Source organism: Acinonyx jubatus, chromosome D4 (genome assembly GCF_027475565.1).
Source record: "Acinonyx jubatus isolate Ajub_Pintada_27869175 chromosome D4, VMU_Ajub_asm_v1.0, whole genome shotgun sequence".
Lineage (NCBI taxonomy): Eukaryota > Metazoa > Chordata > Mammalia > Carnivora > Felidae > Acinonyx > Acinonyx jubatus.
The window spans coordinates 39986059-40058147 of NC_069391.1; the positions used below are offsets into that span (position 1 = coordinate 39986059).

Consider the following 72089-nt stretch of genomic DNA (forward strand, 5'->3'; position numbering starts at 1 on the left):
AGAGAAGTGAGGTCACAGACAAACAGCTGCTTCCAACTTGGAGAAAACGTCAGGTGAATATAATTACTACTTGCAGGCGTAAAGACCGCATTAGCAGAAACATGAGCAGGAACCAGTGTTATGATTAAAAAAGTCTGAACTCTAACTGGAGATTTCACTATGGGCATCTTTGAGAGGTAAAAACTCAAGGGAAACTCAGTCATAGAGGGTCTCCAGCCTGAGTTTCATCTCCAAGAACTAGACCTCACAGTGAATACTAGAGAAAAATTTGTTTCTGTGGTAGGTAGAGGGATAAAGGATAATAAATTAGACAAAGTTATTTCCCAAATATCTATTCAAATAGGTACTATCTTTTGTCATTATATTTTTTTCTGGATTTTCACAAGATATTACTCTGAAACTGTTAATATTAATTAATCAATGACATATTTTAAAGAATAACCAGAATTTCAGACATATGACACAGATATATTCCTATTTTGCACTTAAATCATGTTTCTTTCAGCCTTTTACATTAAAAATAAGCCATGAATCTAGGAGCACCTGCGTGGCTCAGTCTGTTGAACATCCGACTTCGGCTCAGGTCATGATCTTATGGTTTGTGAGTTCAAGCCTCCATCAGTCTCCTTCCTCCGCTCATGCTCTGTCTCTCTCTCTTAAAAATAAATACAAACATTAAAAAAATATGCCATGAATCTTATTAATATAGCAAATACAAGTAGTTCCAAAAAGAACAAATTCATCTTTGATCAGGTTTGAATCTCAAATATTTCAGGACTATTTTTATCTGGCATTATGGGTGAGAACATGACTAGCCAGTAAGGAGAAAAGAATTTTGAAACAGATGCTTTGTGTTAGAAGTATAGATTTTCTATTCACATAGTTTTCATTTAACATGTTAAGAATCTGACCTCATATACTAATTCATGGGCATGGAAAAATAGAACTTGATGAGATAAAAAGAAAAACCACAAATTTAATATAAATAGTGTATCCCCATCTATGTGCAAATTATAATCCTATTACTTAAGTAGCTCTGGCATTATAAATTTTATTTAATGCAAAATGCAACATTGAGTCTAAGAGATTAAAATATTATTTTTAAAAACATTTAATTATTGCATTCCTTAATATTCCATGAATAAATTGCTTCAAATATTGAAAATTAAGGAAATATTTACTGATTAAATAAAAAGGGGTGTTATCTTTATGCACCTCAGAGAACACTTATAATAATGATTTCCCCATAGCTGTGCTAAATAAAAATTGTAATGGATGTGCAATAAAGTTAATAGATCATGATATTGCTATTCTTATTATTATTTACAATTTTACTGATATTTTATCATTTTATTGTTGAACAACTGCTAACAGGCCTAAATTAATACCTAGAGATTCAAATTAGAAAATGTTATGGCAGATTGTCTTTCTTTTATTATTTAATTTTTCTTCTTTTCTCTTAATCATTAAGTGGTGGTAATTTTTGGTGTGGGAGGCCATATTAAATAAAATAGTTGGTAATACAAGCTTTTATTCTCTTGAAAGATGCAGGAATTATCCAATTTTGCTTGAGCTAACTATCAAAGAAAAAAGAAACTGCATATAAATGGTTAAGGCCCCCAAAAGATTTGAGTTTATCATTGGTATACTTATATGAAATAAATCTAACAAGAATGAGAGGGAAAAAAAGTTTGTAAATGAGCTAGAATGCATTTGCCATGGCATAAAATTCTCTGTCAGGGTCTATTTACTAACTTTTCTATGCCCCTAGCTTGTAATGTAAATGACTGTCTTGGGACACAAATGCAACTAAAAATATAACATTTGAGACTTCAAATCACTTTCCTCCTTTCATATATAAATGTGATTTCTCATTGCTTATTGATGTGCCCATGTGCAAGAATCATTTATTCACTTACTCATTGCTTACTTGTTCATCTATCAAACAATGGGAGGCAGCTCCTGGGTACCAGGCATTAGAGCAGGGTCTGTTAATGCAAAGAGAAAAAGTTGCTATTTATTAAGATAGAGTGATAACCAGAGCTTTAAATATAGTGGTGGATAACTAGACATGGCATCACAGGAGCTCTAAAGCAAGTATTTGTATAAGGCAAGGATATGAAGGAAAGTATCTTCTAGGTGGTAGTGCTTAAGGTGAATCTTAAAGGATGGCAAAGAATGCTGGAAGCAGCAGAAGGTGGGAGGGCCAATCTACTTAGCATTCAGCATAAGAAGGTGAAGGCCATATAGGCCCATAATAGCATAATGTGTACAAATACAAATTAATTTAAAGCCATTATTGTTTTAGTATAAAGTATAAGGCAACATGTATTTTTACACATATATACATACATATATTTTATAGTGTGTGTGTGTGTGTGTGTGTGTGTGTGTGTGTATGTGTGTGTGTGTGTGTGTGTTACCTTCCATCAGGGTATTTTATAACCACTCTGGTTAAAAGCAATACATTTGGTGGTTTTTTCATAGCATTAGCCTATTTGACTATTAATTAATAGTAATTTGTTTCAGTTAATACCTGAGATTATCTTCTTTATTCACACATCAATCTATTTATTGTGTCTATTGATAGCAAATGAAACATGAAAGTAAATTTTTAAAGAGATGATCCCTTTATGTTTTGCTCCCTATTCTATCCAAAGCCTCTAGAATAAGGTCTGGTGCATAAGGGGATTTGATGAATGTCACTGACTTCATGACATGTTGGTTTTCTAGCAGAGAAATGGGGAGGAGGGAAGGGTGAAAGAGGAAACAAAGTTTGAAAATTTGGTGCCCCTTTGGAGTTCAAAGATAACTCTGTTCTGATATTGTTGCATATAATGTATATTTTGGCTATACCATGTTTTGTTGGCTTTATACATTAAGGATGCTTACCTTTTGTTTATCATGTATGTTTTAAGTATTTTTTCTAGAATGCTAATTTTTAAAAGTCATGTTTATGGTATATTTGCTTTGCAGAATTTTTTTCCCTCCATTTGTTTCTTTCACTTAGTATTATGCATTTAAGTTTCCTACATGTCTTTTCAAGGTTTGATAGCTCTTTTTTACATTTTTTTAGGCCTGAATAATATTCCATTGTTTGGATGTACCACGGTTTGTTTATCCATTCACCTGCTGAAAGGTTGCTTTTGAGTTTGGGCAGTTATGAATAAAGCTGCTATAAGTATCCATGTGTAGGTTTTGTGTAGATATAAATTTTCAACTCCTTTAGATAAATACCAAGAAGTGCAATTCCTAGATCATACGGTCAAAAGGATGCACAGAAACCACCAAACTGTCTGTATTATCTTACAATCCCACCAGCAATGAATGAGAATTTCTGTTCCTCCACATCCTCCCCAGCCATTGTTGTTGTCAGTGTTTCAGATATTGGATATTCAAATAGATGTGTAGTGTAATCACACTGTTGTTTTAATCCGTATAAAGTTTTGATTTAGCTGATAGCAGCAACAACAAAAAGAGCCTGCTGTAATTTTGAGAACCATTTTGTTGAATGCTGTGGTCAATTGGGGGGAAATTGTTAGCATAATAATACTGGGTTTTCCACTCTATGAATAGGGAATATCCATCCATTAATGTAAATCATCTTCAATTTCTCTCAGTAATATTTTAGAGTTTTTAGCGTGGAAGTCTTACATTCCTTTTGTTAAACTTATTTTCATATGTGTTACTTTTTGTGTGATTTTGAATTTTCAAATGTATGTTGCTAGTATTTAGGATAAGAAAACTTTTTGTTGTTGTTGTTAATTTGGTCCTGAAATCTGAATACTCTCACTTATTTGTTCTACAAGTTATTTGTTATGTAGATGGGCATGTGTGTTATGTGTGCATATGTGTGTGAATTCCTAGGATTTGATTTTCTAAATATAGGATATCATGTCTGATGTGAATAAAGAGTGACTTATATCTTCCTTTCAAATGGTATGCTTTTAATTTTTTTTAAACAGATTTTTTTTCTTCATTGGACAGAACTATCAAAGGTGTTTGGAAGGACTTTGAGCACATGTGTTGGAATTGAATTAATATAACATGAGAGATACTTTAAACGGTGGTGGCCAAAAAAAAAAAAAAAAAAGAAACAATTACAGTTGCAGTAAGCGACATTAACACTCTGTCATTTTAATCCAACTTGGATTTTCAAAGGTCTTTTAAATGAGCTGTCTACTTAATGGATCTTGATAAAAAATTTCCAAAGGGAATATACACTCAGTAAAAACATTTTTAGGTATTTTTACATTTCATGTTCCATTCCTAATCATCCAAGTAGATAAATAATAAGTAGAAGGAGAGGATGAGGGCATGTGTGCTCACTGAAGGTATTCAATCTTCTTCATATCTCCATGAGTCTGGAGGATAGGGGTGGATGTTTTCACCTCCACAGCTTGTACAGTAGAAGAGAGACATAATGATGGTAGTTTGAGAGCTCGGTAATGATGCTAATACCAGCATGCAGAGCAGCGGCTAGGACATAAGGGTGGAAATTGCTAGTCACATTTGATTTCCACCTTATGTATACTCTGATCCTGAGGTCAAATTTTTGTCTCCACAAAAACTTAAACCACATGAAGAAAAGTTATATCAGATATTTTTCAAGAACAAAGAACTAATCAAAGGATTTCTGTGTCCATGGTAAATCCCTGTTAAAACATATATAATATTCTTTGTATCTTTATGACGATTCCCCCTTTATATGCATGCATAGTATAAGTAGTTATAGTAAGTCACGATAAGCTGAATTTTGTGATAATTTAGAAAATGACATCAAACAACTGCTTATATCATGGATGTCCGTGTCTAATAGGAAACAGATGTCTACCTGGGCAAAAAATAGATAAATAAATTCTTAATTCAGATTTTACTTTGGCTCTCCCTCCCCATCCCCTTAAAGGTAATGTTTTTCAATTGAATTGAAAAGGACTAAACAGATAGGCTATCAGGACTTGCTCAGTGAGCACCCAGGGACCCACTGCAAAGGTGGCCTAGAGGACTACAATCTCATGCACAGCACCTACTGTGCCAGCTCTGACACTTGTCCCAGTGTCAGCCAATTCACAGGATGGCAGACGACAAATCACTCAGCAAGCGCAATATTCATGGCTTTTCGGTAAGGTAGATATTCATATTTTGACTTTAATAAATCAAAAACGAGGGTAAGAATGGTAAAATAGTTCACTGTTACACAAAATGAGAGAGAGAGAGAAAACAGGGGAAGGGAGGAAGGAAGGGTAGGAAGGGAAGAAGAGAGAGAGAATGGAGCTTTTCATCAAACAACGATGACAGTATTTGATGCAGAAAAGATTATGACTAATTCAATCCCACAATCCTAGTGTACCAACCAAAAACAAAAGAGAGAACAGGGTTGAGAAAGGAAGAAAGGAAGAATGGAAGGAAGAAAGGAACGAAGGAAGGAAAAGAGTCATAGTCAGTAATATGATAGATTGCCCAGCCTGTAAACATGACTAACAGGAGAGTTTCACCTAAAACAATCTAATTCCAAAATATATATGCAATTCAAAGCATCAAGCTCTAGGCTTGATGAAATGCTTCCAGAACTGCATTTCTTTAAGAAATATTGCTAAGTTTAATTTTCACCACTGCCTCAGAACTTATTTGGTCTCTCTAAATTAGTCCCACAACTGCTTTCATATTCCCTTCCACATTAATCATATTTAATGATGGCCATGCTATATACATGCATTTTTATTTAACTAAAAAAAATTCCAATAATACTTTCTACTCTTGTGGTGTAACTGAGACTTCAAAAAAAAAAAAAAAGAAAAAGAAAAAAAAATAGATGACCCATGCAAACCTCTCACAGAATGTCTACTGAGTTATTCACATGAGAATCAATATACACAAAATGGTAGTTTCTCTGTGGAAAATAAAAACATGGGCCATGTCCTTTATTTCTATTAACAAACACCCTAATTTTATATAAATATACTCCCCTCTGTTCACCAGGAATCATGTCTTTTCTTTGATCATGTATTTTCAGCCGCTAGATTTTTACAAACCCAGAAATTTTATTGTAGGTTTTTAAGAGGCTATTCCTAGCATAATAATGGCATATTATCAGACTGGCAACTTATACTGGCCCAGGTTTCTCCAAGTCTGGAAACTAACCTTCAGGATAAGAGTGTCAGGAAGTATCAGACTAACACATTCAGAAGTTGATTTACTGACTGCATTGTCTAGGTGCTGAGATAGAAATAAAATGAATGAAATTTGCTTGAGCTTTAGGTGGTAATTTGCCTAGGCTCTGTCCGAATAAACCTGACTTAAAAACCATATGAGTTATCGGAATTAGCAGCCTTCTAAAAGAGCATGTTCAGAAGCTAAACACTCTACTTGGCAACATGGAATAGATTGACTTGTGTAAGACTACGTAGTCCTAGATTTCTGAAATCTAGACCTATTCCTTTCTTAAAGAACTGAATGCAGTCATGGGTGTTGACTTCATTTGCTAACACAGATGACACTGAAGAGGGTTTATTGATTCCAACCCTTCTTTATCACTTCTTTGCCAGTGGAATCTTTCATGATGACATAATTAGCCTAATTTTCCTGTCATTCTTTCTTTATTTAACTCTAGCGTGTATTCTGTTACTAATCCATTGTAACTTGCTGGAGCAAAGAGCTCAGAAGTAGGTTTTCTAGGTCCTATTGTCACCTGAACACTTGTCAGTTTTGAGAACTTAGACACTCCTTCTGTTTTGTCAGCTGCAAGAAATAAATTTTACTATGTATTTACCAATTTGGGATGCAATTTATATTGTTTATGGATAAGAATAACTGTTCAAATTTTGTTCTCAGAACACGTTCACAATTTTAAAAATTATTGAGAGCCCCATGAGGTTTTGTTTATATATATTATGTCTATTATTTACTATAGTCAAAACTGGAAGAAAATTTAAATATTTGTAATACTTTAAATAACATTATAAACATTACCTATTAATATAAATAACAATTTTTATGAAATATGCTTTAAAAATAAGAAAATTAATAGAGTGGCATTGTTTGATATTTCTTCAATGATCTTTCTTTATTATTTCCACTTCTGCATTCAGTCTGTTGTGATATATAAAGCATCTAGCTTTTGGAAAGTTTATCTATACAGTTGTGGAAGAATGAAAGTAAAAATAGAAGATTTTTGTCTTACATTTTTGTCTGTATAATGATGTCTGTATAATTATGAAAAACAGATCTGATCTCATTAACCCCTTACAAGGGGTCCAAGCCACACTTTGAGAACCACTGAATTGTAGTGTCATCAAATGGAACTTGAAAACTAATAGACATAGAAATATTATCCGGGGAGCCTGGGTACCTCAGTCGGTTGAGTGTCCCATTTTGGCTCAGGTCCTGATCTCATGATTTGGGGGTTCAACCTTTGCGTCTGGCTCACTGCTATCAGCATGGAGCCTGCTTTGGATCCTCTGTCCCCTTCTTTCTGTCCCTCCTCTGCTGGCACTCTCTCAAAAGTAAATAAACATTTTTTTTAAAAAGAATATTCTCGGGGCGCCTGGGTGGCGCAGTCGGTTAAGCGTCCGACTTCAGCCAGGTCACTATCTCGCAGTCCGTGAGTTCGAGCCCCGCGTCGGGCTCTGGGCTGATGGCTCGGAGCCTGGAGCCTGGAGCCTGTTTCCGATTCTGTGTCTCCCTCTCTCTCTGCCCCCCCCCCCGCCCCGTTCATGCTCTGTCTCTCTCTGTCCCAAAAATAAATAAAAAACGTTGAAAAAAAATGAAAAAAAAAAAGAATATTCTCTAAGTTTGCTTATAATGCTGAAATGGAAGAACTAAAATGAAGAATGTAAACTAAAAAAAATTAACCACACTCATTATTAACTTGATTAACTTTCCATTAGATAAATAATGAAAAACTCTCTGGGTTAAAGAACAGATACCCAAAGATCTCTTTGTGAGCAAAGATACAAGAAGATGATCCTACAAAAAGGTAGTTTTATGATTTGGGTGAACAATTAAAAACTTAAATAAATAAACCATTCTATTAAAGAATTTTTTTTAAAGTGTCCAATAAGGAGGCCGAATCTGAGATTCCAACTGGAAGTCCATAATAATTTCAAAGAGGCCAGATAAAGGTGTGAATCAAAGTAAGAGACATAAGAGTGAGTCCTGCAGAGATATCTATTTTGAGAAAATGTGATTAGGAGCATTGTAGGAGGCTAAGACCTTGGAAAATTTTCTAAAAGTGCTAGATTAGAGCGGGAAAGGCTCTGATGTATTGACACTTGAATAGGTAGATTGATGAAATTAACAGAATTAGACACAAAACAATCATTTAACAAAATGCTTTAGAAATTTCTAAAGTGTTATTTTCTTTTTATATTTTTGAAAGCAGGCAGACTAATAATTACATTTGCCAACAACACCACTTTTTAAAAATAAAAACTAGAATGTCATGCCAACTGGCATGATATTCTCAGTGAAAATAAAATTCAAAGAAATGAAGAAAAATTTATCTTCTTAACATGTAATTATTAGCCAGAGGAATCTGTTTGTTCTGTTTTATCCATCTGTCCCAAGTTGATAGGAAATTATTCACTAAACTCCAGAATAAGACTATTGTATTTTAATACCAGAAAGATTTGGCCTTTGATTATTGTCATTGGTATTCAGAAGAAGATTTTGACTAATTCCATATTTGTTCACAAACATCACAAAAACAAATAATGGGTTTCCTTCAGATAACAAAATGTGTCTAGGAGTATTTCAGAAAGGCTAGAGTTCCTATAAAGCATTAAAATATTCCCAGATAACAACATTTGGCTGCCTACAAATGATCAGATGCCCTACAATTTATTCTACGGTGAGAAATCTGATTGGCATTTAAATATTACTGAGAAGAGCTATGTTAGTTTGAGGGTTCTTGTTTAAGACCCCACTTTAGTTGTTGAAGTTAGAAGCGGGGATATATCCTAAGAATATTATCAGTAAAAGTAAGCATTTATAGAGGATCTACTGTGTGTCTGATGCCACCACTATCCAATACTTATAGGGAAATTGTGTGTGTGTGTGTGTGTGTGTGTGTGTGTGTTTAATGCTTGGGAGGTGTAATATTGTGCTTTATAAGAAATACATAGTTTGTCATTCATATATTTGGTTTCTGGCCACAGTTTCTGACTCACAGCTCCTAAAGCCCTTGGAATTTCCAAAGTTGAGAGTGCTAAAGATATCTTTTGTTATATTAATGAGGTGACTTTGGCCACACCTGAGGATGCGGCGGGGTGCTGATTACCAATGGAGACAACCATTTGATTAGAGGGTTGGGATTTTTCAGTCCACCCCCTGCCCTCCCAAGAGGGGAGAGGCGATGAAGGTTGAAGCAATTACAAATGGCCAATGATGTAATCAATGATGCCTATGTAATGAAGCTGCCTTGAAAACTCAAAAGGAGTGGGTTCAGACAACTTTTGGGTTGGTGAACACCTGTTGCTGGGAAAATGACACTTCTGGAAGTCAGGGAAGCTCCATTCCCTTGCCCTACATATCTTTTCCATATAGCTGTTCTTGACTTCTGTCCTTCTATTTATTTATTTTAAAGATTTTTTATTTTTAAGTCATCTCTACACCCAACATGTGGCTCAAACTCACAATGCCGAGAGCATGATTCATATGCTTTTCTGACTGAGCTAGTCAGGCACCCTGACTTTTATAATAAACTGGGATCTAGTAAGTAAAATGTTTCTCTGAGTTCTGTGAGCTGCTCTAACAAATAAATCAAACCCAAGAAAGAGGTCCTGGAAACCTAATTTATAGCCAGTCTGTCAGAAGTACAGTTAACCACCTGAGCTTGTGACTGGCAACTGTAGTAGGAGGGATCAGTCTTCTTATAGGACTGAACTTTTAAACTATGAAATCTGATGCTATCTGCAGGAGGTAGTGTCAGAATCGATTTGAATTCTAGGAAACCCAGGTAGTGTTTTGAGCATTGCTCGGAGTGGCGAGGGGACACTCCCACCACCATCACCACCTTTGGAAATTGAGCCTCGGAACACCAAAAAGAGGAGGTATTTGACTCTGGAAAAGAATCAAGAATACATCTGCCTGTCATGGGTTAGACACCTAAAGTGCCCTTATTTTAAAAGCATGGTTAAATTTACATCAATATACCAGGAAAACTTCACTGAGCAACTGCTTCTAAAATTAGGCGTCAAGAATGGATGAAATTGGATCACAAGGATTCATGATGTAGGGTTGGGTTAGGGCTGTTGTGCTATTGTAAAATAGGCCAGATAAATGGTACAGGTAGAAGCCCTGTGGAGAAAATGAGCAAACCACATGAGAAAGGGAAGAGGTGTTATATAACATAGAATAATCAATATGTGTGTGTTGCTCGGGAGTATAGAGCAGGAAATAAATTTGGATTAGCAGAGAAGAATCTAGATACAGAAATGTTGAAATCGACACTGAGGAATCAGAATTGAGCTTAACCATTATAGATTTCTGATCAGGACATTATTATGCAGGAAGTAGTGTTTTAAGAAGATACTGAGTACTGGATGCACAGGAAACTGGGAAAAATTAAAAACAAGAATCAGTCATTTTATAAGATAATTTATAAGTCATCATATAAGATAGTTGAGATCAATTATTTTATAAACCATGTTACATTCCAATAAGGTGAACGTTTTAATTCTTTAGGTTGCAGAAAGAACTTTAAATTTATTTTATTTTCTTACCCTGAATAATTACCTTTATTTTGAGTATATGTTATGTGTTACAATTGACCCTTGAGCAACAAAGGTGTGTACTGCATAGGTCAACTTATGAGTGGATTTTTTTTTGTTATAAAATTCTTTTATTGACATATAATTGGTGTGTATCTGTATTAGTTTCAGGTGTACCACATAATGATTCCATATTTGTGTGTATTTTGAAATGATCACAATAAGACTGGTTACCATCCATCACCTCACATAGTTAACAAACATTTTTCTCTTGTGATGAGAACTTTTAAGGTCTCTTCTCTTAGCAACTTTCAAATCTACAATACAGCATTATTAACTATAGCCACCATGCTGTATACTACATCCCCATAACTTATTTTATAGCTGGAAGTTTGTACTTTTTAACCCCCTTTATGCAATTCTTAAGAGATTTATTGCTTCTAACCATTGTTTTTAATTTTTTGGTGATGGTAAAGTACTATAAATACAAATGTATTCTCTCTTCCTTATGATTTTCTTTAATTGTTTTTAATTTAATTTTTTTTTTTTTTTGAGAGAGAGACAGAGTGCGAGTTGGGGAAGGGCAGAGAGTGGGAGACACAGAATCTGAAGCACACTCCAGTCTCTGGGCTGTCAGCACAGAGTCTGACATGGGGCTTGAACTAGTGAACCATGGGATCATGACCTGAGCCAAAGTCGGCCACCTAACTGACTGAGCCACACAGGCGCCCCTTCCTTATGATTTTCTCAATAACATTTTCTTTTCTGTAGGATGAATACAGTATATAATACATATACAAAATATGTATTAATAGACTTTATGTTATCAGTAAGGCTTCCAATCAACAGTAGGCTCTTAGTAGTTTTGGAAGTCGGAAGTTATATTCAGATTTTCAGCTGCACACGGATTGGTGACCCTAACCTCTGCATTGTTCAAGGGTCAACCTTCATATTTATAAATTATAATTTTATAATGATATTTTATAAATATAAGTATGTGAAATGGATGATTAATGAAATATTTAATAACAGTAGTGTGTGATCATAAAAGTTTGTAGATAACATTTAGATGAAGCCAGGCTAAGGTGGTAGAATTGACACTGAATTAGGGAGCCTAAAAATAAAATCAGGAGCTTGTCTATGACAAATATCATAAAGGGAAGTACAAAAGAATAAGCACCATATTGGGACTAGACAGAAAGGATAGCACAGTGAAAACTGATGCTAAGCTTTTATGCCTGAAAACTGAGCTCGTGTTGCTGTGTAACAAAATTTTGATTTTTTTTTGAGGATGAAATCTGATGGTAAGTGGTCAGTTTGATTTGGAAATTTTGTCTAGCATCCTATATACTGTCACATGGGTACAAAACACCCTACATTTCCTTATTTTATATCAAGTTAAAAAATGTTATGTGAACACTTATTACGTGCTAAATAATGCTGAGAATCCAGAAAAGGATAAAAGAATCTCTGAGCTTCAAGATACAATATTGGGTGAATACACACATAAATGTGTCCGTTTGCCACAGAGCCTAGTTACTGTCATATGTGATTTCTGTGTAAGTTGTTATAGGAATGACGATGTTGGAGCTATTGATTCTGTCTGGGGGGCATCAGAAAAGAGCTGGCATTTGTCCACAGAATTCAAATCCTTTATATATTTATCATTTGGATACATATTACATTTGACAAAATTATTAATAAGAATAATTGCTCCTTGCCTCAAAGAAGTAAAGTACTGTTTTCTATATTCACTAATACTAAACATCGAACTGTTCATTCATTCTTCCCATCATCACTATGGGTTGTGACCTTAAAAAATGATAGACAATTTTTAAAAACAAGTGATATTACAGAGGTGCATGATACTGCATGTGGTTAAGCAAAGTCAAATAATTAGATGACATTAACAACCCCCAATTTAAAAATATATAGAAAAGAAACCACTGTAACCTTCCAAGCGAAATCATAACACTTTATTAGAGATTCACGATATATTTATAGTTGTTACTAGTAGCACTATAATGCCAAATGTTACCATGAAATTATTCTTGCCACCTTTACAACACCATTACCATCTTCATATGTCACTTACGGACTTAAATAAGAAATCTAGCTATTAAGTATCTTTCTGGCATGCTCTGTATGCAAGAGTGTGTATAAATACATACACAGTACCCAAATATTTATATATTTGAAAAAATATCTGAAGCTTGTAAATTGAGTCATTTTATGAATTTTTTCCATTACCAATATCAGAATTTCTTTGATTTGCATATTATTTGGAATGTATTTTAACAAACAGATTTTTATAATTTCAGAGCAAAATAGGATGGTTAATGTAAGAATGATAGTTTAAATGGCAATAGAGATACATACATACCTCTGTCATCTATCTTCTGAGGTGTTGGATTTGGAATAAAGTATAGAGGTTTCAATCTTCAAATACTTTCTACTAAGTCAGTGGATGACGTTTTAACATGTTACAGTCAGAAAGCCAGATTCTATGGATGCACGTGATAATATAAGTCTTTATACGGTTTTAAGAGGTGTGCAGCAATTCAAATATTATCCAAAAACCATTTTCTATATGTGAGATAAATTTTTATTCCTTTCGAGGTGAATCTAAACACACATCAACTTTGTGTTCTTTTGATTCGTCACATATCACCGGAGATCAAAATTAAGTTTCCAGTTTTGTCTGCATCTTTCTGACATTTGGCTCTTTAACATCTGAATGCTTCTATTATTTAACTGAAAATTCAGTCTTAGATTGAAGATGTAAAGCCAGATATAATAGGCAATAGGCTGAACTACTTGAGATGCCTCTAGAAATAGAGACAGGAAGATAATTAATTATCCTGAGAGGTGGAAAAGTCAAAAGTATAAGTAGACTCAAGAAGGACTTAGATACATTTGAGGGTGAGAGATCAAGGGTGAGTTATCAACACATATGCAGGGTTTTGTCCACAGTCCTCAAGAGTATTATCACGTGTAGTATAACAAAGGAGGTCATATGAAGTTTGCTCAGAGGAACTACTAGTTGTTTCCTGGAGAGTACACTGAAGAAAATTACGGGACAGGTTGTAAGTGCAATCGGAATGGGGCTAAGATTAATAAAAACGCCTGCTATGGATGGATGTCGGCGAGAGCTGGCATGGATGCCAGTATTTTGCTACTGTGGATATAACGGGTATCTATTAACTTTCCCATTCAGCATCAAACACTTTTCCCCTGGTAGACGGTATGCAGATCCTTCCGTGGCCACCAACTCATCCTCCGATTTTAATTCATGAATTTTATGTGGAGTTGACTCTGCTTCCAAACTCCAGGAAGAAACAAGGACCATGGGCTTGTTAAAACATAAATTATTTCCTCTGGCACTAGGTGTTGGATTCAGGGAAGAGCGTTTGACCTACTCAAGGATGTAAGACTTAGATTTTTGCTGGATCTTTCAAAAGAGTAGGACAATTGTCTTTTTGGCTGAAGTGAACTTATTAGAACGTAAGCCTATTGCTACAAAAAAAAAAAAAAAAGATCCACGGAATCCTAGAATAAAGCCAGGTGGTAAGAGGGGTGAAAACTGGGACAAAACGAATTCCTGATTACATCAATTAAAATAAGCTAAACACAAAGGTAGATACCCCTATAAATCTCAGTTATTTGAGCGCACAAACTCAATTTGACATAGGTCAGTTTGAGTTGGATTTTCCATGACTTGCAAAACAGTCTTAATATAACTGACATGTCTCATCTGTTTGATCACAACCAGCATCAGTAACAGTTTTTGTGTTCATTACATACCAGAGAGCTATTGCTTTAACAGTGGCCTGCATATGGACCCGATGGTGGCAAAGTTTGATAGGTGTATATATTCACAATCTCATGATCACAGGAGAGGTGAACATGCATTTGGTGTTAGAGGATGAGGCCCCGATACACTCATAAGACAGCACACTCTTGCCCAAAGAAGAAGTCACTACAACAAGTGGCTGGGCCAAGTGCATTGCCTTGTATATTGTCTGGTTTGGCTTCCTTCCAAATCCACAGATGCTCTTAAATTGTCTCCTTTCAAATTGTATATATTTTGGAATGCTAACAGCTAGTAATCCCTTTCCTCCTAGCAGGAAATAAGTTAATAGCTGCCAGAGAGACGGCTGGAATGGGTGCTGAATTGAGGGAGGGGGGGTGTGAAGGAATACAAATATGTCTTGTCTTTGAGGGAGTGTGAGAAGTTCATGCTGATCGAATGTTTAATGATGCCCACAATAAGTTGTCTAGATCATAGCTGGCTATAGTTCTGTCATGCTATATTTTCACTTTTGTGGACTATGATGAGCATGTCTTAGATTTCCAGTCCCTGTTTTATACCAAGACTTGCAATTAGCATACATTAGTATAATAGAACACAGGTGTACATTACTGAGTAATTATGTGTACACACAGGCACATATATGTGTGAATTTTCTGCTGTGGATTTACAAGGAATAAATGAATACATATTCTTTTCTACCAAATACTTTTCTTCTCCATATTCTTCAACCCTACAGGATGTGATAAGTATCTGTGTGTGTGTGTATGTGTAAATGTGTGGGTTTCAAAAAGCATGAGGAGAATTTGCCAAATTGGAGGTGGGAGAGGCTGGCAGAGGACACAACCCGGAGATAATTTTTGGACATTTTATATTGAAGTCCATCAAAAGGAGTCGATTAGATTATGTTCAAACACTGTACCCAGTGGACGACAGGTTAAATGAAGATGGCTGTATCCAAATCTATAAATACTGTTCTTATGTACTAGGGCCTTGAGAGTGGAGTAGCACTCAGTGAAAGATAAGACTAAGTACCTAGAATACGTAAACGTAGGAGAAAAAGAACCCAAGCCAATATTTAGCAGACTCTGATCCATACACTGATATCTCCATGGGCTGAGCACTCCCACACCAGAAACGCCCAGAGCTGTCACTGCTCGTCCACGGGTTATTTCCGTCTCTGATCCTTGTCTCAAAAGACATTCTTGAAAAAAAGACAATAAAAGAGCAACTCCGAGGAAAAAGAATAGCATCGCCACACACTTAACTAATTCCACGTAAAGAGGTGTAAACACCAGTTTCTGGGAAAACTGGGAAGCTGAGCCCCAGCTATGTGCATTTCTCCCCATTTCTTCTTTCTCCAAGCAGACTAGCAGCACACAGAAATGTCTCCTGTTGAAAATTTACTCTTTGATCTGTAGTTCCACATTTGATATGCTGCCTGGGGAGATTTTTTTTTTTCAAATTCAGATTTCTAGATTCCTTGTCTATTATTTTGATTCCGAAAATACAGTTGGGCATTTGAGAATCTGCATTTTTAACAAACCCCTTAGGTTTTGTTTCCTGAAATATGTTTCCTGAAAGAATGCATGGAATTTGAGGTAAAACAAAGATAAAAGTGTAAACTCTTCTAGTAAATAAGCCAGTTGGAAATGGAAAGAATGAAGTACAGGAGTCAGAAAAGATAAAGGGAAACTTTTTTTTTTTTAAAGCAGGTTTTTAAAAATTTGTTGTTTTTAGAAAAGAATACGGTTCATCACTTAGGATTATATTTCAGTCTATCAACATGCTTACAAATGCATGTTTTTAAATTCAGCAGTTTTCACATTTCCAAATTTTTTAAATTCCAGTTAAAAAAATCACAATCACAATAGGCAAAAGAATGGTTGGATTAATTTTTGATATGTCTATATCAAACGTCCATTAGTATTGAATTCATTCCATCTCTGATATTTTATATCACAATTAGAAAAGACCATAATTTGGGGCACCTGGGTGGCTCAGTCGGTTACCGCCCGACTTCGGCTCAGGTCATGATCCCGCGGTTCGTGATTTCAAGCCCCAGGAAGGGCTGTGTGCTGACCGCGCAGAGCATGGAGCCCGATTCAGATTCTGTGTCTCCCCCTCTCTCTGCGCCTCCCCCATTCACGCTCTATCTCTCTCAAAAATAAATGAACGGTAAAAAGAAAAAAAAAAAGAAAAGACCATAATTTTAATGTGTGTGCTACTGAGATCATCACTGAACCTGTTTTTGTTTGTTTAATTGTTAAATTTAGGATCTATAATCTATAGGTTCTGCTCTGGATAATACTGGAACTATCGCTCACAGAACTCTCTCATTTCACTCTATTGTTTCTTTACTTCATAGTCAACTCACAGGTTGGTTCAAATGAATTGGGAGACTAATGAAGACTCTCCTATTCATCATTCTGGTAAGCCTATCACAAGAGACAAAGATTAAAAGCCCCTGTACTATGAGGTTGATAAAAGATAGCTTCCTCTGTTTCTTTGTGATAAGTTTACTTCCTTCTGGGTTTCTATAAAATTATGGAGCCTCTTCTTTTCATGAACATCTCTGTGTTTACTAAGAGACAATAATTCAATCTATAATATATTCATAAAATCTCAGATGCAAGTTATATATCTCTAATGAAGCCACAGGTATAATAAAAAAAATTCAACCATTTTTTGAAATTAAATTTTTGTCATGGATGTTTCTCTTTTCTTCCACAGTGAGGCTTTTCATCAGTTGATTGAAGCAGGATTTAAATGGCATTAAAATCGTACGTCCATGCGCCGCAGAGCATTTTACAGTTGAGAAACACTTTCATAGAAATAGATGTTTAAAAGTAAATAACTCTGTATCACCTGAACCCAACCACAAAATCAACCTGAATTAAATTATTCATTGCTAAGTGATTAACAATTACAGGTGAACATTCACGTTGCCGCCGGCAGGTGGTCAAGGCTGCCCTGGGCCGCCTCAACCACCCCCCCCCACCCCCGCCCCCGGACGCCACAGGGTATAAATTTCCCCTTGGGAGACACCTGCGCTCCAGAGTGAGGTAAATGGGGAGCGCGGAGGCGTGCTCCGGGGCTCCAGTGAGGTAGAGGGAGTCCCGAATCTGGCCTCGCTGGGAAAAAGAAACACGAAACAAAGCAACAGCAGAACCAACTAAACACCAGCCTGAAACACCTGGAGCTGATAAGCAACAACCACCAAAAGGCGGTGCTGGTGCTGGTGAGGGGAGCAAGGCAGAGCGCCAAGACTGCGCCGCCGGCCAGCAGGCCTGTGGGTGTGTGCCAAGGCTGGAGCTCCGAGCCGGTGGAGGAGCCTCCTTCGCGCGAAGTCTGGACGCCTCTCCATTGGCTGCCTCGGCCCCGGGCCCTGGGAAGGGTGAGTCGGGGGCAAGGCCTTGAAGAACGTTTCTCTGGGTCCATACATCTCTGTGGGTCTCCTGGGCTCTATCCCCTGTTGTTCATCAAAGCTGGGTGTTTTGAGTGCTCATCTCTGAGTGGCGGGTCTTAGAAGTTGGGGTGCCCAGTGTGGGGTTCAAGCTCTACTTTTGAGTTCCCTCCCGATTTGGGGTCACAGTGCCAGGGCCGAATTCGTGGACCTGCTTGGATGTGGGCCTTCTCTCCTTTGTCCGGCGTGCGAAAGGCCGTCGGTCAGTTTTCCCAACGGCCTTGTTCGCTCTGCAGCCGACGCACGTTTGGTGGGTCTGTGGGCGGAGCTGAGTTCAGGATCCTCCGTGTTGCTATCTGGAAACCTTCCTGAAGTCTTAAATTCTGCCAGCTGTGAATTTCTTCTTCGTTTTTTGAATTTTGTCATTTCAAGAATTCTGTATAAATTGAATCCTACAGTATGTAATCTTTGGAGGTTGGCTTTGCCATGAAGTAGAATTCCCTGGGGATCTGTCACGTCACTGTGTCCATCTGGGGTTTGCCCTTTTTATTACTCAGTGGTAGTCTGTGTTATGAATGTGCCACAGATCAACACTTTACTCGTTGCTGTAGGCAAGATTGTTTCCAGCTTTTGACCATTACAATTAAAGCTACTGTAAACACTTATGTACAAGTTTTTGTATGAGCAAGTTTTTATTTCCCTAAGCTAAATGCCCAGGAGAGGGGCGCCTGGGTGGCTCAGTCGGTTAAGCGGCCGATTTCGGCTCAGGTCACGGTCTCGCGGTCCGTGAGTTCAAGCCCTGCGTCGGGCTCTGTGCTGACAGCTCAGAGCCTGGAGCCTGTTTTGGATTCTGTGTCTCCCTCTCTCTGACCCTCCCCCGTTCATGCTCTGTCTCTCTCTGTCTCAAAAATAAATAAAGGTCAAAAAAAAAAATTAAAAAAAAATGCCCAGGAGAGTACAATTCCTGGGTCATAATGGCAAGCATACCTTATCCTGGGTCCCCCGCCCCAGGAAGGTGAACATAGTGTCTATCATTGCCAGCGTTTGATTTTGTCACTATTTAGTTTTAGCCATAAGATAGATATGTAGTTATATTTTGTTTTTATTGTCATTCTTATTTCCCTAATGAAAAATACTTTTGGACCTATCTTTTATTGGTTATTTCCCACTTGGATGTGCTCTTTTGTGAAATACCATTTGCCAATCTTCTAACGATTTCTTTTTTCTTTTCCTTTTTTTTCTTTTTTTTTTTTTTTTGCTATAGAGTTTGGAGATTTTTTTTAAGTTTATTTACTGTGAGAGAGACAGAGATAGTGTAAGTGGGGGGAGAGGCAGAGAGAGATGGAGCGAGAGAGAATCCCAAACAGCGCAGAGCCTGATGTGGGGCTCAAACTCAGGAAATCATGAGATCATGATCAGAGCCAAAACCAAGAGTCAGATACTTAACCGACTGAGCCCCAAGAATTCTTTATATATTCTAGATAGCAGTCTTTTTTTCAGACAGGTAGTTTAGAAATATTTTCTCCCACTGTTTAGCTTGTATTTTATCCTCAAAAGAGTATTTCACGGAGCAAAAGTTTTTAATTTTCATGAAGTGTAATTTATATTTTTTTCACTTCATAGATGGTGCTTTTGGTGTAAATTCAGGAAGCCTTTCGAAAAGAATTTGTCGTATGGATTCTTTCCTAAAATTTTTATTGTTTTATATTTTACATTCATGAGCACGATTTATGGTCTCATTGCTGCCAGCTAGAGCTGAAAGTTCAGGTTCCCCATTCAGTCTCCATTGACAAGATAGATGGGATGGGGCTTGTAACTAACTGACTAAACCTAAGTTCTGACTCCATACTTAGCCTTCTCTGGTTATCTTAGTAGAGAAACTTGAGCTTGTGATAACTAGATAAAACCTGGCAATTGTGGAAGTCTGAGCCTTTGCTGACACGGGTAGGTTGGGGCCACAGATTTTTCTTTAGTGTTTGGCTAAAATAGAGTAGTTCTTTTCTGTCGAAACCCATAGTGACTTTTTCTTGGTCTTTTGGCTAGAGAGGAAACTTGCTGTGTCTTTTTTTGATGTGCCATTTATTGTTTCCAGGTTACTGTCTTTTCCAGCAACATGTCTGAGATCTGTGAGGTAAAACAGAACACCTAGGGAACTCACCACTGTGCCGTTCCTTGGGTTCCAAAGTGGTTCCTAGCCAATTTGCCTCTTGACATGTTTACTTATGATTGTCTTACATATAGTATCAAGGGCTTTTAGTTGTATTTAGTGTAGAGTAGACTTTATTAGTCTAAGAATAGTAAAGGCTTTTACTTGTATTTAGGAAGAATAGAGAAAAATATATCTCTGTTCTTGGAAGCTGAGGTCTGTTTTACATTTTAAAACTACTCAGTGGCATATCACACTATTAACATGTTTTCAATTGATTTTCAATGTCAAATATAACAAAAGATATTCAATAATGCTATGTTTTTCACAAATCCTACTTTATATATCAGTATATTTTAAAATAGTTGAATCAATATTCAATCTCCTAGAAACTTTTAATGTTGAAGAAATCTGTGATTCAATGAAATGTTTTCATAAAAGATGTTTACTTGTTCTTTGGTTGTCCTTGTAAGAATAATAAACTTCATGCAACTGCATACCAACTTATACCAGTGACTTATATAGCAATTTTTGAAATTTATCTTTAAAGTCATAGTTTAAGTTGTCCATAAGCCTCAATAGATTTTAAATTAAAATGATTTATTTCAGTATCATCATAAATCTACTTATCTAATATTATGGTTATTCTTTATTTCTCACTTAATAATAAATGGATGCATTTATGGAATGTATCCAATGCCTCTTGATAAGCTAATTCTCTATTAATTTTTTCTGTATGAGGATCTTCAACTTACTTAGCAAAACTTTACATAATAATAGGTGGATTTCATTTTAATTTCAGCTTAGTTCCAAGTATACTTTTTCAATCATTTTTAATTCCAACTTGCAGTCTTTGACAGTTCAATATACTTTGTAAAAATAACTACCGGTCTTGATGTCCAATTATATAAGACATGCAGTGTCTTTTACACATCTCTTAAAATAATATCCAGACCTGTTACAAATATTTCAAACACATACGGTTTTTCTGTGTCTGATCAGGACCTCTTGCTTGACCTGTCTTCTAAGCAGCAGCTAATCTTTGTTGGTAATTCTGACTTGAATGCTTAATCAGAAAATCAAACCAAGGAAGCTTCTAGGAATCTTTGGTAATCAGAAGTGTTCTTTAGAATTTAAGACTTTGCTATTCCTACTGATATGTATGTGGAAGAACACTACAATAATGAAACAGAGTAGGCTATTGGACATAACCGAATCTAGAAGGAATAAGGAGGAATTTTTAAAACATGACAATTGCAGTTATATAACATTTTTGTTAATTCTATGGGAAAAGAAGGAGATGTTGGGGGGGATATATGGAGCAGAAGGAGGAATAAGAGGTGCTGAGAATAGAAATATTTAATGCCATAATGTCACTTACATTTCCACACATTTGCCAGAACTATTTGGGTCATTAATGTGCCCCTTTGTTTCACCAACTTTTATAGTGCATGTACAACTATTGTTAGTCAAGATAATTCTATTTTTAGGAGATTATTACTCTTTCTTCTTGTGACCTTTGTGGTAAAAGAAACTTCTCAAGAACGTTTTAGGGTGATGGAATTCTCAATAAAGTAGAATTTGCTAGAAATTAACATTTGTAAGAAAATATTTTCTATAAGATTTAAAGTTACAATTGTACAAAAGTGTGGCCACATCTGAAACATACAAAGAAATCTTTAAACATTAAGAAAACAACCCAATTTAAAAAAAGAACAAAAGATCTGAACAGGCCTCTTAAAAGTAGATACGTAGATGGCAAATAAGTATGTGAAGAGAGGAGTGCCTGGGTGGCTCAGTCGGTTGAGTGTCTGACTCTTGATTTTGGTTCTGGTCATGATCCCAGAGTCATGGGATGGAGCCTTGTGTCAGGCTCCACACTGAGCACGGAGCCTGCTTAAGATTCTCTTTTTCCCCCTATGCCCTACTCTCCCACTCCTCAACTTTTTCTCTCTCTAAAAAAACAAAAAAGGGAAAAGATACTATGCAAATTTAAAAAACAGCAATGAGATAACACTATGTATGCTAGATAGCATTAGATTAGATTGTTTAGATTGGCTAAAACAAAAAATAGTGCCAATGTCAATTTCTGGTGGGTGTACAACAACAGAAGGGCTCTTTTAGTGCTGAGTGGCAGAATGGTACAGCCACTTTTGAATAAGGTATGGTAGTAGCTGACAAAGCTAAATGTAGTGTTAAAATACCATCTAACAGTCAGGTTTTTAAAATATATACCGAATGGGTTTGAAAACTATCTCCAGACCAAAATATACACATGAATGTTTATAATCGTTTTTTCATCATCATCCAAAACTGGAAGCAACCAAATATCTTTTAGTAAGTGAATGCATAAACAAACTGTGGTAAATCAATAAAATAAAGTATTAGCAATAAAAATAAGTTATTGCGTGATGAACATTTTTAGATGGATAATAGGCTAATTCTAAGTAAAATAAGTCTCTCTAAAGAGACTTGATAATGAGTGATTCCAGCGTGTGCCATTTTGGAAATACAAAATGATAGAGACAGAAAAAATAATCAGTGACTACCGGTGGGTCAGGAAGGGAAGACAAGGGTTGAATAGGTGAAGTGGGGGGGGGGATTTTTAGAGTGATAAAAATATTCTATTTGATACTACAATTTTGGATATAAAACATAGTTCATTCATTTAAAACTATTGAAGTTCGCAACACAAAGAATAAACCTTACTGTATGCACATTTTATAAAATAATTTGAGCTTTTGGGAATTACAGAATGGAGTGCATAATATGAAAACAATCTAACTGTACTATAAGTGTGTCAATCTGGGGGAAAAGGTGTTGATTTTAAAATTTTGGAAAGAAAATGAACATAGGGTATACTCTAGTTAATGACATTTTTTCTTACGAGTGTGCCAATTAATAATTCTGATATTTCTACATTTGTATACTGGAATTAAACTATAACAAATGATGGCAGATGAAAGACCAGTTTCCTAACTGTTGAAATGGAAGTTTGCAGATAAACAAGTTAAGCAAGCTAGAATGATCCATGTGGCAATGGATTAGAATCAGAGATCACACTAAATTCATAGTTAGATTAATAACTATCTACTGACAGTTATATTTGTCAATGTATGTAGGTTAGTACACATGCATATATTTCTTTATTCTGTCAGCTGAAAAGAACCTAAAAATGACACCCGAGTAGCTTGAGCATACCTTCCACCCAGATCTTGGCTTCTAATATCATTCTCTAGTAAAATGAGTTGAGGCTCCTTGGAGAAATGTTTCTTTCTAAGAAAGAGGAAATATATAAGAGGAGACTGTATCATTGTATAGTAAAGAAAGAAAGGGTGTGCCTCCCCAAATAAAATATAAAATAAAATAAAATAAAATAAAATAAAATTAAAATAAAATAAAATAAAAAATAAAATAATAAAATAAAATAAAATAAAATAAAATACCACAATGGGGAGGTATGTCAGTGGAATACAGGAACCAATTGAATGAAACTCCCAATGGTCACAACAGGAATAATCTGAGCAAAAAAAGTAGTACTGATCTGTAACCAAAAGGATCAAATACGCATCTGTGAATCTATGCTGATGTAAAGAAATGAATGGATAAATCAGATGTGAGACAAAATTCCTGTTAAGAAGAATTGAAAAATAATTTATGTAGGTAGTTTAACCATGAGGAAGCCGAGTATTGCTCACCACTTCTTATATGTGGGCTGTGCATAGTAACTTCAAAAGAATACAGTGTGGAAAAGGGATGGGGATAGAGATACTTTACAGTGGAGAAATCTGATAATCACTACCTCAGGTGATCATTAATATCAACGGTGATTAAGGCACATTATTATTTATTCCTGATGTGATAAGAATGGTACCTTTCCTTGTGATTTCCCTCCTGGAATCCCATAACCTCATGTTAATAATGAAGAAGACATCAGGAAAATCTCAATAGAAACACATTCTACACATTCTACAAAATATCTGACTGTCTTCAACAACAAGGAAAGTCTAAGAAACTGATATAGTCAAGAAGAATCTAGAGAGACATGACAACTAGTTGGAATGTGGTACCTTGGTTGGGATTCTGGAAGAGAAAAAGGAAATCAGGGAAAAACTCAATCTGAATAACAATATATAATAATAATACATCGATATTGGTTGATTAACTATAACGAAGTTACCATACTGATATAAGATGATAATGGAAAAACTGGATGTGGGTTATATGGGAACTCTACTCACTATTTTCATAATCTTCCTGTTAATCTAAAATTGTTCTAGAAAATAGTATAGCAAGAACTTCAAAATGATTATCCACTTGGATTCTTTGTAATATCTTTCTCATGCAACATCTCTCTTATGCAATATCATATTGGCCTTCCCAGCATGAAGTTAATGTGCTTATCCCTGAAACTAAGCCCCTGAATTTTGTGGGAGTGTTCCTCCTGACTCTTCTCTTTCCACATTCAATGCTTAAGTCTCACTGTCACCTACTAAGATTCAAATTCAAATTTGGCTCCTCATGCTGCCTCACTTCCCATCCTTGGAATCTCCCTAAAGCTTCCTGTAGCCACTCACTCTGCCCTCATACCTCCCACTTGGCCTCGGGTGGAAGAATAGGAGAGAAGGAAATAGATGCTGGTCCCTTGAATGTATAAAAAGGTGATGTAATTTGAATGTTAGTTAATTGTGTCCAAGAATTTTAACCATGGAAGAAGTATTGAGTATCTACTCTATAACCAAGCTCTTAACAGACATTTGTTTTGATTTGGTTTCATTTCTTTTTCACATATATGTTGAGTATTTTTCTTACTAGCTGAGTAGTTTATCAATTTTCTTAACAAAATAGTTATTATCTTCTAATAACAGGGAAATGAAAGGGTCCTCAGGTCTGATTTAGCCAGGCATCAATGAGCAATAAACCTTTAGTCGTTGATGACTGTGCTAGTTATTCAATTTAATTGCACTACTTTAGTGTATGCTGTGTGTTGCACCCTCATGTTACTTTTCAGAACTGAAGGAATGATTCTATTGGTTGCTGGAGTGCTGCAGATACAGACAGCCTATCTCAGTCTGTTTGGGCTGCTATAACAATTACCATGTGTTGGGTGGCTTATAGACAACACTTATTTCTACAGTTGTGGAGGCTGGGAAGTCAAAGATCTTGGCAACAGCAGATTCAGTGTGGTGGCTGATAAGAGTCCATTTCTTGGTTTATAGATGGTGCTATCACCTCATGGGGTGGAAGGGACAAGCTAGCTCTCTAGGGTCTCTTTTTTAGAAGCCCTAATCCCAATCAGAATTGAGCTCTCATGACCTAACACCTCCCAAAGGCCCCACCTCCTAAAATCATCACCTTGTGGATTAGAATTTTGGCGTATGAATTTGGTGCAGGGGATATAAATCTACAGACTATAGCACAGCCTTATCTGCCAATTCTCTGCGAGTTGCCTTCAGCCAAAGAGAGCCACTTTTCCTCTGGTCATACTTTCTTCTGAAACCTGGGACTGGTTATATAAACCTTGCTCCATGTCCCAACATGAGAAAGCTCTGAAGGACCATTCTTGCTTTATAGCCCCTTGTGGAATGGCAGAGGCCTTGTATGACTTCATCGTAGTCCAGTTTCTTCCTCAGCCTAATTTTATTTCCTCCCGTTTCCCTTCAAGAACACACCCTAGTAAGCTCTCTGTACTCAAATAAACCTCAGAGTTTGTATACTAGGAAATTCAACTCATTACAGACAGTGCCAGATATGGGTCCAGAAAGATATGAAGGGATTTTGGAACTGTATCTACAGCCAGGTGCTGGCAAGGAGAATCCAGGTAGTTGGTTTGAGTATGAGTAGACATTAGCCCAAGGTAGCAATGTGGTTGCTCAGACTTTCACTGGTAGTGAAGTGAATGTTATACTTGAGAACAAGTTAGTAATTTGCTAGATGTATCAGTCTGTGAGACATTTAGGAGAAAGAGTAATGAAAAAGAAGATACTTGTTGGTGGGAGTAATTGATGTTCTGAAGAAAGATAATAAAAATGGCAAGTGACTAATCAATTAAAAGCTTAGAGTAAAAGCCATTGGACCTTCTTGGGGTCATATAAAGAGATCCCAGCATCCCTATAGCTTGAGATCAAGAAAAGTTGAGAGTCAGGTCCAGAGCTATCCATAAGTGTAAAAGGGCTTCAAGAAGCTTTATATGCTCGATCTGGACAGGTCTCCAGTGGTGAGGAAAGCACCCTGACTAGGGAAGAAAGGAACTCTGTGCATGAGATCAGGGTATTCGGGTTTATACATCTGAAAGTCTTTAATATCCATATCACTTAAGTCTCTGAGGAAGCAGAAGTGGCCTACTCCTCCTTGGTAAGCTAGCGCTCTTCCTAGCTTTAAGATGATAGAGGAGTTTGTGGTGACAAGGCAGCATTAATCTTTCAAGATCTGTTTCCATGTCTTCTCCTGGCGACGGACCAGTAATTTGGTCTATCCTCCTTGAAATCCTATCTCAAATTTATGAGAGTATATGGATGTTAAGATAAATAAGAATCGGGCTAAGGACCATGTACTAAGCCAGGCAGCACTGTTATGGTAGATCTTATTTATCAGGTGGGGAGTAACCAACCTGATGCTTCTTGAAATCTTTTGTCATGAGCTTATTTTAAGCCTCAGTCCTTCAGCTGATATTTGATCAATTGGGCATTGCAATGCTTCAATCCAGAAATGATTGAGAAAATAATTTTTAAGCAATTTTGTGTGATTTCTTTGATAATTTGATTAAAGTTAGGAATTCTTTTCATCACAAATTTCAAATGCACACATGCACCTGAAATATGTGTCATTTTGAGGTTACAAATGAACATCAAGTAAAAAATACTGATTTAGGGCAACTTAGGTTTAAACATACTTAATATCTCAAATTAATATTTGATCTTTTTAAAGGTTATTCGTAGAAAATCAGAGATGCACTGGAATAGATATGTTGGGGCTCATGCTGATATTCTCTTATTTGGAGGAAGTATTTCAGCTGTGCATTTTGTTCCTGAGATATTAAAAAGGTGATAATGTCACTGTACTACTACCAGAAAAGATGATTTATTTAATTGGACAATAAGATAATGTGATTAGTATAATTTTCCAGAAAGGCAAGAGTGGTCCATTTAAGGTTCATTTCCCACACCATCCTTTTACATTTGAATGAGGGTTAATAAAGAAGAGAATAAAAATGAAATATGAGGATTTTTAGCAGTCTGTTAAAAAGAAAAGCATTTGTCATACTGAATTACCAGTTTCTTGATTTTACTATTTTAAGACCCCCAAAGCATTATAGTTCACTAACCTGTGCCTTGACAATATACTCACTGCAGTAAATTTTTCATTGTAAAGACGTTTTATAAAGAACTTGACCCGTATCATTATATGATGTCTTTTCTTAATAATTTAACAAACACTGACTTCCTGGTGTGAAATGAGCCAATTAAAGTCATTTTAAAAATGCATAAGTATCTCTGGGTTGCTTTCAATTTTAAATAAGAGCAGTATATAATATCCTGCAGCTTAGTTTTTCTATTTGATAATGTAGCTAATCTGATCACAGTTATTGTTCTCTATCACATATCCCAATTGAATTAACATTTCAGGTCTTCTATGATCTTGTTTTCTAAGTTGGTTTACTAAAGAGGTAAGTCCTTCTGAACAATTCCATCTTCCAGTCAACTTGAAAAGCTCTGATCATATATACTCGTGGTTTTTATTCTTTGTTCCTTTCTATTTATTAAGGGAAATATAAACAACATTAGAGCAAATATTCATTTTTAACTTAGTGGGCATAATGTGAAAGAAGATTCCAGCTTCAGTTGATCTCAGAGATTGACCTTGAACTTGGGAATAAAAGTATCCTAAAAAACTGGGAAAAAAAAAATACATCTGAAAGGAAGAGTCAGTTGATAAGTGTGGCCTAGTACTCAAACTCTGCTCCTAGAAGGGACATTAGGATTTCTACTAGGGATGCTTGCTTTGGCAGTGCATATGCTAACGTTGGAATGATACAGAGAAGGTTAGCCTGGCCACTGTGCAAAGATGATATGCAAATTTGTGACAGGTTCCATATTAAGTTTTTGTTTTTGTTTTTGTTTTTTATGAGTGCAATGAAAATAGGAAGGCCACCTACCTTTGAGACCCTGCCTAAATCCTGGGAACCTTAAATGCTTATGTGTTAAATCTCAAAAGCCCAGGTATCTAATTGTATCATTGCTTCTACTGAAAATATATGAGTAGAGAGAGAGAATGATGAATGGCAGCATACCTAATTCTATGCAGGTTCTTTTCTGGTTCTGCTTCCTTCCTGGAGCTAAATGGGGGCACGGTGGGGGGGGAGGGAGGGGAAAGGGGCTCAGTCACATGTTCTAGCCAAGGAGGTAAGTTTAACATAGCTTTTGGATTGAAGTGAAAACTTCAGAATCAAGGTGAGACCCTGTTGTCTTTCTTGATGTCAGCTTTAAAAGAGCCCTCAGATGTTAAAAAAAACAAAAACAACAAAACTACACAAAACAAAACAAAACACAGAACAACAACAAAATGAGTGAACTGGATTGGATGGTTCTCCTGAAGGGTGTGTCAACAAATCTCTCCGTGTCTGACTAAAAATTACCCATTTCCTGTTCTCTAAAGTAAGAAGTTATATTTTCTTCCTGATCGACCAGAGGACACTGCTTATAATTTATAAAAAACATGATGGGTTATGTGAATAAAACAAGCAACCTTAAGTGTTAACCTTTAATTTTAGGCTTTTGAGGATCTTCCACTAGGTGCTATAACTAAGTTTTAACATCTTTACTTAACATCTACATCATAGGAAGCACTGAGTGTCTGTACAGTTTAAGGAAAACTACCAATGATCATGAAATATATTAGTATATTAGTATACATATTTCATAATTGAGAAAACAAATATTCAAAAACATTGAATGCAGAAATATATGTATATGATAATTTGGTACTAATAAATACATCATATTTATAAATTTGAGACAATTATGAGAAATGTACAGTGAATGCAGAAATATATATATTTCTCATAATTGTGTCAAATTTTCACTTTGATAGCAAAAATTTGGCTTAGCTCAGTTTGTACATGGCTCTGTCTTTTCATTAACTCACCATTCATTTGGACTTAGCTAAGCCATGTTAGCTGTCATTGATGAGAAAAGAGCTTTATGTGAATTATTCATTAGGATGAGTGGGGAAGCATTCCACTCCTGAAACAGTGTTTTTGCTACCTAATACAGGATTTTATGGCAGCTGTCCACCTCCACAGGTATTTGTGCAATCTGGCTACCACCAGGTTTATTAAAGAGCTTTCTCAAAAATAAAACTAGCTCACTTCTTTATATTTAAATTTTTTCTTTATAATTACTCTATTGAGAAAGTTGTCCTGTAATTGTATTGCTTTGCAGGGCTTTTCTGTGAAATGATGTGGTGGCAACAGTTTGCTTTAATCTTCTGGTGTAAGACTGGTTATGACATTTGATGGTAGGTGTGGGTGTGTTTTGTGCGAAGAGTAAGGTGTAATATGGTATATACTCACAATATAGTTGGATCATTGAGTTGGAAGGTATTGCAGATTGGCTTTCTCAGGAAGCTGACTCTGAAATGGCAAGGAACATTCAGGAATATGATTAGGGAGAGTTCTCTTGAGAATGAATAACACCTGTAGGGAGGAGGAGACAGAAGTAGGGTTGAGCAGAGGGTAACTCAGACGGCAATGCAGGACAGAGGCACAATTGAGCTTCAGCTGAGCTGAATGTTCAGCATTGTTCTGGACTGGAGTCAAAGTGCCTGGCCTTTGTATCTGTGCATGGAGTGGGCGCAGGCTGCACCCAGGAAGGTGGTGGGCTTGGGGAGATGTCTTTATCTGAGAGCACGGATCTTCTCAGACACACGGATCTGAAGCTTAGGAGAATGGTATGATAAAGATTTGAGATTCATCAATATACAGATATAATTGCTCATATGGAATGAATAAAATTAGCTAGGGAGAGTGTTAAGAGGGAGAAAAGGTCGTCCAAAAAAGCAAAGCTAGCATAATTTCATTTGTTGTTACTTACTTTCGAATCAGGGAGATATTTAAAGTCCTGTCTTTATTTTATTCACATGTTCTATTAACAATTATAGGAGAAAAGGAAACACCACTTGTCAAAAATACCATATAATTCTCAAAGAGAGTGCTCAGTAAATATAAATATGAAACAGAGACATGAAGTAATGTAAGTAGTCCAGAAGGGAAGAGCACATTGTTATGAGTGATGATATAGGGTAGTTATGGTATGCAGTGAAAGAACAGTATTGCATATGACTGGTTACTACACGAACAGATCTTCAGACTAGATTCTTGTGTTTGGGATCTTGATTCTGTTGATTGTCTGCAAACTGTTGGAATCATAAGTGAGTTCTCTGTGTTATATTTTTCTGAATGTTCAGTCTGCTTCATCTCCTGTTTTTATTCATTTGGAAAAAGGACTATGTCAGAACAAGATAGGGCATTCTCTAAAGCACATTGGGGTAAAACTGCAATAATTGTGCTAATATTTTTTTCTATTTCCTCTTCAATTTCCTTGCTCTTAAGTTTTCTTGACGCTTGTTTTTGTTTTTTTGTATCTCCATAGGCGTTTTGAAATTAAACCTTCTGAACTGGGTGTTATAATTACTTCTGATTAATACAGCATCTCATTAAGCCTTTAAGTCTTTTCATTTTCTTCTAAAATGATTCAGTTCCCAAACAAATACTGATAAGGTTAAGAGGTCTTTTTATTATGAAAGTTTGAAAATCAGTATTCTAATATACATATATATCTCAACTGTTATGTGCCAGAGGGTAATTTAAATGAAGACTGTTATTTTGATTTTATTCCCCACTCCTATCCTTGGGCAATGTATGTTTCGTGTTTTAAAAAAGAGCTTCTGTGGAAATCTCTCAATGTATTGCAGAAGCATTTGATAGAGTCACTTGTGGTCAGATTTATATTGGTCCTATGCAGTGCACTTGACTTAAATCTTAGTAACTTTAAATCAGGTCAGTAATTTTCTTAATTTAGGGAGATGCTAATATTGAAACTAAAAATGGTTTTGGCTGAATTAAACAAATTGTTATTACCTGCTAATAATATGCATCAAAGTTAAATGTTTAGTGATAACCTGAGGGCCACATGATATATAGGCACAGGTGTCATCAAGGAGACAATATCTGAAAAGATAAATTAGAATAAGACTGTAATTCAAGATAAGAGCATCAGAATTAAACTACACTGTAATATCAGGAGATTTTAAAAAATTAATTATTATCAAAACACTTATTCTAAAACATGTGGATCCCTGGTAAGGTGGGAAAGAAAGAATAGAAAGATTTATCTAAAAGTAAATGTTGTGAGCTGGGAAATACAATGGTCTCCCATAAGGGTAAAATAATTCATAAGCCTGAGGGTGAGAAAATCTGGCAAATTATCTTAGTCACATTGCTTACATATGAGGCTACAATTCCTCTATCAAGTAGGTCACAGAGGAGAGGAAGGCTAAAGCAAATATAAGAGCAGCTAGACAAATGATGTAGCATTTTTGCAAGGGATTCAGCCTGCAAGGGAAATTTGGAGAGACACCTGTAAGTAGAAATACTGGGCTCAGGGAAAGGTGAAACTGAATTAATGTTGGTGGCTTCACATTTTGAGCAGGGAAGAATTGGAGTTAAAGAAAGGCTTCTCAGCACTCACATTACTTAACATGTAGCTAAGGAGAAGTTTGGCTCCAAAATTAGAGTATTCAAAAAAAATGTATAATATTACTCCATAGAATTGAACAGATTACATTTATATGCATTTACATATATATATATACACACATATGTATGCAATAAAACATAATTAGCTAAACAACCCCCACCCTCACTACAAAATGGGATATAATGACACCATTGGCAAAAATCTGTGTGCCCCTCCAAATTCTGGATTTTATAATTCTATTTCTTGTTTTTTGCATATACTTTAACCCTAGATAAGAATAATTTAAAGTAATAAACGTTAGTGGCACCTGGGTGGCTCAGTTGGCTAAGCGGCCAACTTGGGCTCAGGTCATGATCTCATGGTCTGTGAGTTCGAGCCTCACATTGGGCTCTGTGCTGACAGCTCAGATCCTGGAGCCTGCTTCAGATTCTGTGTTTACCTCTCTCTCTGCCCCTCCCCCCCCCCCACGCGTGCTCTCTCAAAAATAAATAAACATTAAAAAAATTTAAAGTAATACATGTTAGTTGTGCAATTTGGAGTTCATAAAAATGGTGTTACACTGTGTCTAGTCTCCTGATATATTTTTCTTCATTCAATTTGTATGGCAGCTATTGTTCATTCATTATTACTACAATAATGTCCCATAAATTTGAAAGACGTTAACTGTTTTTTTTTAATTCTACTTTAATGCACATTGAAGGTTTTTTTTGTATTTATCTTATATTTTTTAATGTTTATTTTTTGAGAGTGAGCGAGTGAGAGTGAGTGAGCACAAGCGGGCTAGGGACAGAGACAGACACAGACACAGAATCCCAAGCAGGCTCCAGGCTCTGAGCTGTCAGCACAGAGCTTGACCCAGAGCTCAAACTCCTGGACTGCGAGATCATGACTTGAGCTGAAGTCAGACATTTAACCAACTGAGCCACCCAGGTGTCTCAAATTTTTCAATTTTTTAAAGAAAGGTTAGACACTTTAATCTTTACGTTAAATCTCTGATTTTAAGGCACTTTTAAAAATTTTTTCAAAGTTTATTTTTGAGAGAAAGACAGAGACAGAGACAGAGTGTGAGTGGAGGGGGAGCAGAGAGAGACACAGACACAGAATCCCAAGCAGGCTCCAGGCTCTGAGCTGTCAGCACAGAGCCCAACGCGGGGCTCGAACTCACAAGCGGTGAGATCATGACTTGAGCCAAAGTTGGACATTGAAACGACTGAGCCACTCAAGCACCCTGAACATTGAGGTTTTTAAAAACAGTATTACCAGGAAAACTACTGTTGAGATTTCCAAGATCATTTCAACCCGTTTCTGTTGTGATGTGATATGATTGACCAATTTACATTTTTACTGGCACTGTAGGAGTTACATTTTATAAAAATTTCAAAATTTTATTCCTCTAGTCAAGGTGGAGGTATTTTATAACCTGTTTTTATGATTTTAATTTTATTTCCCTACTTAGTAATGAAGTCAAGTATCTCTTCATATTTTCATTTTTTTAATCTCTGAAGTTGATGTCCTTTGTCAATTCTTATGTTAGGTTGTTTTCCCTTATTGTGTTGTAGCACTATTTTTAATATAGTCAGGATTCTAATCCTAATCTTTTTCATTTATATGAGTTTCAAATATATACTTACATTCTGTGGATTTTCCTTTGCCAAGTTCTCTAGCCAAAGGCCACCAGGGATACAACAGTAGTTGAACAGGTTTTCTTGCTCATTGCTCATTACAGAGAAGCAGAACCCAAACCATGGGAATCATGGACATGTCAGAAAGAGAGTGATAGAAAGGTTGATTGGATTCAACCAGGATTGGATTCTATCAGGAAGTAAGGGTAATTCAGTGATTAGGTAACTGGAGAAATCTTTTTTTTAAATTGTTTTTAACGTTTATTCATTTTTTAGAGACAGAGACAAAGCATGCGTGGGGAAGGGTCAGAGAAAGGGGGACACAGAATCCGAAGCAGGCTCCAGGTTCTTAGCTGTCAGCACGGAGCCTGACATGGGGCTCGAACTCACAAACTGCAGGATCATGACCTGAGCTGAAGTCGGACGCTCAACCAGCTGAGCCACCCAGGTGCCCCGTAACTGGAGAAATCTTAATCTGGAAGGAAGGAAGATACATGTGAGGCTAAAGCTGTAATTGATAAGAAGCAGCAGTCATTAATATTTCACAGGGGGATGTCAGTCATTTTTGTGATTTGGACAGTATTTGTATTTTGACTATGTTTTCACATGATTATGGAGTTAGAGTTGGCTTACTAAGCGTCCCTGAATATATCTACATTCTGGTCCCTAGAACCTGTGCATGTTCAATGACATGGCAAAAGAGACTTTTCAGATGTGATTAAGTTAAAGATCTTGAGATAAGTATTATAATGGCTATCTGGGTGCATTCTAAGTATAATCACAAGTGTCCTTATAAGAGAGAGGCAGAGGAAGATTTGACTTATAGAAGAGAAGGTAATGTGGTTACTGATTATTGAAGCGGAGATTGGAGATGTATGGATACAAGCCAAGGAATGTTGGCAGGCACTAGAAACTGGAAGAGGAAAGAAAAGGATTTTCCCCTGGAGCCTTCAGAATGTACCAGCCCTGGATTTTAGCCCTGTGACTCATTTTGGACTAACATACATCATAAATCATTCACTTCCATTTAGTGGTAAAGCAGGTGTTTTAACAAACATCATCATCAGTAGAGTCTAGGTTCATTCCCATGTTTCCAAATGCAGCTGCACAAATGAAAAACCACATGGCTATTTTTGTTCTTTTTGCCTTGATCATTTTCCCTAGTGTTATCTCTGCAAACATGACTGAAATATTTAAGTCATTTCTTTTTTTTTAATTTCACAAGATCTGTTACGATTGTTATCTATTCACTTGTAAATCTAAGGACTTGAATTGTTTTTGATAGTGATATTTTTGACCTGTTATATGCTATTATAATGTTTTGGACCTTAATATCCACTGAAATCTTCAAATGATTAATGTGATATATAATTGTGGAGACTTACTTGACATGATATACCTGAGCATAGTTCAGCCTTCCCTATAGTCATGGATAACAGAATTTACCTCAAATTAGCAAAGTATAAAGTTAAACTATATCTTCTATGAAATGGAATATGATATTTACACAATGAATCACCATCTACTAATCATTAGTAATGAAATTAGTTTCAAAAAGGAAAAAAATCCCTCCGAGAAACGTCTCAATAATTTTTGGTTCCTCTGTATTGTTGTCAGAACATGAACTAGGAAGAACACTGTGGTAGATTATTACTTTAATGCTTTCAAATGAATCTTGGCTTCTGGTATCCAAGTTTGTATGCAGCTTTCACTCACGTGACTCTGTTCTTTGCTACCTATCTTTGCTTTGGCATGGAGCATTGGAAAACAGGACACAAAAAGAAGTTTAATAAGATCCTGAAATGATCAGATTGGGGTTTTCCAACTTGAAACATTCCTGTCTGTAACACTGTAAGGATCCCCTTAAATAGACTACAGTGTGGAGAGACTCTGTGGACAGAGAGCCTACCCGACAGCGTTCACCCAGATCCACACATGGGAGTGAGGGCATCTTAAACCATCTATCCACAGTTGGGATGCTTCAGTGCTCTGTTTTGTCATCAAGAAGAGATTTCATTAGAAAATACAAATATTATGTTGGATACAATAAATATTTAAATGGAAAATAGGTTTTATATTAGTAGCTTTAATTGGGGAAAAAGTCACTCAGTCACATTCCTTTAAACTGTTTATCTACTGGTATCCGTCTTAATCGTCTCCATGAAATGGACAAATATCTGGTAAGCAATCCAGTATGTTATTGTCCATGATGTGATCAAATCTTAGCTTTCATTCTCTGCTCTTGTCCTTACCCTCAGAAAAAAGTAATATGTATATTTCTAAATATTTTGCCTTTTTCAGAATAAACCGCCAATAGCCTTAACACGATATATTGGATAATCCGGTATTTTTCACAGTATGATACAAATATCATTACCTATGGCCAAAATTACTTTAGAAGGTATCTACTTTCTTATCAGAAGGCAGTATCTGGGCATAGCCTACATAAAAAAAAATTAAAATACTAAAACTATCACTTTAGGAGAAAGTAAAATTCGATCCATTTTCATAGTATACACACATAAATGTAATATAATAGCTTATAAAAGATAATATAAAATTATATAACAGAATGATTGTAGAATCTAGTGTTTGGGTAAGGTTGTCTTTATACTTGGCATGAAAACTGAAAGCCTCGGGGCGCCTGGGTGGCGCAGTCGGTTAAGCGTCCGACTTCAACCAGGTCACGATCTCGCGGTCCGTGAGTTCGAGCCCGGCGTCAGGCTCTGGGCTGATGGCTCAGAGCCTGGAGCCTGTTTCCGATTCTGTGTCTCCCTCTCTCTCTGCCCCTCCCCCGTTCATGCTCTGTCTCTCTCTGTCCCAAAAATAAATAAACGTTGAAAAAAAAAATTTTAAAAACTGAAAGCCTCAATGGTAAATGTTGACAGATTTTATTTCATTGCTGTATAATTCACCATACATTGACTGAATAGATAGAACATATTTATGACTGTTACATTTCATGCAAAAATAAGGCAATTGCTATGAAAAAAATTTAAGGCTGTAACTTCCTATTTTTATAGGAAACATAAATGACTAATAAACACAAATACTTTATGAATCAGTAAAGTAATAGAAAATTATAACAGTGAAATATCATTTACAAGATTGAAAAATTTAAGCACCATTATTAATTTTATAGAGGGCACTGATAAACAGATTCTACTGGTACAAATGCTAACTGAATAAATTTGTTGAGACAATGTGTCCATAATTATCAAAATTTGAAATAACTGTATATTATGACAACAATCTTACTACCTTACCTAAGGAGTAAGGATCTGACCAAGTGGTGTGCTGGAGCCAGGTTATAACAGCTCACAAAACCCAACTGTTATTTAAAAAAAAATGTTTATTTTTGAGAGAGACAGAGTGCTAGTGGTGGAGGGGCACAGAGAGAGGGAGACCTAGAATCCAAAGCGGGCTCCAGGCTCTGAGCTGTCAGCACAGAAGCCCGACGCAGGGTTCGAACCCATGAACTGTGAGATCATGACCTGAGCCAAAGTCTGTGCTTAACTGACGGAGCCACCCAGGTACCCCACAAATTGTTAAATTTTAAGGAACTTTGAGAGCTGACTTATAAAACAAGTCTTTCTTTATTCCTTGCCTCACATCCAATTCAGCAGTAAGTCATGTTTTCTCTAAATACAAAATATTTATCAAATATGACTGCTATAGGGGCACCAGGATGACTCAGTCGGTTGAGTGTCCGACTCTTGGTATTGGCTCAGGTCATGATCCCAGGGTTGTGAGATTGAGCCCCATGTTGGACTCCATGCTGAGTGTGGAGCCCATTTAAGATTCTATTTCCCTCTCCCTCTGTCCCTCTACGCTACTTGTGCTCTCTCTCTAAGAAAATAAAAAAGACTGGCATAAGCCCACCTCAAATCATTATCAATTTCTTATAACACTATCATGTCCTCCTAATTTCCTAGCCTCTTCTGTACCATTCTGCCTTTTACTCACACTACATGTAGAGAGATGTTTTCAAAGGAAATCTGATTGCTTAATTTCCCTGCTTGAACTATAAAGTCTTACTGTAACGTGGAAGGATATCCATGATCTGAAACCTGACTGCCTTGCCAATTTCATGTTCTAGTATCTCTTCGTGCTTCCTTTGCTCTAGCCACTTTGGCCCTCTTCTATTATTAAACCTGCCATCTAGTGCTTGTTTCTATGTCTTTGCTACTGTAGTTTCTACTGTCATTATGGTTCTCAGAGGTCTCTAGCCATCTGATAGTTTTAGATGCTTTAGGTCTCTTTTTCAAATGTTACCCCCGTAAATAGTCCTTCCCTAATAACCCTGTGTAGAACCTTGTTACTCTTCACTGTCTCACCTTTAGTTATTTTTTTTCATAGAATTTATCACCAGTGGAAGTTATATTCCCTATTCGTTGATCTCATTTTTAAATCATTTCCCTTCCCCTGAACTGCAATTAAATTTCGTGATAGTGGGTCTCAGTTTTGTTCATGTCTGTACCCCCAGATTCTAGGACAGAGCTTCACACATAGTAAGTGCTTGGTAAGAATTATTCAACATAGATTTACTATAAATTCCTATGTCTGTTCCAAGATGCATTGAATAAATGTGTAGGAAGAAGCCTTTGAAAACACAAAGTAGAAATTCCCCACTTTCCTTAATTTGTATGTTTCTGTATACAGAACAAATTTTATTTCCTTATTCGTGAAATATTTCTAGAAACCAGGCACACATTTTTTTCCCTTTAATTCTATAGCAGGACACCAAAATATAAGGAAGTATCATTGAGGAACATCATTCCCTAATAGCTGTTTGTTCAAAGATGGAATAAAGATATTTAAATGCAGAATCCATCTTGCTCAGAAGGAACTCTCGGTAGGTCCATCACAATGGACATTCCATTCACGCACTATAACATATAATAAATTACCAATTATGATATGTGACTCTTCTTGAATCCTTCATTTTTTTACTTTTGTTTTGGAATTGAGACTGGTTGTGGATACTTACATCAAATATATAATCATTAATTTATTAAATCCTAACTACTGGCTCAATCTTGATTCCTTTACTTTACAATACAAATACATCCATTATAGCAGGGCAATATATCTACAAGATAATTCCTGTGCTTGAAGGAAATACTTTTAATCTCTTAAAGCATATAGAGAGACTTTATATCCAGAGAAATTCTTTCTGTGTATCAATCATTCCCAATAAAATTGTCTTAGTGAATTTAAGTAAGTATCTCAAATAAGGCCCTGTGCTTCCCATGTATGTTTAAATTTAAACTTGATACTTTAATGAAATTATTATCACCTTCTGGATTTCCCATGGATGTAATGGTAAGTGGAATAGCTCCCCTTGGCAAGAAAGAAATTGTGTTCTATTTGGGGAAAGTCAAAAGGTTGACCTCCATTACAGGGTGTGTGTCAATGTTAGTCCTCTATGGATTCAGAATTATTCCTCATCTGTACATCCGCTTCCTGAGGGACTATTAAAGCACCAAAGTAGTTTAAGAGAAAATTGGTTCATTATTTCTAAGACAAAGTTATTTTCTCACTAAAGAATTCTATGTAGTTTAGGTCAATAAACTCTTATTTGAGTAAGTTCTTTGTAACAAGAACTGGGTTAAATGCTACGAAACAAAGAAGATAAGAAATGTCTCCTGCTTTTAAGGAATAGAAAATCTATGATGTAGTGGGGGTGTCAGACATGTCAACATGTAGATTTAGTTCAAAATGATAATTTGTAAGATTAATAAGATACAATATATCCCAATCAAAACCCTTTTGTAGTCAAATCTCTGGAGAGACTTAGAGTAACATAATGAGGACAAGCAGCAATCCAGGTAGCAATGACTGGAGAGATTTTATTATTCTTATGAAGCTGTCTAGAAACAGAGATAAGAACAACTTCAAGCGTTCCTAGAGAGGGTATTATTCAGGACAATTTTGTGGATAAGTCCCTGACAATGCACATTTCCCAGTCTTTCCTCACAGATTATTTTCAAATGATTATTTGTTTTTATAAAAATAGTATAAATATGAGCAGAAAATATTTTGTGTGTGCAAGTATTGGTTGTAAAAATGGGCATAGAAGCAAGTGGAAACATTTGTTACAGTTCCCCCCCCCCCCCCTTCCTCAGCACTTGGGAGTTGCCACCATGCAAGCTGCTATCTTCATCTTGCTAACTCTTGACATGCAATGTTTATATTATCCTCAGGCTGCACAGCATCCATGTCCCTGTACCCCTTAGGGTGTTAGGGAGGGTAGGTTAGGCAGAGACTGGTGGTAGGAAGAAAAACTCTGATGCTTTACTGTGTGTGTGTGCGCGCGCGATTTTGAACACAAGCCAAAATGTGATGTACGCTAATATAGAACTTCTCTGTTTCTCAGTTATCAGTATTTCTCAGTTAACTGTAAATGAAAAGCTCTACCTCATAGGGCTACAATGAGGATAAAATCAGATATCCTGTGTGTAGGACCTAACTCATTCATGATGTGTCTCATTAACTTGTCCTATCCCTTGGTTATATCATACGCCTTTGGTGCAAGCACCTCTCACTATTAAGGAATAAATAATGACATAAAAAATATGTTGGCATGTTTGAAAATCTACAATATTAAGCTGATAATGACATGATCTAAATGAGAAGAAATACTCTGGTTCCATTTGAAAATAGGATTTAATCCTATTTTCAAGGATGTAATCTTAACACTATTTAAGGATGTAATCTTAACACTTCCTTTTTTGGTTAACTTATCTTTGTATTTAGAAGAAATATTGAATTTACTTTAAATTTAACATTAAGGCCTTATTAAAAAATATTACTAAACCATTGGAACAGAGTCAGGATCTGTAACTGAAAGAAATACAAATCTCTGGGTTGAAAGTGTTGGCTCTGAACTTGAATGCCATTTCTTCCTCTCAATTTTTATACTCTGGAATTTGGTTTTATCTTTTAAGAGTTTGAATATCTGTGTAGTCTAGGGTTTTAATCTAAAATAATGAAGTGAAGTATGTGTAAGTGTATAGCACCTAGCATTTGCAAAATAAATGCTATTTAATTAGTCTTTATTATTTACATTTAAGCTGTCTACTTTGTTGCACAAGAAATTGAAACTTTCTGCATGTATCAGTATTGTTATTCCAAGGTTTTTTTGTTTTTGTTTTTGTTTTTACTTAATCTTTAAATCTTGTATGTGAGGAAAAATGGCATGAAAACATAATGCAATCAAAAGCCTTTTATTTAAACTTGAAGTATTAATGCCAATACTGTTTGTTCATAATTCTCTCAATTATTATTTTCTGCATGGAGATACTATATAAAAATATCCTGACTTTAAGCAAAGACAGACCTGGTTTCACATTCCAGTAGAACTACTTTTAAATTCAGATGGAGCTACTTTGTGTGTGATCCTGGTTATTGTTGGTGTTTTTCTTTCTTTTTTTTTTTTTTAAACTTTCTGAACCTTAGCTTCCACATCTGTAGCACATGCCTAAAAATATACATATCATAGGTCATTATGAAGATTTACTGTGGTCATATTAAATTGCTAGCCCATTTCTTAGTAATAATCTGTATTCAACTGCCCATTTTCATGACTTAGCCCATTCCTTAGAAAATCAGAAAGCAGTATGAAATCACAAGTTAAGTAAGCAGCATTTTCAAAAAATGCCATGTATATATACACATATATCACATGGGCTATTATAAAAGTAGAAGAGGGTCTTATGGTTCTATTATGGAAATATGTATTACACACAGAAATGTGGACAAGGCTAAATAAGAATCAAGTTATAATAAATAAGTAAATGTAGACCATTTTCATTCCATTCATCTACCCAGTATAGATCCATTCATCAATCATTCAAACCACATTTATTGGGAAGCTACCACATTTGAGATTACAACTAAATGGAGCACACTAATCTATAGATCCTGATGATAAAATGTGCCCCCAAAGGCTGTTATTTTGGTCAATTATATCCCTTTTCTGAATTTAACTCACATTTCTATTTACATTCTGTCTGTTACGCATCATGGTTGTTGCTCTCTGTCCCAGTCTGCTGCTGCCAATACTTGTGCTTTCAGTGCTTTTGGGGAATGATACCCAGAAAGCCACCTCAGCCCTCAGAACACTCAGGGACGGGCTAAATATAGGCGAGCCCTGACATACATCCCTGGTTGGCCACGAGACAGGTCAAAATGAACAACCGTATTTCCTTGAAAAGAAGGTATAGTTGTTTGCTCCAGTACTAGCAGCATGTACGAGGGTGCAGGCTCTCATCTGATGGCCATTGCGAAATGAGAATTGGGGGATGGCAGGTGGGCTGTTTGAAGTGCCACAACACTTTCTTCCCACAAAGCAGCCAGTTCTTTTGTCACCTAGTCTTTGCTTGGTTGGTGAGAGCTGTTGCCTGACTCTATAATTCTGTAAAAGTTGACTTTTGTTGTTATGCCAGCAGAGTAGTTGAGTCGTGAAGGGCCAAAGCCGTGGAGTTCTCTACTCCGCCATTTTTGATGATGCCTCATTCTCCTGAGTTTTCTTTTAAGCAGGATATGAGAAATAGCAAAGGAAGTTATAGGTCAGTCTTTCCTGTCTGGTCTTCACACTTAGAAGAAAGCAAATATACAACCATATAAACTGTTCCCATGTTGTCATTAAATTAACACTCCTGACCACATGGATTTACCCATTTATCTTCCTTCTTTTCAAAGAGAAAGGCTTTTTCTCTTTGGTGCAATGGGATAAAAGGTTACAGCTTTCCTGCCCTAAGCTCCGTTTTCTCTCTCTCAGTCTGGGCTGAATACACGGTGGGGGTAATTGCTCTCCCTTCTCTGAGTCTACATGGTGAATTCATTTTAATGGGACTGAGGTCTGTCTGTCTGTTTTCCTGATTACTGGAGCTTGGTGAGCATGGGCCATTATGTCCTTTAGATGATGGTCTCATCTCTTAGATGACCAGATAATTATATCGTCGGGTGATGTATTGAAACACCCTTCCACAGACAATGGAGACAATATTAAGAAAACCAGTTGTAATCACAGATTTAATTCCTTTTTATGAATTCAGTTTGTATAATACTGAAGCTAATATGTTGATTTCCCTTTTATGATTATTTGTGTGTGTGCGCGTGCGTTTTCCTCCATTAGAACCAGCAATATTAGTGGTTGAAAGGATATGATTAATGATCCGCCACAAATTATGTTTTGTCTGGAAAACAATGAAAAATAGAGCGGGACTTACATTTAGTAACTAGAGTGAACAGATTTATTTATACAGATCAAAGTGTGCCTATTGATGAAAAAGACATTAGGAAGCTCAAGCCTTTCTTTGACAGGATAAAGCCACTATTGCCATGGCTGCTTGCCATCATTCACCAGTATGATGTTTTTAGGCCTTTGTACCTAACAACTGAGTCACAGCTGTTGGCATTGGCCTCCTTAGGAGTGGCACACACTTAAATAGTCTATCCATAGACATTCATCCATAGTGATTGTCTATGTTGTATTGTGGTTTTCCACTTGGATTGTAGGCCAGAAGTTAAACTGCAGAAGGCAGTTAACTTGTATAGGAGATATAGATTAATAGTGTATGTTGTTAGGTTTAGCTATAAATTTGTAATGGTAAGCATTCATGGATGGAATTTGAGACTAACAGTCTCAAGTTCTGTCCTCTGTTATTTCAAACTCTATCTAGGACTAAGAGAGTTGTCTTGTCTAAGAGAGTATGAGTGTCTTTTTTCTGAAGGGATGTGGTGGAAGTTGTATGTCCTAAAGTCATTGATTGCCCACTCATATCTAGCTAGCTTATGATGGGTTTATAATATGTAGGTTTTGGCATGATTTTGAATTTAAAGGATTCGAAGAAATCAGAAAGGGAAAAATACAATGGCACAATATTTAAAGCTACAGATAGGCAATTAATAGGAGCAGTTGGGGAATTCACCCTTTACATTTTGAAAACCTTGTGAAGTATAGATAAAAAAATGGAGGCAGAATTGAGGGAGCATGTGAGAGCATTATTAATTGAGTTTCAAGGTAACACAGTTACTTCAGGAGGTGATGCTGGCCCAGAGACCCTGACTAAAAACCGTGCGGAAGTGGAATGTTGAGGGAAAACCTGGGATGCTGAGACATGACGGAGGACCTGGAGACCACATTCACACACAAAATCCAGGCTTCTGTGTAATCCGGGTCTGATATGTTTCCTCACTGGTGGCATACAAGGCAGGGGTGTATAATACATTTGAAAAAATGAGTAATTTTGGTAAATTCTAAACTCTTTGACTTCTAGGAAAGCATGCTACAGAAAACAACAGTCTGGATTATAAATAAAACGAAAAGAAAATGTAACCAAGCAAGCACCTAGATCCAATAAATATTAATAGCCCTACACTTAGTTAAAAAGAAAAGGGAGGGGCGCCTGGGTGGCGCAGTCGGTTAAGCGTCCGACTTCAGCCAGGTCACGATCTCGCGGTCCGTGAGTTCGAGCCCCACGTCAGGCTCTGGGCTGATGGCTCAGAGCCTGGAGCCTGTTTCTGATTCTGTGTCTCCCTCTCTCTCTGCCCCTCCCCCGTTCATGCTCTGTCTCTCTCTGTCCCAAAAATAAATAAACGTTGAAAAAAAAAAGGAGTGAATTATGAACTTTATGAAGTGAAGAAACTCAGCTGTGGGGTGCCTGGGTGGCTCAGGAGGTTAAGCATCTGACTTTGGCTCAGGTCATGATTTCACAGCTTGTGAGTTCAAGCCCGGCGTCAGGCTCTGTGCTGACAGCTCAGAGCTGGAGCCTGGTTCAGTTCTGTGTCTCCCTCTCTCTCTGCCCCTACCCTGCTCATGCCCTCTGTCTCTCATAAATGAATAAATGTTAAAAAAAAAAAAAAAAGAAAGAAAAGAAATTCAGCTGAGATTTCCAGAAAGCAATGTGGGTAGAACAGTAGAAGAATAGAACCCTGGAGGACTATGCATTTTGGACAGCAAAATATTTCTGCTGTCACTGAAGTTAGCAAAAGTTACTCATGGGAAAATTGAAAATGAGAAAATTGAAGATCTTAGGGAAACTTTCGGTTCTGGCGGGGGGAGTGGTTGGGGGAGAGGCATGCAGCAGAGATGTTTGTTATCACTAGAAACCCCCCTCCCCTACCTTTAGAAATCCTAAGAGAAGCTTGAGTTCGGGATTCTATGGCAAATATTTCTCCACCAGAAGGAAATGGGAGCATAATGACAAAACCATACCAAAGAAGCTTTGAGTTTTTAATATTGAGAATGAAGGGGCACCTGGGTGGCTCAGTCAGTTAAGTATCCGACTTTGGCTCAGGTCATGATCTCGCAGTTTGTGGGTTCGAGCCCCTCATCTAGCTCTGTGCTGACAGCTCAGAGCCTGGAGCCTGCTTCGGATTCTGTGTTTCCCCCTCTCTCTGCCCTTCCCACGCTCGTGTTCTGTCTCTCTCTGTCTCTCAATAATAAATAAATGTTAAAAAGTTAATTTAAATACTGAGAATGAAGAGGCAGGAAGTAACAAAAGCCAATGTCCATAGTACCAAAAAAAAAAAAAAAAAGTCTGTTCATGAGAGAGAAAGGAAGTGACTTCAAATAAAGGCCACATTTCATGCAGCATTGGAATATCCAAAAGATGGTTCCAAGGAGGAAGGTGAACAAAAAGATTTTTTGTATGTAGCATGGGGAAGATTCCACCCTAAAGAAGTTGACAAAGGGGTTTTCATTGTTAATTTCTAGTATTTTGTAAGACAGATGTGTTGGATGTTACTTTCTGTGAAATAAAGCAGGAAGCAAAAGCAGATTTTCCTGCAACTGTGTTAATCATACTATCATGATCAACCCACGTGATAGGTGATTTCTCACAATTATGTTTAGGTTCATTGATTTTTGATGATTGCAATACACTAAAATCCCAGTGAGGCTGAATGGAAGAAAATATTTCCTTCAAGATTTTCACTACACCTCTCTGTGTCTTAGAAACTTCTGAATCTCCCCCTCCCCCGTCTCTCTATTTTCTTTTTCTTTCATTTTTTTTGACAACTTTAAGCAATGTGAGTCTGGATTACACCACATATTAAAGTATGGGAGTTTTGTTTTTTTCCTGGAGTAATTGTACAGCCTGAGAATTTTCTTGCATATTTATAACTTTGTAAATTATAATAATCCTATATGCATTATCACTTTTTTGGCCTCTTTAAATAGCAACCATATTGAAAGTTCTAAATCAGCTCTACAAATATTAGGCCAAAAATAACCAAAAAAGCCCACTTATGCCCAGGTAACCTAATGATGGCTGAGATTGATCAGAATTAAGAAAGTAGGTTGGAGGGCACCTGGGTGGCTCAGTTTGGTTGAGTGTCCAGCTCTTGATTTAGCTCAGGTCATGATCTCACAGTTGTGGGATCGAGCCCTGCATCAGGCACTGGCAGTGAAGAGACTGCTTGAGAGTCTCTCTCCCCCTCTCTCTCCCCCACTCGCTCAGTTGTGCTCTCTCTCAAAATAAATATAAATAAATAAATAAATAAATGAATAAAAGTAGGTTGAAAATAAATATGGACATTAATTCATTTTGGTCTTATCCCACAAGGAGAATGCTCATTCTTATTGAACTTCACTGCCACCCTGAGCGTTTGATAATAGCAAGGGAGTACTATTGAACAAATTCTATCCAGTTTACATTTCTGATTTTTGTCATTACCTGATGTCTGGGGAGATGTATTGGACAGTTGAGCGGGGCGTAATCTAAAATAAATAATAGAATGGGAAATGAAGCACTGGCCCATAGGGCAGCTAGGCCATAAAGTTAATTTAATTGACATAACGTATCAGAGTCTTCTAGGCCAAAATTTGTCCTGTTTAACAGTGTTTTCTGGAAGATGTATGAAGGAATGATGGCTGGCTTTTGGGAGTGTTCTCATGAAAATGAGAGCAGGCTTGTATTAAATATTTCTGTACTCTTCCTCCAAGGGGACAACTTGAGGGTTAACAACAACCTGAACTTCTAAGTCTGATGGGTTAGAGAACCAAATACAGTCATTCTTAAAAAGAACCCTATCCTCTTTCTAATTCTGGGAGGGGTTTTCTGCTTTCAGAGAAAAATATGAGTTAGGTTGTTGGTTCCTTTTCCCATTTCACATAATGAGAAGCAGTTACACTGATCTTGTTCATAATGGAAACAGGGTTGCCTGGGTGGCTCAGTCAGTTAAGTGTCAGACTCTTGGTTTCGGCTCAGGTCATGACCTCACAGCTCATGAGTTTGAGCCCCACATCGGGCTCTGCGCTCACAGTGCAGAGCCTGCTTGATATTCTCTATCTCTCCCTCTCTCTCTGCCCCTCCCTCGTCCCTCTCTCTCTAAATTAATGAATTAATTAAAATATTGGAAACAAAGTCTGTGACTATAAAATAGTAATTATTTACTTCTCTTTTTAGGGTAAGCTGCCTACACGATAAAAATACCCTGTCCCCTCCTTCTCTGACTTCTATGTAATATGCATACTTGGTGCAGAATGGATTTCCAGACCCATGTCAGGAGATGTATCTCTAACGGATGTACTATTCAGGATAGATGAGGATCAGGTATCAATTCTGGCAACTGATTAGGTTAGAGTCTACTGGGAGACTCTGTCCCCAGCTGGTACTTGGGGTATGGGGTGTTACGATATGATGGATTAAAACCCAGTTGTAGTCACATATCCAAGAGCCTTTTCAGGAACAAAGCAGGTAATCAATCCCTATGTGTTTGACATTTTTGTGTGCTTTTCAAATCTTCCTAACTGGTGGTACGAACAAACGTGTGGTTACGTACAAATGTAAAACTTTGCTTCTATCTTCCACTGTCCTTTAAATTTCAGTCAATGTGAACAACTTTCCCATCCCACAATGAAATTTGAGGCAAACTACATAGATATTCTGTTTATTTTTATGCATCTGGCACTTCTATGGTTACTTTCGCCCACTGAATAATTACAAACTAAAATTGAGTATTAGTTTAGCACTGCATGTTCAAGAGTACATACATTTTATCCATTTTTTTTTCTCAGCCATCACTTTCATGCCTTTCACCAGTGACTAAACTGGCTTTTAACACCACATCTATGCTACTTACATGATGCTTTTAGGTTTAAACATGTGGAACCCAGAATTCTTCAACTTTGTAAGTGGGTTAGATTAACCTGCAGAGGAAAGGTTAAGAGTCAGCCACGGTGCAATCACTACGGGTACAGCACGAAAGTCCCGTGTTCCTGATAGACCTAGCAGTAGACTTGAACGTACTGAGCGTCAGAGCGACACGTCAGCTTCACTCCAAATCCAAGCATTTCGGAACCACCTTATAAATATTGCCATTTTGGCATGGCACCATAATTATTATTTACTTATATTTTGTAAATGACGCTATGTTTTATCTACATAAATTGCTCTATAACAGAAATTGTGTCTTAGTACCGTAGTGAAGAATAAGTTGTTGAGTTTTGTTTTGTGTTTGCATTTTGCAGCTTTTGCCTGTCCAGCAATGAGACGGAATATACCTGGTGCCATAGAAATCGGAGATTTCTTTCTTAGCTGTCAAGGATCTGGATAATTGGGGCGCCTGGATTGGATTTCTAATTTGGAGCTCTTTGCTCACAGGCGGATTTCCTTTGGGGCAGTGGCAACAGCGATGGCCAGTGTCTGGGAGCAGCAGTGGCAAAGCTGCCTGCGGGGAGAGTTGAAGTCCAAGCAGGGGGCGGTGTGGTGTACCCTGTGGTTGGTGGTTTAACAGCTGCCGCATCAGAAGCAGAATCCTCCTGGAACTCATTCTCTGGTATGGCTGTGCCCATCATTTTGTCTGACTGGCCTACCTGTGTTCCTTTCATTTTTTCTGAGGTAATTTTCTCAAAATCTTAATCATTCGCTGATTTTCCCAATTATTTTTGGTAAAATATCTTTCTACATCAATCAACCACAGTACATTTTTGTTGCGGACAACTAAAAGGCTTGAATGGTAGATGGGCAATACGGAATAACAAAGATAAATGCAGCAAAAGCAACCATTGTGTGTTCATTTATATGCACCTGAAAGCCTTTGGTAGTACTTTGGTGGTCCACACACATGTGACTCTTTGCAGAAACTCATCCTCAATATTTTCAAAAAGGAATTTTAAAATGAAAGCTACTTTTATTAGAAATAGAGATAGAGGGGAGCCTGGGTGGCTCAGTTGGTTAAGCGTCCAACTTTGGCTCAGGTCATGATCTCAAGGTTCATGAGTTCGAGCCCTGCGTCGGGCACTGTGCTGACATCTCAGAGCCTGGAGCCTGCTTCAGATTTTGTGTCTTCCTCTCTCTCTCTCTGCCCTTCCCCTGCTCATGCCCTGTCTCTCTCTCAAAAATAAACATCAAAAAATTAAAACAAACGAGAGATAGAAGAGGATTGGAGAGGAGAGAGGAAGATTGTCTGACAACTAAAAGCACAAATACAAGAAAGTTAAGATTTCATGAAAACTTAATCTAAAAGATTGGAGTCTTTTGGCTAAGATAAAATAGGTCTTATGGGTTCTGAGATCTAAAAAATAAATGTACTCAAAATTATTGGATAGTCACATGCATTTTGAGAACGGTAGTCCTGTGCATCTGTCTATAGCCATCTACTTGGATGGGTAAGGGTGTAAAGACCGAAGATGGGACGTAAATATGAACACATGTGGGCTTCCTGAAACCACGAGAGAATAGCAGGTGCTTTTTCCTCACACATTCTGAGTCCTTCATTTATTGCTTCTCTCTGATATTTCATCATATTGTTTTCAACTTCTTTTCTCCATCATCTATAAAGGTCATAGACACAATAGTCATGCGTAGTTTTGTTTGTGTTGGTGTTTATAATAACACCACAGAGTGTTTCTTTTTCACATCAGGAGAAAGGTAAGCAAAGGATTTTATATGAAAAACAAAAGACATGATGATAGCTACTCATAATTATGCCTACACATTTAATTTACTTCATCATTTTTCTTTGTTGGTTCTTTTTGGTCCTTTTATTTCTCTTAAATACTAGTTTGAATCATATAAAATTGTTCTTCTGGGGGGGTGCAAAAGTGTTTTACATCGAATATTGACACTTCCATTGACAGTGATTCAACTTGAAACCGTACGCGAAGGGGCAGCCTAATAATTCTGAATGTTTGGAAAATCTGCTAGCATGAATTCTGATGTTAGTTAGAGGAATAAGTTTTGAGCCAGTGGTTTTGGAGAATACTACACTTGAGGAATAGTTGCCGATAAGAAACTCGAGGATTATTTGGATGGAGAAGTTGAAAGTAATTATTATGGCAATAATACATGGACTGAAAATTTTTCTGTTATCTGAAATTGTGGGCAAGGCCCAACGGAGGAAAAATATCCTCACGTTTTCAGAAAACAACCAACCAGATGCTAGGATTTTTCATATGGCATTTACTATGCCATGTCTGATATGAATCTCCTGTCTGTATACATACAAGACGAGAGTAGGAGAGATAATTGAATGATTATCTTTGTGGTGAAAGGTTCTGTGATGGAAAGGAAACTAAGAAGAATGTTTTCCCTTCTTAAAGCTAAGCAAGAGAAAGTACTCCAACAAAAGTTGGAGGAGGTACCTGATAGATAAGTGGGTTGGCATTTTTTTCCCTGACTTGAGCATCTAATTAGGCATTCTATGTGTTTAGGATTTTTTGTGTGTTACTGAGCAAACACAGGAGAATTGGAGAGAGGTTGACTGAAAGAAGGAGCAATGGTGTTTGTGATATTTCATACTTGGGCTTGTCAGGAATTTGTGAAATTTCTGGGGACGCCTGGGTGGCTCAGTTGGTTAAGCATCTGACTTTAGCTCAGGTCATAATCTCACAGTTCCTGAGTTCGAGCTCTGCATCAGACTCTGTGCTGACGACTCATAGCCTGGAGCCTGCTTCAGATTCTCTGTCTCTCTCTCTCTCTGCCCCTCCCCTGTCCATGCTTTGCCTCTCTCTGTCTGTCTCTGTCTCAAAAATAAACATTCAAAAATGAATTTTTTAAAAAAGAATTCGTGAAATTCTTGTAAATTGAGTGTTCACCATGAAAGATAACCAGGTTTTAGTCATTTTCCAGAGGCTTTCAGCAATAAATATTGCACAATGCGGTATGAATTGTAATTTAGGAGTAGAGGTGTAAGAGATTGATTTTAAGACATACTACCCATTTTAAGACATACTACCCATAGGTTCAAAGATTTAGAGATGTTATCTCAACAAACTAACATCCTTTTTAAAAACCTACCTCCTTCAAGTGTATTTTGTTATTTTCTACTTTGTTTTGTTTTTGTTTTCATTCCATGAATTTCATGTTCATGGTAGGTATGAAATTTGAATTTGACCACCTTGTCTCCCTAGTACAAAGATAGAGTTTATCAGTATTGATCATGATCCTATTTTTAAATTTCAATAAAATGCCAGTATGTCAGACATTTACTAATGGTATTTATTGAATATGTATTGGTTTATTTATTCATCTCTAAGCAAACATGCCAAGTAAATAAGAGCTCAGGAAATAAGTGTAGCTGAAAAGCTGCTCTTAGTGTTAGGCTTTCATTTTTACTTTTATATTGAAGTAGAGTGTTGAGCAGCATACACTTTCATTCTGCTTTTAGTGGCACTTACTGTTCCTTGGTAGCTGATAGCCAGGACTTTAATTTTTTATATAATCCCAAATAAACCCACTGACATTTAAATACTGTAGATACAGCTAACACATGGAAATTCAGAATATTTTTCTAGCTTGGGAATTAAAGACATCCAGCAGTAACTAAGGTGTTCCATTTAGTTTTGACCTGATGATTTTGTTTCTTATAATTTATCATATTTAATTCTGATAGAGGTATTTTAAATAACTCTTCAAAGGGCATTGAAAATATTCCAGGGATTTAAAGGATTCAGTGAATTTTTCTAGAAGGATTAATAGGTGACATTTAGAATATCAAGTAGTGTACATTTGCAAACTGTATTTAGGAATAGCTGATAATTGATCCATTTAAGTCTTTGATCAGGTAATAATAAACAATGATGACATATTGAGAAAGATTGAGGTAGTGTGTGTGTGTGTGTATATATATATAGAGAGAGAGAGTATATACAGATGTACAAATTAAAGTAAAATGTGAACATGCTTGCACTATGCCTTTTTAAAATCTTATAATCATTGCAATATGGTATTTAATAATTTTTGAGTTGAATATACTGTTTCAGTCAAGAGCCTAGACTGATTTACATGGACACCTTAACTAGCCATCAGTTTTGAGCAGAGAACTATATTAAGAAGTTTAATTAGCAGAAGATTTCATATAAGAAACCTGAAGTTGAAAATTCCCTTTTCTTATAAAACCTCAGTCATGTTTAAAATGATCCTCTTGGGGTGCCTGGTTGGCTCAATTGGTTAAGCGTCTGACTTCAGCTCAGGTCATGATCTCACAGCTCGTGAGTTTAAACCCTGCATCAGGCTCTGTCCCTGCTCACTCTCGGTCTCTCCCTCTTTCAAAAATAAATAAATGTTAAAAAATTTTTTAAATAATCCTCTTATTTTGAGTAGTTGCAGAGAAATGTACCTTCCAGTTTCTAGGCTTACAATGACTCTGGGCTCATACTTTTAACTGCAATGGATTACTAAAAACATGTTTGAAAGTAAAGCAATGAAATTACATATTATATTAGAGAATTCTATTAATAGAATAGAAATAGAAATAGATTTGTAGATATTTAAATAAATATAAATATATAATATAAATATAAAACATAATTTAATATCTCCTATTCATGCTCTAAAGATGCTGCCTTCCTTTCACCCTGGCAACCCAAGTAAGAAGTATAGTTTACAAAGCCATGGCTATCTACCACTGATCTGTTGGGACTGATATAGACCTTTAGTTAAGTATTGTGCTTTCTGTATTACTGTATTCCTTTTTCCTATTACTCCTTATGGGCTAAGGAAACATAGTCAATCCCAGTTATTAAGGAGTTGGTGTGGTAAAGCAGGTTGAGTTTAGATGAGTCTTAAATCAGAGCCAAGCATAACTGAGCAAGTCCCAAGTTGTCAGGAAGCTTCAAGAGCCCCTTCATCAAACTGGAGAATGGAGTGAGGAGGAAAGGTGAAAGGGATGTAACCTTCCTTCATAGAGAAAAAAAGTTCTCATCATTCATCTCAGTAATCTCATGTGTGAAATGTACGCGTACTATAATAGGAAAACCTGACTATAGGACAATTAAACATGACATTTGAATGTTGTGTCTATATTTTACTGACACCATTGCTTCTGTTACATTTCCAGTGTCTGTAGAGCCTAAAGATGTTAGTCTTTGAAAAAAAAATTCTGTCATTCTTTTTTTCAATTGCACTGTCATCTACTGGACAAATAGAGACTTAGCAGATAGAAAAAGAAAGGCTTCTTTTCATTATTGTCTTTTCTTTTTCATTTTTGTTTTAGATGTTCATACCTTTTTTTTTTTATTCACTAGTGTTGTGTTAGCAGAAATAATGTTGCCTAAGACTTTGAGACATACATACACATGCAGACTTGTGTATAGTAGAGCAAGATTGTACCAATCTTACCTAATTCAAGAAAGAGTAGGTATGGTAGAAACTCTTGGGTAATTTTTGTATCCCTTTCATTTACCTGAATATCTAACTCCTCAATTATTTACCTGAAAAAAGGCAAGTCCACATCAAATGATTTGTCTGTCTTTGTGGACACAGATAAATGAAATAGAGTACTGCCGATAAATGTCATCTGATGGTAAGAAAAAAAAATCTTCAATACAAGATCTTTCTGAATGAAAAGAGTCAAAGACGGAAAGTTAAAAATATGTTTCAAACTTTATATTAAAATAGTTCTTCACATGGGGTGCCTGGGTGGCTCAGTCAGTTGAGCATCTGATTTGGACTCAGGTCATGATCTCATGGTTCATGAGTTCCAGCCTTGTGTCAGGCTCTGTGCTGACAGATCAGAGCCTGGAGCCTGCTTTGGATTATGTGTCCCTCTCTCTCTCTCTCTCTATCCCTCCCCAGCTCATGCTCTGTCTCTGTCTTTCTCAAAAAAATTAAAAAAAAATTAAACAGGAAATTTGTATAGCAAGAATTAGAAAATAAAGTTGAAGAAGTGACTGTGATGAAAATGACTAAGAATACACAATGACCTTCAAATACAAATAATTGGAAGAATAAGTGATGTAAAACTAAAAAAATAGTCATTAAAAACTACTATGATAAAGTGAGAATATAATTTTACAGTATAGATGGGCATATAATTAATAAGGCTATAGTATAGTGACTTATTTAAGCCTTTTCAAAGGGTTATCTTAAGTTGTTTTATTTCACAAACTGGTCAGTATAATGATTGGTGGTTTAAGAGACTGTACTCAGTCACTCTGACTTCCATACTCTGACCATCCCAAAGAAATGCCACTCTTTTTATCTTCACCTTTGCATTTTATCCTTGTGAATTTTCCACCTATTTGTCTTTGATTTATTAATTTTGCCTTGAAGATTATTGGAGCAAACACTAAAATAAATCAGAAAAATCTTCATTTTTTACTTTGTTAAAATGTGTTTCTGGTCATATGCTATAACTGGAATTTGAGCTATTGCAGAATTAGCCAGAGAAGAGTGATGACTTTTAAATGGTTGTCTGGTCAGGCTACAAGTTATGATAGAAGCAATGACCTGAGTTACAGGCAAGCATTAGAGATAAATCACCCACCAGCAGATTGGCGTACTTGCAGATATATTTCCACTGTACAGAATTCTCTTTTTCTCCAAGCATGGGAAATGCTGACAATTGTTAATATCCTATAAACGCCCCTAACCAGATGTATCCTACTAGTGTGTCTCTCCGTTGAGTCTACTAGGTGACATTTGACAAAATCTGCTCTCTGCCTCTTAATAGATCAGGTATTCTCCAACGCTCCACCTCCCAACTCCATCTGTTCTCTCATATATCCATATCTGCAGACCTTTGCACAGACCCTTTCTCCCTGAGCCCGTCTTTCCTTGGGAAGTAGACTTTATTTCTCCTTTGCCTTAGCCCCGTAGCTCAAGGCAGCCTGCACGTTCCAATTCTTAAACCCTGTCAGAACTCTCAATCAGCAATTAACCTCACCTCTTTGAGGATAATAGTCCAGTCTTCTAAAAGCAGTTGGTAATGTTCCAAGTAACTGGCAAACTGCGTGGGTTTTGGGAAATTGGAGGAAACTGTGGGGATTTCTTCAATCTCAGGAGCACAATAGCTCCGTGACAGACTTTAGGTTTCTGAGAAGACAAATAGAAAAGCAGGTAGGTACACTAACACTAAAGAGTGAGACAGAACTCTGTCGAGGAGAAAGAGCCCAGGGAGGTTGGTACAAGGCGAGAGTAGTAACTCCCACAGAGAAGCAGATCAATGCCCCATTTATTTGGGACTTCGAAGTCCAAAAGAGAGTGCTTCCAGCAGCAACAATGGAATCTTGATTCTTGTCCCATAGGATGTGATGTCTGGTTATGATACCAGAAAAAAATGGTCTTAGTTATTATAAAGCAGCATGCTTTTAAGTTTTAATAAACCAAGAGCCGACTTTTGCCACCTCTGTTAGAAATTTTCTTTTTCCTTTGTCTTGGCCCAATCTGAGAATCGGAAGTTTAAATTACTTAAGCAATAATGGCTTTCTATTATAAACTGGAAATAGAGAATTCTGCCATTCTGAGAAGCAATGATGTCCACTCCTCCATTGCATTAAAGAGCAGAGTGCTTGATAACTGTTGGCATCTTGCATCGTACCCTACCAACTTAGATGCTCCTTTCTGTGTCACAGGGTTGGAAAAGTCAAAGTTGCATTTTCCTGATACGCTGACATCAGGTTCCACTTTCGATTTCTTTCTGTCAAGCATTTCTCAAGAAGGAAAATGGAAGCTGTGTTTTCTCTGGCAGCATGGGGCAGGGGCACAGCCCTAGAGGATACCTGGCCAGCTTCACTGCTCTGGAGCTCCAAACAGCTGAAGACAGGGTGTCTGACACTTCTAAGACCTCCTGTCCCTCAGTCTTTTCATCAGGCTTCCAAGTAAATTTTCCTTAAGGATTTTCCTTAAATCCTATCTCTACACTGTATTTTTAATTTTGTAAACTAAATTTTCCATGTATTAGAACCACCAATAATGAGACAGATGTCTATAAGTAGATCTGTAGATATCTATCTCATTTATCTACTTCTCTATTTTACTACTGGTGGTTTTAATATATGGAGCCTACTCATATGTACTGTAATATATGCATGCCTATTTATTTCCACTGTTTTTCATTAAAAATGATAAAGGCTTTTAGATGACTTCTTTAAAAAATTTTTAAAAATATTTAATGTTTAGTTTTTTTTTTTTTTTTGTGAGAGAGTGAGTGAGCAAGCGGGGGGGGGGGGGGCGGGGTGGCGCAGAGAGAGAGGGAGACACACAATCTGAAGCTGGCTGCAGGCTCTGAGCTGTCAGCGCGGAGCCTGACGCGGGGCTCAAACTCATGAACTGTGAGATGATGACCTGAGCCGAAGTCAGACACTCAACCTACTGAACCACCTAGGTGCCCTGTAAAAAAAAATTTTTAGCGTTTATTCTTTTAAGAAAGAGACAGAGACAGAGTGAGAGAGTGCGCAGGAGAGGGGCAGAGAGAGGGAGACACAGCCTGCTTGAAGCAGGCTCTAGTGTCTGAGCTTTCAGAATGGAGCCCGATGCAGGTCTCAAACACACAACCATGACCTGGACTGAAGTTGGGAGCTTAACAGACTGAGCCACCCAGCCTCAGCCCCTAGATAGTTTCTTAATGTATAATTAATAGTATTATTTTAGCTTTTAATGTCAAAAGAATATGCTTATCTGGCTTCATATATGTGAAAATCCTAATTTTGAAAAATACTTTCCTCAGTCTCTTTTCAGTCTTTATATTTTCATTGTAAACTTTCTAAACAGTATTTCTCCCTACCAATATTTTTCTTCCGTTAATAACTGAACAATTAGAACTTTGAAAATCTTGTGGATTAGCAGTTTTATGACCTTCGATAATTTTATTACAACTCTTTAGACCTTAAAAAGTACATAACATTTCCAAGTTTACATACAATGATGAATTTATTAATTTAGAATTTAATAAGGCAAGACGCTAAAAATGCTTTGAATTATTTACATTATTTATTCTACGGGTACAATTGATTTCCTTTATGTAAAACATAAAAGTTAATAAATAGTATTTTGATAGGGGTTTTGTTGAATTTATAGATTTCTTTGGGTAGTATGGATATTTTAATAAAATATTCTTCCAATTCATGAACATGGGGTATATTTTTGTTCCATCTGTTTTTGATCATTGCTTTATGGTTTTTGAGTTTACCTTCTTGACTAAATTCATTCCTAAGTATTTCATTCTTGTTGGCACAATTGTAAGTGGAATTGTTTTCTTAATGTCTCTTTCTGCTACTTCATTTTTAGCATATAGAAATGCAGAAGGTTTCTGTATATTACTTTTGAATCCTACAGCGTTACTGAATTGATTTATTACTTCTGATTTTTTTTTTTGGTGGAGTCTTTAGGGTTTTCTTTGTATAGTATTAGGTCATCTGCAGATATTGACAAGGCTAGAAAATACAGCACAGGGAATATAATCAGTGGTATTGTAAATAGTGTGGTATAGTGACAAATGATAGTAGCTACACTTCAGGTGAGCATAGTGAAACAGAGTTGTCAAATCACTGTGTTGTCAAATGACATATGTTAAAAGTACATATTTTGTTGCCTATGAGAAAAAGGCTCGATAGTCAGTATCCTACTGTGTAATTGCCATGTAACTTTAAACAGATAATTCATTTAAAAATTTTATCCTTCAATCTCCAGGTATGAAATAAGGTTTCAATATCTGCTTCTCACCTGAGAGAAATATTCTGAAGGTCCTGAAAATGACTCAGAAATGCTTTGCAATGCTCAAGTGTGTGAGACCAGACTGTAAGAGTGAGTTATATCTTACAACCTCAAATATTTAATTTTGAGAAACATATGAGCTAGGCAAAGTTGGTGGTGGTGTGCAATTACTTGAGAGAAGTGTGGAGCCCTTCCTTAGCCTTTTGGCAAAGCACTCAGTACATGGGGTTTGTTCTCACATTTCTCTTGTATATACATGACACCTTGTAGTGGTGTCTGCAAGTTACATAATTTCCAGGTCTCTTGGCTGTGGTTGTCTCATTAAATTTAATTTCCATTGTATCATTTTATATTTGTATCACAGTTGATGAAGTTTTATATAAGAAAATCACTGCATATTGACTTGGTACCCAAATGAAATTAACTAACCTTTCAGGATATGGAAAAACCCACATATTTACATAAGCTTCAACCACAGTAGCACATATGTGTTTTAAATAATATGGTGGAAAAGGTTGGTTAAGTGGTACAATTTATTTTGAAGGACCCTTGGGAACTCCACTCTGGAACTTTCCTTCACTAGTAATATGCTTAGAATTCCATGAGGAATAATGAAGAGGATATTCACAGTGCTATTTCTTAAGACACTTATTTCATTTATTATAAAGCAAGAGATTGTTTCATGTATTCAAATCTTTGCCAATTAACATTTCCTACATAAACCTTTAGCATTTAAAGTGCCCTCGTGTTAGTCAAACCTGTGTAAGCTAAAATGCTGTGAGTTTCCTTCAGTTACATAGATAAAATCTGTCTACTGTAAAAGTGAATTTGAGTAATTTTTATGAAGTGTATGAAATAGTTAGCCAGTGTTAATTTGATAAAATTGTTGTTCTCTAATACCTGTTCTTTTATGATGCTCCCTTCTGGAGTTTGATCACTGCAATAGGTTTTCTTTTCCTTTAAGATGAAGAAGGTACATATGAAGAAATAAAACTGAAATGATATACTTTCCCACTTCTAAACAACTCCCTGCATCCTTCTCTTCACACAAACACTTCTGCTGTCACAAAGTATGTCTCAAGGAATTGCTAGTTTTAACATAATATATAAAGCAGAGGCAAGAGAGACCCAGGGCATAAATATAAGGTGTTGATGAAATTCAAGAAAGGCCTAAAATTAGGGTGAAATAGATAATTTATTATCTAAAGTGGTCACTTTAAAGACTGAAAAAGGATGCTATTAATAACTACACTAGTATGACAGGCATAAAACCCGTTGTCAAACACCCTCCTTATTGCCATTGACTATGAGAGTTTAATGCAAGGTACTGTTGGGTGTGTTTGTGATTTAGTAGGGTTTTCAATATTTTGCAGATTTAAGGCTTGTTTTGTCATATTGTTTTCTGTTAATCATGCATTTGGCTTAATAGTAAATGTTTGCTATGGTGTGAAAATAGCTTTCCAGTACGATATGTTTTCCACATTTGCTGATTCAATGATCATAGTATAATACCCAGACCTGCACACGTGCACACACTCAATACATAATTCTAGGATTATATGTCACGTAAGGCAAGTGATACTATTTATCTTACCTTCAATTTTTTTTTCTTACTAGTACAATTAATACCTCATGATGTAAACTATTCACCTAACAACAGATAGATTTAAAGCATAGATTTGCTTCCTAACCCATCTATGTCTAGCATTTGCAATATTCCCGGGAATAGCAACTTAGTTTTGAAAGTGACTGGCATTCTACTTAAAGTTATGCAAACCCATAAATTAGTGATTTGGAAAAATATATAGTACATATATTGTGTATCATTTGGTAATGTTTTTTAAAAATCACATCCTAATGATGTGCGTGATTTCTTTGTATGGTCTCTAATACGTGTATTTTCCATCTCTATTCTTCTCTCATCCCTAAAATGCTTTATCCCCCAAATACATTCTTTTGGATTATTTTAATTGGATTTTTATTGTGCCCTTCCCTGCAATCTCACACTCTCAAAATTCACCCCTGATCTTCTTACCATAGTCATCTAGATAAAACACAAATGTAATCAGGCCACGCTCATGTTAGTAATTCAAAAATTTCTCACCATCTGTGAGGGCACATCCAAACTACCTATTGTAATGCATCAGGATCCCGTGTGTCTTGCCCCTCTCTGACATCTTTCATTTTCATTTTTTTAAGTTTATATTTTTGTCATCTCTACACCCAGTGTGGGGCTAGAACTCACAACCCTGAGATCAAGAGTTGCATATTCTTTGAGCTGAGCCAGCCAGATGCCCCACATTCCATGTCCCTTCCATGCCTTTGCTCATTCCATTCCCACTTAAATTCCTTCCCCCCCCCCCCAACTGGACAGCATCTGCTAGTTTTGCAAAATTCAGTTCAAGTTGATTTCTCCATATGATGTTTGCTGATCCCTTTCATCCAACTAAATGTAATCATCAGTTCCTTTTTAAAAAATTCAGCTGTGCTGTGTACACATTTCTTAGGTATATTACTTAGACTATTTTATTTCATGCAGGTATCTGAAAATCAGCGGGTATATTTTTATTTTCAATTTCCAACACATAACGAAGCACCTGATAAAAAGTAAGCATTAAGTATGTTGCTTCATATGTGAATAAAGGTCTTACTATAGCCATTTCTTTCTAAAAATTAATTATATTATTTTAGCTGTTTGGACTATAAGACCATTTTTGATATGGCAGCTAAAATAATTATTCAGATTTTACTGTCCTTTCCACTTGTAATGCACTATGTCCCAGCCTAAGCAGGCCAGTTAAAGAAGTGAAATTCTAAGCTGATCCTCTCTAGATCTTTTGAATAAATCAGCACTATATAGTACATGGAAAGACATTGTCTACCTTTTACTGTAATCCTGGATATCACATTTTTTTCATGTACCAAATGACTGATGAATCTAAAAACTGTAGACCCTTAGAGTAAATCCATCAAAAGCAGAGAGATGGATTGCTCTTCTCTACCTGATGATTTGAGTCATCAATCAAAATGTCCCAGGCCATGCTATAGAGTTTTACTATAAAACCTTGAAATTATAGAATGTTATGCATCATATTTTAAAAAGAGGTTTTTGGGGTAAAGGAATATCTTTTTCATCTCTCTTGGAGAGTTGTTTCAGTTCGCTTTAAAATACAAGCCAAAGAAAATGTTAAAGCCACTATTTCTAGATGTTTGCAAAGAATATATCTAAAACTGCTAATAGGGGGGTGCCTGGGTAGCTCTGTCGGTTAAGCGTCCGACTTAGACTCAGGTGATGATCTCACAGTCCGTGAGTTCGAGCCCTGCGTCGGGCTCTGTGCTCACAGCTCAGAGCCTGGAGCCTGTTTCCGATTCTGTGTCTCCCTCTCTCTGACCCTCCCCCATTCATGTTCTGTCTCTCTCTGTCTCAAAAATAAATAAACGTTAAAAAAAATTTAAAACTGCTAATAAGAAGGTTGGCTATTTTAAGTATTTCCTTTTCTATTTAAAATGGAAGTTAACTTTATACCAGTTATGGATCAGATCATAGTTTTATGTGTATATTCCTCTTTTCCCATCCACATAGCCATGTCTAATTCTCCCATTTTTCTACCTCTCAGTGTCCCTTATTTTCTCTCTCACCCATTTTTTTTGGGGGGGGTAGTTCTTTTCCTTTTCTGCATTGTCTGTGCCCCTCTTCATTTTCTTCATTTTAGCTTTTATTGACTGTTGCCCTTCTTCCTAATATTTGTAAGAGTAGACTTCAAGATATCTGATGTTTATTTTATATATAAATTTAAGTAGCACTTTGTTTTCAAGCCATTTATACTTAATGCAATTACTAATGTACTTAAGTTTAAATCTGTTATTTTGCTCTTTGTTTTATGTTTGTTTTACTGTATGATTTTCACTTCTCTCTCTCTCTTTTTGATGCTGATTTATTTTGAGAGAGAAAGCATCCATATGGGAGGGGCAGGGATGGGGGGGGGGGGAGAGAGAGAGAGAGAGAGAGAGAGAGAGAGAGAGAGAGAGAGAGAGAGAGAGAGAATATGAATCTCAAGCAGGCTCCATGCTGTCAGCACAGTGCTCTATGTGGGGCTCACACTCATGAACTGTGATTTATGACCTAAGCTGAACAAAGAGTAGGATGCTTAACCGACCCGGCCACACAGGCACTCCTATTTTCACTTCAAGTTATTTTAAAATTCCTTTTTCTCCTCCATTAACTTACTTGTTACTTATTTCTTCAGAATTTTATACGTATCATAGAAATTAGAGCATGCATCATTAAATACTTAAAATCTATCATAAATTATTCTATGCATTTTCTAACATTTTAAATTCATTTACTTCCTTTTAGCATCTAAGTTACTATTGCTATGTATTTTGATTATATTTTAAATCATACATATCATCATTGTTACTGTGTATATTTGATATTCATTTAGATTTCTTTAAATGTTTACTCTTTGCTTTGCATTTCTTACGTTTCACCATGTTTCCACCTTGGATCCTTTTTCTTCTTCCTGGAAATCAGTCTTTAGCAATTCTTTTGATTTTAGCATATTGGTAATGGATTCTCTGTTTTGTTTGTCTAAAATTATCTTTGTTTTTTTTTTGCCATTTTTAAAGAATATTTTCATCTGACATATATTAAGAGGTTGACAGCAATTTGGCATTTGTTTGGGGGGTTATCTATTTTTTTTTCTCTTAAGCCTTTGGGTTTTAGTATTCTGGAGGTATTAGCTCAAAGTCTGAGGTCCTTACCAGTAGCCCCTTCCTCAGAAGACTCTGAAATCAAAATATTTTTTCATGTCTGTAAGATGATCTAATTATCCTCTTATGTCCTCAGTTTTTAAGCTTTCTTTTTGTTTGCAGCCTCTCAGTCTGTCAATTTCACAAGTGTAAAAGCTCTACCAAGTTAAATTCTCTTCTATGGGCCTCCCTTATTTCTAGGATCTTGACCCTCAAATTCCTGACTGATTTGGAACCTCCCAGCATCTTTCATACACTTGTTTTTATTTCCCTTATTTTTTTTTTCAAAATTCTTTGCTTGAACTTTATGGAAGAGATGTTTTGAAATAAGCTATTCCACCATTTTCAGTCACTTTGGAAGACAGAAGAAATTTCCTCAAACCTTTCATTGGGTTTAGCTTTACTTATAATTTTTTCCATTAATGAGTACAATAACTCTATTAGCCTTTATTGGTGTATGAGATATAATAACTTTTAAAGACTTGACTGAGTCCATTACTCAATATCCATAGAAAATTTGATCATAATTTATCCACTTTTAAGTTATAACCTTCATGTCTTCCTTGTTTAATTTTACAAGCATTAAAAGTGAAGTTTGGGTCACCTAGGTAATTAGTTACTTTCTACATGTTATTAAAAGACCTATCTTTCTTTTTGCTTAAACACATATTACAAATATAGCATTTTAAAATAACATCTAGAACAATTAGTAGATGATCAATTGATTTATTAATAATATTATTTAATTTCTTATAAACTCTACCTCCTTTTCTCTTCACATTGATTCATATATAAATACTTCTTATGCCACCTAATGTAGAAAACATTACCAGTATGTAAAGTTATGATGTAATATGTTGTCCCATTGCTAAATGAATTTAATAGTATTTTCCTGAATCTTGAAAGAGGAAACTATAAATCCATAGATATTTTTCAGGCTAACTGTTCTGTGCTAGTTAGATACTGTATGAATCACAGGAATTAAAAAGATACACAGTAAATGCTCCTTGTTCCTATAGAATGTTATTTTCTATCTCTTATGTTAGGGTCTCTTTGAGAGGGCACCTGCTGTTTTTAAATGAGGAGAGAATTACTGAGCTCACCAAGAACTGAGCTACATGCTGTAGCATAGCACTTAACATTGAAATGTTTGAAATGGATACAAGAATTTATGATACACTTTAAGTAGTTGATGATGCATGTTGTAATTTCTATGATACAAGTATAAAATGCTAAATAAATAATCAAAGGTCTTATAGTATGACTGAGTGAGTCCTGAGTAGTGACTAATTTCCAGTTGCTAAAAAAATACAATAAAGTAAAAAAATCTATGTCGGAAGACTTGACATTTCTGTATATGTGTGTGTGTGTGTGTATATATATATATACACACACACACATACATATATGTATACGTATATATATATATATATACACATACACACATATATATGTATATATATGGAATCCTTTAATCTTAGCGCATGGAGAAATGGAAGAAAAAAGATTAACATTGTATTGGTATTCTAGAGTTAGATTCACAGGACAGTTTATTTAGGATGTTTAACATTAGAAAAGGTACAAAAAATACTCTTAAGTTTGCTAAGTCATTGAGTTTACTGCTGTATTTTACAATATTTAAATAAAAATTAAATCATCATGCTCATGGAAAGGTGTTTTAAAAGGGTGGTTTAGTTTTATGACTTTTAAAAATTTATGTTAGTAAGTGACCATTTTCTACCCTTTCTGGTAGAGAAGTACATATAGATCATTAGGAATGAGGCTTATGCTCTAAATTGAATTATTTTGTTTTTCTCTTTTAGATTGAAACAGAAGTATAACTTTCCCCCACTATCTTTATGGTTAACAGAGCACATTCCCATATTTTTAGGTTTGTCAAGAGGCATTTTATAGGTAGGAACATTGAAGGCATCAGAGCTAAAGGGATAATAAAAGCTCAGTATTAGGACTTTGATATCAATAGCTTTATGGTGCAACTAAGCGAGCTTGTCCCGAGTAGTGCCTAATTTCCAGGTGCCAGAAAAATTATAGAATAAAAAAAATGCATCTTAGAGACTTGACCATGGAATATTAGCAGAGAAGAGCTGATATGGTGTCTTGCTTACCTTTGAGAATAAGTTCCTTATCTATATATATAAAATCAGCTCATGATATGGTTTATTTTTTGAAAGAAGATAATAACAAATCCGTGTCATTCCTTCATTTTTTGCATGGAAACCCAAATTAATAATATACCTTCAAATTTCTTTTCATACACTACTATGTATTGTTCCTCCTTTTCCTTCCTAGAAATACTTCATTTCCTCGCCAGCCAGATTTCAACTTGGCTCTGCACTTCTGATACCATTCATATTTTTAAAACCAGGTCCTTAGAGTATCAACAAGGTCTTCATTACAGGATTAGTGTGAAAAATCTACAAATTAGAAATGTGCTGTGTACTGTGATAGTGTATTAATACACAAATAGATTACAGAGGTTGAGGGTCATTAAGAAAATATAGTCACTATGGAGAAAAGAATTACAAGAACTAATCATGATTTGCAATTGTCAGTAAATCTCTGAACGTGTAAATATTACCTCCATTTACCATGAGTGAGTCCTGCTGGGGGTTGAGCACTGGGTCAGGCATTGCTTTTCCAATTCTTGCTGTTGGTAATTTTTATAAGATGTTTTCTACCTATGGATGAATCATAAAATTGTAACAGAAGAAATATCAGATAGTCTTAGAAAATGTTCACAGCATGTGGCCATGTAAGCTTTTGTTTGTTTTTGGTGTATGGTATAGATTATGTTTTCATCTTTGTATATATTTTTAATCTTTACATATTTAGACTAGAGAGAAGTTCTAACTAAAGACAGAATTTTTGGATAGGATTGCTGTGATGCACAATACCATGTTGAGGGTAAAATTGTCTTCTGGAAAAAGTGCTAGGACATCATGATACAATGCATGAATGCATGTTTGGATATAACTTCTTCCATTTTAATCTCCTTTCTTGGAGTTACTTCAGAGATCAGTGAATTTACAACTTAGGAAACAATATATTTTCATTTATTTTGCATCCATTCCATTGAAAATAGCACTAGACAATAGAACAGATGACTTTTTAATACTACAACAATTTTATTAGCTACCTTGGTTTTGATCTTCTTAAAGTTTATTTATTTATTTTGAGAGAGACAGAAACTTAATGAGTGTGGCAGGGACAAAGAGACGGGGGAGAGAGAATCCCAAGCAAGCTCCGTGCTGCCAGTGCAGAGCCCAATGCGGGGCTCGAACTTAAGAAACCGTGAGATCATGACCCGAGCCAAAACCAAGAGTCAGACTCTTAACCAACTGAGCCACCTAGGCGCTCCTAACTATCTTGGTTTTGAATAGTACATTATTATGTATTGTTCTCTCCAATATGACGAGAGTCTTTTTTGGTTTATAACTCTCTTTCCTCATGATGAAAAGCTATTTCACTCTCTATCTGTATGATTTACTCTCATTCTTCAGGTGTGTGCTCAGATAGTACTTTATCAGTGAGGCTTTTCTTGGCCATCCTATCGAAAATGGCATTCATAAAAGATGGCATTGCGTATTCTCCTTCTCTGCTTTATTATTCTCTATAATTAATTGTTACTGTTTGTCTGGGTATCTCTGCTGAAATACACGTTCATTGCATTCAGAGATGTACATCTCATTCAGATCAATGTGTCTAGCAATAGAACTGGACCTGGTGAACAGTAGGCACCCAATGAACATTTGCAGAATGAGTGAATAGATGCATTTCAAATGAGTATTCAATGACATCTACTTTACTATAGCCTGTAAACTCCTTAAAGGCAGGAATGTTGTCATGTTTTAAAATTGTTTTTTTCATACCTGTAACACATTGATTTGATGTAGTTATGTTAATGTTATAAATTGGTTAAATGACTAATTGGATGAATCCCAACATAAAATTCTCAAGTTATGGAACAACCTCAATCCACTATGACCTCAGAACTGGAAGCTTCTAACTGCAGGATTTAAAGTCATCATCTTTCTGTCAGGAGAAAAAAAAATTTTTTTTAAATATCTTTTTCTACAATCACATCCCATCCTTCTATGTAGAAGGCATGAATTGGACTTTGGTATGATGAAAGGGAAGAGAGACAATAAATAAATAGTGAGAATATATAAAATAGGATGTTGAGTGTTAAATGATAGAGGAGAGTAAATCAAGAGAAGGGAATAGAGAATAATTGATGAGGCAAGAGATGATCGTATCAGCTTAGACTAGATGCTAGGGGTGGGGCTATTGGGTTGAATTAAAAATCTCCAAACTTCTGTTTTTTGCAATTAAAATATTAAGATTATAATTGTAACTGATAGAGAGGGTGACTGTTAGACTTAAATATAATAATACATGTAAAACACTTAGCCTGATGTCTGGAATGTAATAAAGACTCTGCTGTTAAACGCAGTGTTTTGGGCTAAGATAAACATGTGGCAAATAGTTGTTTTATCAAATGTATGGAATAGATTTATGAGTATATGGATACAGTCCTGTACTCAAGTGCTTTGGGTAGTGTAAATTACTACAAAAGGCAGGAGTCTCCCCTGATTATAGAGGAAAAATCGGTTTGGAAAAACCACTGAGATCACAGGATGTCCAAAGATTTGTTAACGGGGAGTAGCTTTTGGTTTCTAACACTGCCTATGTCTGGCTTTTATTAGCAGACTGACTGAAATGTCTAGAGTAAGGAAACATTCTAAACTGTTTCCTCAATTGTGTTTTTTTTTCCTTGAATCTTTCCTTAGTCTGTATATCTGGACCACTTGCTTACACAGCCCAAAAGCCTTTCATATTCCAATCCTCTGCATCACTAGTGTCAATAAATTGTGAGTTGATTACTTCGAAATACCATTTGTATCTATATAAAATGATAGCACTGATTTTACTTAACTCATCAAGTGTTATTCTTTAACCATCCAGTTTCCATCTTTTTTTTCCTATGAACATATTTCTCTAGTCTAACTATGTTGGCACTGGAATGAAAAAACTGTGAGTAACATGGAACTATCTTGATATATATAATATGACAACTCTTTAGATACACACTTCTCAACATAACATCAGAACGTGTGTTTAATATGCCATCACCCCCATGAGGGCTTCATAACATCAACTGCAACAGAAACAAATAATGAAATGCTTCAGTCTTGTGCATGAATGAGATATGTTCAAGCTTCCAAAGTGCAAAACCATACTTTTTAAATTTCTTGTATTTGTAGTATAGCTAAATCCTGAACCGGTTCCACAATGATGTGTACACTTACTACCTCAAATTAGATATTTATTTATCACGTATTAAATACTGGGCACTGTGTTAAGGGGGAATGGGGACTTCAGAAAGTGTTTAATTACAGCCTATAATTCCAGCCTGCAGGAATCTAAAGTTAATTCCATCTTCTCAATTACATAGAAGATGCGTTGGATATATTTGTTTAAAATAGTCAAGTGTGAAATCTTCAATATCAGGAGTATCTTTGTGGCCTGTGAATCTTACATCAAGATGAAGAAAGTAGAGACACAGGAATTTTGTTGATAAGATGGGATGAAACGTATTCCTTGTCTCCTCTTTATTTAGTGATTTTATAAACTTCTTCATCAGATTAGGTGACGCAGATACTCTATCATTCCTCTCCCAGTTAGTAGGAAACTTTTTTTCCCTCCTAAAACTAAATCTTTTCTTCCCACTTGTTGGTAGACTTGCTTTATCCTGACCTAGGCTGTTACAGTGGTTTCTCCATGCCTCCAGACCTCGTTTTCTTTTTCCCCCTGATCACGTTTTTGTTTTTGTTTTTGTTTTTTTCCCATTCTGCAGGAGGCCTTAAAAAATTAAGAGGCCCCAGGAGATTGAAATATCACTAGAGAATACAGGGAGACTTGAGTTTAGTAAGACAGAATACCTGGCCTCGGGCACCTGAAGCCAGATCCCTAGGTTGAAATCTTGAATCCACTGCTAATTCATTGTACAAATGTGATCGGAGTGCAAGGAAGCTTTTTGCCCATTCATGTCTTTTCCCTTTAAACAAGGGTAATGATAGCATTTACTACCTGGGAATGTTGTGACAAACTATGTTACATTGTTTCTCCTCCTCTCAGGAAAAGTGGCAACTCCTCTTTACAACAGCAGAAACCTTAAGAACTACAGAGAGTCATGTCCAGTTCTGCATGAGTTGAAAAATAAAGGAACTTACTTGAAGAAATGGCTCAAAGAACGTAAATCAAAAGAACTTTGATGTGAATTAATAACCAGTCAGGTGTGTTTTTCCCCAGGACAGTGGGGACAGTGACAAGCAAAATGTTTCTGACTTTGCATTCTTTGAGGATTTCAGTGAATAGTGGATGTACCATAAGAAATAAATCACGATGATTTAGTGTTAGAGACTGGTTAGGATCAGCAGGTGACCATACTAAGAGAATGTGGAACAATCCCCTAAAGGGTGAGTGAGGAAACACTTGACATTTATGGGATGTGAACGTAAACTTAGATTTCAGTTTCTTCATATCTCAGTGTAAATCAGTACTGTATTCACAGGCTAGTACTTTCAAAGTCTTGTTTACCGAATTTAAAAAGATAGAATTTGTGAAATAAACGTGTTTTCCGAAACGTTACTGGTGATGCGATACCTCTTGCCAGAGTAAAAAGGCTGAGGAAAGATAAATTACTAAGGATGAGGGAAGTTGAGGATAACCCTAAACTCCACAACACTGAAGGAAGAAATGGAAGAAGGTAAGTGTGTCTTATTCATCCTTTTGTTTCTAGTGCCTAGTACAATACCTGGAACATAGCAAAAATGCAGCAAGTATTTCTGCATTGATACATACATTAGAAGTGGTAAATTTCTTCACAGTCATTTCTCAGTGTGTTTGTATTATGGTATAAGAAGTGAATTTATTATGGTATATATTCATATTTCTACTGCAGATAAAACTTGAATCATTATATTACTATATCAGAAATACTATTGTTGAATACATTAAGCTGAAGTATTTATATTCCTAGCCTAAGCTTGTTCTTAGTTGCCTCAGTGTTCTCCAGTTTGAGCTGATAGGGAAGGTAGATGTGCGGTTTGGAATCTGAAAATAGGGCTTTCACAGTAGATGTCTCCAACATGCATTTTAATCTTCAAAGAACAGTTTTTGTAAGTACAAACAATAAATTTGGGAGCACTGAGTCTGGAAGACTAGGGTACAGAAGTTTCCAATAAGCCATAGAGTAGGAAGGTTGGTGCCATTCTGACCCCAGGAAAGAAATGAGATCCCCTTCTAAGATCATAAGGGGCCTAGCGGGAGAGGTGGATAGAGACAGGACTATGGTACAGAAGCTGGCCAACAGCCACCACACCTTGTTGCCCTGCGCCAAGTGCCCTGAATGAGGGCCTCGTAGAAACCCTCTGATAGGATAGATGTAGTCTGTTCTGAGATGATACCGATGTCCTCCCTCCTTTACATATATGTCAATATAGATATTTATATAAACTTGGAATTTGGTTATAATTTTCAATTTCTCTTTGGCAGTGTGTGTGTGTGTGTGTGTGTGTGTGTGTGTGTACATTTTACATTCTTACTCCTTTGCATTTTTTCTCCTTTTCCCCTTCTCTAATTCTTGCTTCTTTTCTCTTATACAAAGTAATGTCTTTGAATAGATCTACTTCCAGTTCCATTTTATAATACTACTCATCTTTGGAAGTAGTGGATTTCCCTGGACCAGGTATTTCAGGGAGGTCCCATGGTAGCAGATTTCACTTAATGATCTAGTTATTGAGAGTTTGTGTTTTTCACTTCTTTTGTCTCCCCAGCAAACTAAAAATGGCAGGGTTAGTAAAAATACAGTGTTTTCTTTCTACATGAATACACAGAGAGTTTGCTTTCTATAAAAATGACTTCTGCAGGTGCTTCCATTCTACCGGCCTTTCCAGATTTGCTGATTGTGGTCTATGGAGGTCATTGCTGCACAGCCCTGGCCTTGGGTTCCATTGTTAAAAATAAGGAGTTGGTTTGGCCACAGGATGTACTGTTCATGATGAAATCCTGACTTTATTAGGAGACCTATAATCATGAATATCCTTAGCTGTCTTCACTAAATCAGTCTTTCCTTATTTATTAGATTTGGTTGTATGGCTATGTCAGACTTTTGTTAAAGATGATTTTTTTTGTTTTTTTAATGTTGAGTTTTCAAAGAGAGAGATAGCTTGGAGGGTGGGCGCTGCAGAGAGAGGGAGAGACACAGAATCCAAAGCAGGCTCCAGCCTCTGAGCTGTTAGCATAGGACCCAATATGGAGCTTGAACTTAGGAGCCATGAGATCATGACCTGACTGAAGTCAGGGGCTTAACCCACTGAGCCACCCAGGTGCCCCAAAGATGATGATTTTTAGTCATTGTTTCTCCTTGTTGATTTTGTGTAAAATCCAGGAGGACATGGGGTATATCATTTTTTCTTCTATAACTGCCATTTTAAAATTAGAACAATGAGACTAAGCTTAAACTTGTACATAGCAAAATGCCTTACATGGAACCTTTTTTTCCCTTCAGAAAATGAATAGAGAGATGATAAACACTGTCCATTTGCAGTAATTGCTGCTATATTTTTTGCTTATCAGTGGTATTATGTAAATTTTGATTTCTTATTATGATTATAAATATATGTTCAATAAAAGATGGTATGATTGAAAATGCTCAAACTGGTGAGAAGCTCTATCTTATCTAAGGAAACATGTCTAACGAGTCTTACTAGGTCATAGTTAATTGATTAATCCTACAAGCTTTACATATAGGCATGATATCTGCAGATTATATTTCATATTAGCTTGTGAGAATCAAGCTTATCTTATATATAGTGTAATAGATATATCTGTTACTTCACTAAACTCTCCTGCATAGAAATCCTGGCTTTTGATCTTTTCGGGACTTAATATTGTCCTTCTCTGAAGAGCATTTTTCTGCTTTAATTATTCACAATATTTTACTTTAGTTTATTTCTTCATTAAATTCTTATTTCCTGTTTCTTTTTTTAAACATCATTATGATGCAGTTTTCCTGCTTTATTTATTTATTTATTTATTTATTTATTTATTAATTATGAAATTTATTGTCAAGTTGGTTTCCATACAACACCCAGTGCTCATCCCAAAAGGTGCCCTCCTCAATACCCATCACCCACCCTCCCCTCCCTCCCACCCCCCATCAACCCTCAGTTTGTTCTCAGTTTTTAAGACTCTCTTATGCTTTGGCTCTCTTCCACTCTAACCTCTTTTTTTCCTTCCCCTCCCCCATGGGTTTCTGTTAAGTTTCTCAGGATCCACATAAGAGTGAAACCATATGGTATCTGTCTTTCTCTGTATGGCTTATTTCACTTAGCATCACACTCTCCAGTTCCATCCATGTTGCTACAAAGGGCCATATTTCATTTTTGTCATTGCCATGTAGTCCTCCATTGTGTATATAAACCACAATTTCTTTATCCATTCATCAGTTGATGGACATTTAGGCTCTTTCCATAATTTGGCTATTGTTGAGAGTGCTGCTATAAACATTGGGGTACAAGTGCCCCTATGCATCAGCACTCCTGTATCCCTTGGGTAAATTCCTAGCAGTGCTATTGCTGGGTCATAGGGTAGGTCTATTTTTAATTTTCTGAGGAACCTCCACGCTGCTTTCCAGAGCGGCTGTACCAATTTGCATTCCCACCAACAGTGCAAGAGGGTTCCCGTTTCTCCACATCCTCTCCAGCATCTATAGTCTCCTGATTTGTTCATTTTGGCCACTCTGACTGGCGTGAGGTGATATCTGAGTGTGGTTTTGATTTGTATTTCCCTGATGAGGAGCGACGTTGAGCATCTTTTCATGTGCCTGTTGACCATCTGGATGTCTTATTTAGAGAAGTGTCTATTTATGTTTTCTGCCCATTTCTTCACTGGATTATTTGTTTTTCGTGTGTG

General features: G+C 36.3%; 1 non-coding gene across 1 annotated transcript; it reads left to right on the forward strand.

Annotated features, from left to right (window-relative positions):
- Positions 1-28066: 28066 nt before the first annotated feature.
- On the forward strand, positions 28067-28171 carry LOC113593715 (U6 spliceosomal RNA). The gene has a single exon (XR_003414024.1). It is a non-coding gene; the product is annotated as a U6 spliceosomal RNA (small nuclear RNA).
- Positions 28172-72089: the final 43918 nt, after the last annotated feature.